The following is a 72089-nucleotide window of genomic DNA, read 5'->3' on the forward strand; positions in this document are numbered from 1 at the left end:
CTTTGAGGAGGTGCATAGTGTTGCCGGATCCGCCTCTTAGTCAACTACCCTTTTGAAACCTAAAGCCGAGCACTTGCATCATACCAAACTTAGACCGACCTTAGGTTGAGAACTTTTCATGTCGCATTCATATCCATGTTAGTATGACAACGTGCTATTTGTGCATTGTGTGGGCGTCTTTGCACGCATGAATGACTAACCTCGAGTTCAAGCTTTGCCAAAACCATTAGCCTCCAACTAGGAAACCTAACCCCTAGGAGCATCATTCAAACTTCATGCATCTACAATCGCCGATTTAGGGTCCTTTAGGAGTGCCACTCCATTTGATTCAAAACACTCAAACACGCCTCACGCACAAATGCCAAATTCAAAATTCAATCCACCGGCGTCGTAATGCCGGATTTTCTAGTCCAATGCCAAATTCAAAATTCAATCAACGACGTCATAATGCCGGATTTTCTAGTCCAATTTCAAAATTCAATATTCAATCCAATGGCGTCATAATGCCGGATTTTCTAGTCCAATTTCAAATTTAAAATTCAATCCAACGGCGTCATCAATTTCAAATACAAAGTTCAATCCAACGGCGTCATAATGCCAGAATTTCTAGTCCAAATTTAAAATTCCAAATTGAAATTCATGATGGCGTAATGCCGACTTTTCAATTCAATCTTTCAAACCTCAAGTTCAAAATTCCTAATTCTATCCTCAAAACCTCAAGTTCAAATGTCCAAATTCATGATGGCGTAATGCCGAATTTTCAATTCAACCTTTCAAACCTCAAGTTCGAATTTCCAAATCTATGTTCTTCAATTCAAACTTTCAAATTTTAGGTTCTATGTTCAAAAACCACAAGTTTCAAATCCCTGATGGCGTAATGCCGAATTTTCCATTCAATTCAATTTTGAAATTCTATGATCAACACCTCAAAATTCCAAGTCCACGGCGGCATAATGCCGGACTTTCAAGTTCCTATTCAAATCCCCTTTTCGAAAATCAAAGTTCCAAATGCAATGCCCCAAGTCCGTGGCGGCATAATGCCAACTTTTCAAATTCAGGGCCTCATATTCTATCCAAGTCCAAATCCCAAATCAAATTAAAATTCACTTCCAAATTACAAAAACACTGGCTTTCCATTGCTCCCAAATAAAAAATTCAAAAATATTTCCATCGGGTTGAAATTCCCCAGAAATAATACAAATTCGATTCCCCCAAAACAATTCCAACGGACGGAAAATCCCCAGAAATAATACAAAATCCAACGGGTTGAAACTTCCCTAAAATAATACAAATTCGACCTCCTAAACATTTCCAACGGGTTGAAAATCCCCTGAAATAATACAAACTCAATTCCCAAACTCCAATGGGTTGAAAGTCCCTAGAAATATTGCAAAATCCAATTGGTTTAAATTCCGCTAAAATAGTCCAAATCCGATCATGTGTTGGAACTCCCCTAAAATAATACAAATTCAATTTTCCAAAGCATTTCCAATAGGTCGAAATTCCTTTGAAATATTCCGAAATCCAATGGGTTAAAATTCCCCTAAAATATTCCAAGCCCTTTCGACGGGTTGAAATCCCCTTGACATAGTACAAAATCCAATTTTCCTTCTAAACGGGTTGAAACTCCCTAGAAATAGTACAAGTCTAATTTCCGAATTCTATTCTCGGGTTGAAACTCCCTTGAAATAATAAAAATCTAATTTCTACATTCTTGTGGGGTTGAAATTCCCCTAAAATATTTCATACTCTATATCGGGTCAAAAATCCCTTCGCATATACAAAATCCAATGGGTCGAAATCCCCTTTCAATATTCCAAGTCCTAGTACAAGGAGGAGGCCTCCACAAAAGAATGAAGCTCCTTTCAAAAAATATTTCCAACGGGTTGTAAATCCCGATACTAGTACAAATTCTTATACAATCTCGATAGGTTGAAACTCCTTCCAAATATTTCCGGCGGGTTGCAAATCTCGAAGACAAATACAAAATCCAAAATCCCAAATCTTGGGAGTGGCGCTTAGAGTCAAGTATAGGTCTCATTCATTGCATGCATATCATATCATGTGTCGGAAAGTCCAAGTTCTAAATTCAAGTCATGTGATAACTAGGTGCTCGGACTCATTCTCTCAAAATCCAATTCAAGATGACTTCATTGGCAACAGCTATAGCAGAGCTCTACGAACGTGTTGAAGAAGCTGAGGCTCGCATAAGGGCTCACGAAGACAATCAGGAAACTCTTTTCCATGCTGTGGGGCCTTTCGAGGTACAGGAAATATTTCATAACCAGAGCCCTGGGCCCTACCTTGTACAACCAGATGAAAATTCAGAGTCCAGGTTTGTTACTGGATTACCTCAAGACGATATTTATGGGATATGGGCCAGCGACGATGAAGACATATACTAGCACACTCCTATTGAGAACATCTCTAACGATGAATGTCAGGAAATTGTGAATGCTAATTGGTACTTGGACACTAAGGCAGAGAATAGTGTTCAGGTCATGACTCGATCCGGCCGAATTCAAGAGCCAACTAATAGAACAACGCCACCAACTAACATCCCTCTACCTACCGAGGAGAACCCCTTGATGAAACAATTAAAGCGTACAAAGGCATAGGTCAATATTTGGCAACTCATGGCTTCCTCTGTGGAGCATCGCATTGCTCTAATCAATGCTCTAGTCAAGTTGAATGTCACCCCGGAAGTCACCCCTGACGAGCTGGTTGGGTTACTAACCAATATGGAAAAAGGAATCACCTCTACAAATGAAGACCTCCCACCCGAGGGGGCAAGCCATCACAAGGCGCTCTATCTGACTGTTGAATACAAAGACAAAATCATCCCCATGACTCTAGTGGATAATGGGCCAACCTTCAATGTGTGTCCTCTCCGCACCGCTAAAAATCGGGGCTTCACTCCCAGCGACTTTTCTAGCCCCTCCAAAGGTGTTCGCGCCTATTGTAGGGGAATACAGTTAAACATAATAACATGTGCGGAACAATCCCCAAAGCCAGGATATATGTATAAAGCACAGATTAAGCAAACTTACATTCGAAGGGTGTTTTCCACAATAATATGTCAACGAACACGAACAAAGAACTCCACTTGTCTTTCCTCTACTTGGTTCACCGACACGTTCAGATCCGTCTTGATTATCGTAGCTTAGACAATCGATCAAGATACTTTGCCTTTTAGGATGAACACACTATGGAGGCACAGAGAGAATTAGGGTTCTTTGTTTTCTCCTAGGGTTGTGTGTATTGTGTTATGATTGTGCTAAGTTGGAAAATAGGTTATAAGGTTATTTAAATAACCTTACTAACCGACCAAGCCATGAGGCAAGGCCGGTTAGCAAGCCCGCACGCCAAACACACGGACACGCACAGCCAGTGGGCCGTGGGCCGCGCTGCTGCTTTGTCGTGGTCTTGGCCCGCACAACTCCGCGCCACAAGGGCCTCGCTGCTGCTGCGTTCTCTTTTCTTGCTCGCCTAGTCGTGCGCGCGCCCATGGGCCTTGAGTGCTTCGTGCACTCGGCTCGTGGGCCGCTCCTCGTATTCGCGATTAAATATATTTACGATATATTATTTATCGTTTCGTATACGACGAATCACCGTCGTACGATACGATTTATTCATCTCGCCTAGCTTACGAATATTCGCGATACGATATACGATTCCGATGCAAGGTCGTATCGTATAATACGTTTCCAAATTAAATCCCGAAAGGCTATTAAATGAATTTCCGACTCATTTAATCTGGTGATCTGTTACCTGTCATTGGTGTGACCTTGTAGGTTCAGTCAAGAGTAAGTTGTGAGTTCAATATCCATTAGAACTCACTGATCGGAAGCATTGCTCCAGCTAGCTGTTCCGATCACTTGATCTCACTGAATTAATTGTTCGCAATTAATCTGAACCTTGGTATTAGACTTAATGGACCTTGGGTGAAGGACATATTTCCTTCAATCTCCCACTTGTCATTCAGACAAGTGTGCATCCACATTCCTTTGTCACTTAGTGTTACTTCTGAACAAAAGGTAAGATCCAAGCCATCCTTATTAGGTCCAGAAGTGTTTCTCAGATTATAGAGCTCAACTGTTAAACTTTTGCAGAAGGTTAAGCCTTAACCATTCTGAGTACGGCCATGCATTTTACAGTATCTAACTCTCCGAGAGGCCTTGTTACACAACAACACCATATCCTATCAAAGATAGAAGGACAATCCATTCTTGCAATCTATGAACACTCACTTTGATTCATAGTACGCCCAATAACTGCTTTATAGCCTCCTTTTACGGTGCGACGTTTAGCTAGTATCACAGCGAACTAATTCTCAAACGAGCAGACATAATCGCTCATGTTCTGAGGAACGGTTTCTAATCACCATTAATGAGAACTACCTATGACATGACTTTAATCTCTTAAAGTGTTCTCATGGCCAATCCGGTACAAGATCCAATAAGTATCTATGCAAAAGATTCTGACATCCAGTCACTCTAGTTCAAGAAACATAACTAAGTAATCTACTTGCAATCTAATCTTCATTAGTCATTGGTCGTCCACCTTTCAATGACCTGGATTAGGGATCCTTTGTGACTTCAATATTCAAGTTCACTTATGGGTGTTTCTTTGTCGAAGAATCCATCTTGACATCCCATTTGAATATTTGAATCACATGGACTTATCATTTAATTCTAAACAACAATTAAATGAATATGAAATAAGTTAATTTCATAAATATGAAATGGTTAAACCAATTGTTTGAAACATAGATCTAACAGATGTTCTAAAACAATACATAGAAAATCAAAGCCATTCTCCAAAATGCTTGATTCCCATGGTTGCTACATGTGCGTTGTGTTTCACTTGTGGCAACGGTTTAGTCAATGGATCCGCGACGTTGTCGTCAGTTCCAACCTTGCAAATCTCGATTTCCTTTCTTTCAACGATCTCTCGAAGGATATGAAATCGCCGCAGTACGTGCTTGGACTTCTGGTGGCTCCTAGGCTCCTTTGCCTGGGCAATGGCTCCGCTATTGTCGCAATACAAAGCCAATGGTCCTTTAATGGAGGGGACAACACCAAGTTCTTCGATGAACTTCCGAAACCAAACAGCTTCCTTTGCTGCTTCTGAGGCAGCAATGTACTCAGCTTCAGTTGTAGAATCCGCAATAGTGCTTTGCTTAGCACTTTTCCAGCTTACTGCTCCGCCGTTGAGGCAGAACACAAACCCAGACTGTGATCTGAAATCATCTCTGTCGGTTTGAAAGCTTGCGTCCGTATAGCCCTTAATAATCAACTCATCTGTACCACCATAAACCACAAACTGATCCTTAGTCCTTTTCAGGTACTTTAGGATGTTCTTGGCAGCAGTCCAATGCGCCTGACCTGGTTCTGACAGGTACCTGCTCGTTGCACTGAGTGCGAACGAAACATCCGGCCTTGTACAAATCATAGCATACATGATGGATCCAATAGCCGAAGCATATGGAATTCCACTCATCTTTCTACGCTCATCAGATGTTTTGGGACACTGATTCTTGCTTAGATATATGCCGTGGGACATGGGTAGATGGCCTCTCTTGGCTTCCATCATATTGAACCTAGCTAGCACTTTGTCAATGTAAGTGCTTTGGCTTAGTCCAATCATCCTCTTAGATCTATCCCTATAGATCTTGATGCCCAATATGTACTGTGCCTCTCCTAAGTCCTTCATTGAGAAACACTTCCCGAGCCAAGTCTTTACAGACTCGAACATAGGAATGTCGTTTCCAATAAGTAGAATGTCGTCAACATACAAGACTAGGAATGGAATTTTACTCCCACTGACCTTCTTGTATACACAAGATTTGTCCTAATTCTTGATGAAGCCAAACTTATTGACTGCTTCATCAAATCGTTTATTCCAACTCCTTGATGCCTGCTTTAGTCCATAGATGGACTTCTTAAGCTTGGATACCTTTCCTTGGTTCTTTTGATCGACAAAACCCTCCGGTTGTGTCATGAACACAGTCTCTTCAAGAACACCGTTCAAGAAGGCATTTTTGACATCCATTTTCCATATTTCATAGTCATGAAACGCGACAATCGCAAGGATTATCCGAATAGACTTAAGCATCGCGACTGGAGAAAAGGTTTCATGGTAGTCAACGCCGTGAACTTGCCTGTAACCTTTTGCTACCAATCTAGCCTTGTATATGTATATAATTCCATCTTTGTCTTTCTTCAACTTGAAGACCCATTTGCATCCGATGGGTGTGAACCCATCCGGCAAATCAACCAAATCCCAGATTTGATTTTCAGACATGGAGTCTATTTCAGATTGCATGGCCTCTAACCATTTAGTGGAGCTTGGGCTCGTCATAGCATGCTTGTAAGTCATAGGTTTATCACTATCCAATATGAGAACGTCTAAGTTTTCAGTCAAGAGGACGCCTGTCCATCTGTCTGGCTGAAAAATAGTTCTACTTCACCTACGAGGGGCAACAACGTTTTGACGAACTACTCCCACTGGCTCTTCTAAAGACCCTGGAGGTTCATCAACCTGAACTGCTTCTAAAGAGTTCTGAGTTCGTTGTTCGTCTCGAATCTCTTCGAGGTCTATTATTCTCCCACTTGTCAATTTGGAAATATGATTTCTTTCCAAAAAGACACCGTCACTAGCAACGAAAACCTTGTTGTCTGACTTGTTGTAGAAGTAATACCCCATAGTTTCTTTTGGATACCCAACGAAGAAACATTTGTCCAATTTAGGTTGTAGCTTGTCCGAAATTAATCGCTTGACATATGCTTCGCAACCCCAAATCTTTAGAAAAGACAACTTTGGAAGTTTCCCAGTCCAAAATTCGTATGGAGTCTTTTCAACAGCTTTTGACGGAGCACGATTCAGTGTGAGTGCTGCAGTTTGCAACGCATGTCCCCAGAACTGTAAAGGAAGTTCGGCCTGACCCATCATTGATCTGACCATATCGAGTAAGGTCCTGTTTCTCCGTTCCGACACTCCATTCCATTGAGGTGTCCCCGGAGCAGTCAATTCAGAAAGAATACCGCATTCTTTTAGATGGTCATCAAACTCGTGGCTAAGATATTCACCTCCTCGATCCGATCTTAGAGCTTTGGTTTTCTTGCCATGTTGATTCTCTACTTCATTTTGAAATTCTCTGAATTTCTCAAACGATTCAGACTTGTTCTTCATTAATTAAATATAGCCATATCTACTGAAGTCGTCCGTAAACGTTATGAAATAGCTGAACTCACCTCTAGCTTTCGTACTCTTAGGCCCACATAGGTCCGTATGTATTAGCCCTAGTAGTTCTCTTGCTCTTTCTCCCACCTTTGAGAAAGGTTGCTTTGTCATTTTGCCAAGTAAACAAGATTTGCATTGATCAATCTTCTCTAAGTCGAATGATTCTAGAATTCCTTTCCGTTGAAGTAATTCCATGCGCTTTATGTTTATATGGCCTAATCGACAATGCCACAGAAATGTGAGATCCGAATCACCAGTTTTAGCCTTTTTGGTATTTATGCTATAAATGTGTTTGCTCGTATCTAGCACATAAAGACCATTTTCTTGTTGTGCTGAACCATAAAACATTCCATTCAAAGCAAAAGAACAACTATTGTCTTTAAATTGAAAACTAAAACCTTTATAATCCAAACTTGAAACGGAAATGATGTTTCTGGTGATACTAGGAACATAGTAACAGTTTTCTAGTTCCAAAACAAACCCACTAGGCAAATAAATAAAATAAGATCCTACGGCTAATGCAGCAATCCGTGCTCCATTTTCCACGCGTAGATCCATCTCGCCTTTATCAAGCTTTCTACTTCTCCTTAGTCCCTGCGAATCGGAACATAAGTGTGAGCCACAACCAGTATCTAATACCCAAGAAGTAGAATTAGCAAGATTACAATGTATAACATACATACCTGAAGTAGAAGCAACGTTCCCGTTCTTCTCATCTTCCTTTCTCTTCAAGCAATCCCTTTTCCAATGTTCCTTCTTCTTGCAGTAGAAGCATTCAGAGTCGGCAGGAGAACGAGTCACCCTTTTCTGTTTACCAGAACTGGTGCCGTTGGACTTGGATGAGGGCTAAGCGTTGCCCTTACCCTTCTTGCCCTTATTCTTGCCTGATTTCTTGAAGTTCTTGCCCTTACGCACCATAAGCATATCGTGCTTGTTCTCTTGCTTGAGCGTCTTTTCAGCGGTTTTCAGCATACCGTGAAACTCAGTAAGAGATTTCTCCATGCTGTTCATGTTGTAATTCAACTTGAACTGATCATAGCCATTATGAAGCGAATAGGGAATGATGTCAATAGCCATTTCATTTGTGACGTCAGAATCTAGAGCTCTCATGTTCTCAAAGAGTCCAATCCTTTTAAGAACATGTGGGCTCACTGGTTCTCCTTTCTTGAGCTTAGTCTCAAGGATCAACCTCTGAGTCTCGAATCTTTCGATTCTGGCTTGGTCCTGAAACATGTTCTTCAACTCCAAGATGATTTGGTAAGCATCCGAGTTAATGAACGTTTTCTGAAGTTCAGGACTCATGGATGTAAGCATCACACATTTGACATCCCTGTTGGCCTGAATCCAACGATTAAGGGCAGCTTGAGTTACCTCCGGCCCAGCCTCTTCCGGTAACTCTTCCTCAAGGACATATTCCTTTTTTCCTCATGCATAAGAACTATTTGTAAGTTCCTTTGCCAGTCGAGGAAATTGTTGCCATTCAACTTCTCCTTGTCGAGAATTGAACGCAGATTGAAAGTGTTATTGTTTGCGGCCATTTTTGATTACTACAATCGAAAAGAATTTGCAATAAATAACCATTCATACAATTCAATAACTTTGAAATAAAAGCAAAACATGCAATTATTAAAGCTATTAAAACATTTCATTCATGCAAAAAGCAAAAAACATGGTCTAAAATGAATAAACGATTCCAAGACCCCAAAAGTCCTAAATCCTTAAGCAGCTTTAGCATGTCTTAAGTAGTTTAAGATTTTAGGTAAGAAAAACCTATTGCTAGTAATCTCCAAATTACTCTTGGTTAATAAATTAATGCCATAATTTATCCCATTGCCACAACTTAATGCCATTGTTGTTTGAGTTGTAACCACAATCAACGTGCTCCTTTAGGACGCCTTACCACCTAAGTCAACTAAATTAGCACCTCGCTTTAGCGTAAATCTACTATCTTAGATGCCTAGATTATTGTAAGTGTTGATTTGGAAGGCAATTTTTAAACTCAATATTACTTGGACCTAGTTGTTTCTATGTTGGTTCATTTATTTAATGAACTTAATCTAATCGATTCATATGAAACAACCTGTTCATGCAAAGCATACATACATTCATACATTCACGCATAATATATATATATATATATATATATATATATATATATATATATATATATATATATATATATATATATATATATATATATTAAATTGCATAAATAAATGATGATCTAGTATGGTCCAAAACTTCTTGTCTTGAAGCATCCAATCTTCATCACCTCCTTGTTAGCTTGGCATCGTCTTGAATCTTCGTTCAAATGCTAACTTAAAGTTCTAAACTTAGAAATACTTGAAAATAATAAATTACATCAAAATTTCCATGGTACGCAGACCATATTTAAAACTTTACATTCAAAGATAGAACGGTACGCAGACCGTATTTAACTATCCTAAATTTGGCCATACTAGTCACTTGGAGTACCTGCATTACATAAAATATATATTCTATGCATTCATCCATTCGTGTGCAAAAACGAATGGCCCATATTAATATGCAAGTATTTACGTGAATTAATTAAAATTCACGTTCACATAAACGCGTCCTAAAAGATTAATCAATTTCCAAATTATTAATCCTTAGACTTTATTCTAATTAAAATTGAATTTAATTAAAATAATGCAACCTACGAAAATAATTAAAATAATTATTTCATTTTAATTTCATTTAGTGGCTCCCACTCAAACCAATAATTATTCCGGATAATTAATTATGAAATATTAAATTAAAACTCGCGGCCCGGCCCAAGCAAATAAAATATTAAATTAAATATCCCGTTAGCCCAAATTAATGCAAATATACGAAGCCCAACGAAACAAACAATTTTCAACGAAAAAAGTCCGATTACGTAGTTGGGCTAGGCTTGCGCCCAGCCCTATGCCTTGTGTGTGGCCCAAGAGGCGCACAAGCAAGGCTCGCACACCCACAGACCCCTCACGCGCGCGCGTCCCCGCAGTATCGCTGCCCCTGCGCTGCGTGTTGTGCGTTCGTGTGTGCTGGACGTCGCATGGCTCGCGCCTTGCTTCGTCGCATCCCCGCAAGCGTTCCGCCTGCCCCTTCCTCGCCCAGCGCGCACGAGGCACGCAGCACGCTTGCTGCTGCCCATGTCGCTGCGGCTCGGCCTTCGTGTAGCAGCCCGTATGGCTCGACGAGCCATACGTCCACCACACTCATGTTCGTGCCTTTGGTTCGTGATACGGGCCAACTCAATTAAAATAAAATTTAATTTCACGAACTTGCATTAATTTTATTTTTCAAAAAGTTACGATTTTTATTTTCGAAAAACAACGATTTTTAATGATTTAATAAACTTTAACGACAATCCAATATCGTAAAATATTAAATCAAAGGCTAAAATTATTCAAATTTTTATGAACGAACGAATCAACATTAAAATTTGAACTTTTAATTAATAAAATCCGAAGCTTTAAATCGTTCTTTAACATTTAAATTTCAGATTTTTAATAATTTGGTTTAAGTGCGATTAAAATTAACGAAACCATTCAAAATTTTAATCCAATAATTTTTAAAATTTTCCACTGACCCATGAAATTTTATCCCCTTTCCCAATTAACCGAATTATTAAACCAAAATTAATTAAAATTCAATTAGGGTTTCAAATTTTACGAATTGGGGAAAGGGAAAAATTAGGGTTTATACTTATGGGAAACATCTGAAATTTTTACCATAGATCAAGAATATACCCAGAAAGATTGTGCCAAAATTTCAAGCAATTCCGAGTAGTTTAGATTGACCTTTTAATTGAATTACTGTTCGACACTTTTAATTTTTAATGAAAAATTAACAAAAAACGCCCAAAAAACGCCACTTCGAGACCTGTTTTTGAAATTCCGTTCTCATAAGTTGATCTTAGAAAATCGTTTTCAATCAAAATAGGGTTTTAAAACTCGAAAAAACGAACATTTTTTATTTCGGACCTGATTATTACGCAATTCATCCAATAATTCGTAAAAATTCCGAAAATCAACAAAAATTCTAAATTTTTCGACAGATGCAAAAACAATAATAATCATGCTAATTCATGCTTTGAATACATAAGGCTCATGATACCACTGTAGGGGAATACACTTAAACATAATAACATGTGCGGAACAATCCCCAAAGCCAGGAAACATGTATAAAGCACAGATTAAGCAAACTTACATTCGAAGGGTGTTTTCTTCAATAATATGTCAACGAACACGAACAAAGAACTCCACTTGTCGTTCCTCTACTTGGTTCACCGACACGTTCAGATCCGTCCTTATTATCGCAGCTTAGACAATCGATCAAGATACTTTGCCTTTTGGGATGAACACACTATGGAGGCACAGAGAGAATTAGGGTTCTCTGTTTTCTCCTTGGGTTGTGTGTATTGTGTTATGATTGTGCTAAGTTGGAAAATAGGTTATAAGGTTATAAACATAACCTTACTAACCGACCAAGCCATGAGGCAAGGCCGGCTAGCAAGCCCGCACGCCAAACACACGGACACGCACAACCAGTGGGCCGTGGGCCGCGCTGCTGCTGTGTCGTGGTCTTGGCCCGTACGCACGCGCACAGCTCCGCGCCACAAGGGCCTCGCTGCTGCTGCGTTCGCTTTGCTTGCTCGCCTAGTCGTGCGCGCTCCCATGGGCCTTGAGTGCTTCATGCACTCGGCTCGTGGGCCGCTCCTCGTATTCGCGATTAAATATATTTCCGATATATTATTTATCTTTTCGTATACGACGAATCACCGTCGTACGATACTATTTATTCGTCTCGCCTAGCTTACGAATATTCGTGATACGATATACGATTCCGATGCAAGGTCGTATCGGATAATACGTTTCCAACTTAAATCCCGAAAGGCTATTAAATGAATTTACGATTCATTTAATCCCGTGATCTGTTACGTGTCATTGGTGTGACCTTGTAGGTTCACTCAAGAGTAAGTTGTGAGTTCAATATCCATTAGAACTTATTGATCGGAAGCATTGCTCCAGCTAGGAGTTCCGATCACTTGATCTCACTGAATTAATTGTTCGCAATTAATATGAACCTTGGTATTAAACTTAATGCACCTTGGGTGAAGGACATATTTCCTTCACCTATGACAACACTCGTTGGGAAGCAATGGGGACTCTCATCCTGCTACTCCGAACAGGCCCAATTGAGCGCAAAGTGAGCTTTCAAGTGCTCAACATCAAAGAAAGTTTCAATCTCCTTTTCGGGATACCTTAGATCCATGACCTCAAAGCTGTGCCATCTTCACTCCACAATAAAGTCCGGATGGAGGTCCAAGGAAATATCATTACTCTAAATGCATCCCATCCAAGAACCAAGATAGCTGACAAGGCTCTGATATTAATAGAACATGATGACAATGATGAAGACCTTTGGGGTTTCAATGCTGAGGTAGGAGCCATCGAGTCCAAAATGAATCCCATGGCAAGGCACATAATGGTTAAGCGTGGGCGCTTCTTGGGCACTACTCTGCCACCGCCTACCGAATCTCCTTTCAAGACTCATGGTTAGACTAAATGTTGTGGTATGGAATACAAACCGACCAAGTACGACAACAATCAATAAGAGGCTAAGTTAAGGGCCCGTCGAGCTGGTAATGACCAATTCAAAGTACCTCCCCATCAGCGTACATTCAACGGGCAGTTCATAAAAGAAGGAGAGGATGACCTATACTTTGACTTCCCTGAACCTTTCTGTGATACTTCAAAAGGATTCCTTTACCCTGGGTTCGAGATTTTTCAAGACTATCACTTCCTCGAAGATGCCCCTCCGATACAAAACAAATCTACCCCTGAATGCCTTGATTCATCAGCTTTTGGTCTCTTGTTTGGCCAAGAAGTAACACCAATCATGCCTGAAGATACTATGGTTCAAAGGATCACTCAAATCAAAGATTTTGACCCGTCTAAGCTTATTGATCCTAGTGAGAAGATGGTCAATGGCTGGAGGAAGTCCCTTTAAATTACTGCTCCAAATGGCAAAATGTTCAATATTACTGTGGGCGAAGGATCTATGATGAGCGATTCCAACTCAGAGGATGAGTCAGGATCTGATTCTAGTGATGATTCTAAGATTCTAGGGCTAGAGCCTTGCATCAATCAAGAGCCTCTAAAGGCCGAACTTCAAGTTAAAGCTGTCGATGTAATGATTGCTAATTTCAACAATACTTCAATTTCCTCCTACTCTTCAAGTCCAAATTCAAAACACACTCCTAATCCAAACAACTTTGCTTCACAAGAAACTGACCTTGAAATCTTAAAAGCTATCGAAAATCATGAAAACAAGACACCCATAATTGAGGAAACAGAAAAAGTTAACCTTTCTAACAGCTGTGATCCAAAACTAGTTCAGATTGGTTTGACTCTATCTCAAATAGAGCGGGATGATCTTATCAAACTAATTTCAGAGTACATAGATGTCTTCGCATGGTCCTATCATGATATGCCAGGGGTTAATCCAGGCATCGGTCAGCACACAATTCCCCTCATTCCAGGTTCAAAGCCCATCAAGCAGAAACTCCGTCACATGAAACCGGATGTTTCCCTCAAAATTCAAGAAGAAGTCTCTACGCAGCTAGAGGCCGGGTTTATTCGAGAAGCAAAGTATCCAGAATTGATTGCAAATTTCGTCCCAGTTCCAAAGAAAGACGACAAAGTACAAATGTGCGTGGATTACAGAGATCTTAACAGGGCTAGCCCTAAAGACGATTTTCCACTGTCTCACATCGACATCTTGGTCGACAACACCGCAAATCATGCCTTACTCTCTTTAATGGACAGGTACGCAGACTACAATCAGATTCCCATGGCATTGGAAGATATGGAGAAGACAACCTTCATTACTAAGTGGGGTACATATTGCTACACAGTTATGCAGTTCGGACTGAAGAACGCGGGGGATACGTATCAAAGAACAGCCACAACCATTATGAGGGACATGATTCACAGAGATATTGAGGTATATGTCGATGACATGATCGTCAAATCCAAAGAGAGACATGAGCATACATCAATACTTCGAAAATTCTTCAATAGGCTCAGGCAATACAATATGAGGCTCAATCCTCAAAAATGTGCATTCGGAGTAACGTCAGGCAAGTTACTCGGATATTTCATAAGTTCTTGGGGCATCGAGGCTGATCCTTCAAAAATCAAGGCCATTCTAGATATGAAAACGCTAACGAATAAGAAAAAAATTCGGGGGTTCCTTGGCAAGTTACAATACATCAGCAGATTCATTTCAAAGCTCACCATGATTCGTGAGCCGACATTCCGTAAACTCCGCAAGAGTGAGCCCAAGGTATGGGACGAAGACTGCCAACATGCATTTGACACCATCAAAGACTACCTCTCCAATCCTCCAGTGTTAAAGCCAGTAATACCGGGGGCTCCCCTCAGGCTTTACCTTACAACAACTGATTCAGCAGTGGGGGCCTTGCTTGCCCAAGAGATCGAAGGCAAAGAAAGTGCCGTATACTATATAAGTAAGAAGTTGCTCGAGTATGAAAGCAGATATACTCAACTCGAAAGGCTCAACATTGCCTTGGTTTGGGCCACAAAGAAACTCCGGCATTACATGCTCTCCCACACAGTGTATGTGATTTGCAAAGCAGATCCTCTCAAGTACTTGTTCGAAAAACCGGCTCTCAACGAACGGTTTGTCCAGATGGTTGGTTATGTTAGCAGAATTAGACCTCAAGTACATTCCTCAGAAATATATCAAGGGTTCAGCATTTTCAGACTTTCTAGCCGACTGCCCCATCGAGACAGAAGAGGAGGACTACGACTTACCCGATGAGAAAATTCTAATGACAAGCGTTGACAGTTGGTCGCTGCACTTTCACGGTGCCTCAAATCATAACGGATGCGGTGTTGGGGTAATCTTAGTAGCTCTAGACGGCACTACTATTCCCATGTCAGTGAAGCTAAAATTCAATGTTACAAACAATGCGACAGAATATGAAGCATGCATTATGGGCGTGGAAGCCGCCTTAGCATTAGGTGACCAGAAACTTCGAGTGTACGGGGATTCCTCCCTAATCATCAATCAAATTTTCGGCAATTGGAAAGTTAGAAATGAAAGCTTGGCCCCATACCAGTCCTATCTTGATAAGCTGTCTAAGCAAGTAGAAGAGCTTTGTTACACATACCTCCCAAGAGAGAAGAATCAATTCGCCGACGCAATGGCAAAGATGGCATCAATGATCAACATTCCAAATGGCATGGCTGAAATGCCACTTACAATTGAAACACGTCAAGAAGCAGCATATGTTCATGCTATTTACGACGTTGAGCCTAAGAATGATGAGCCTTGGTTTACGGACATTCAAAGGTATCTACGAAATTCTGAGTACCCCCAGCACTTTTCAAGCAAGAGTGAAAGAGCTTTACGCCTACAATCAGCAAACTTCGTCATAGAAGGAGTCGTTCTATACAAGAGGTCCCCTAGCGGCCACAATCTTCGATGTGTTGACAAGTACGAAGCACAAAGAGCTAGTCATGGACACCATGCATGACGGAGTCTGTGGTACTGACATGAATGGGAAGATGTTGGCCCTCAAAGTCATCAGGGCTCACTAGTAGAAAAAATGTCATTTGCAGAGCGCATAAAAGGGGCTTTTTGCAGCGTTTTTGAGCGCTGCAATTCTGATGGCTGCAAATAGTAGACTCTTATTTGCAGCGCACAAAAACGCTGCAAAAAGCCATTAATTGCAGCGCATGTGGTTTCATACGCGCTGCAAAAAGTCTATTTTCGCAGCCTTTTGCAGAACGTAGGCGCTGCAAAAAAGAGAATTCAAAGCCACATTTCAGAAACTATTCGCAGCATTCACTTGACAGTGCGTGCTGCAAATAGTACATTTATTTTACAAAAAAAAATCACTACAATAATAATGCATTATTTTTTTTATTTTTTTTGGTAAATTAGCAAAATCTATTCCAAAAGGTAGGAACCAAGAATCCAAACAAGAAACACAAAATAAGGTTAAAGGAGTACAGAACACTCCTTAACAACCAACCACTACAAACCCAACAAAAGTGAAGCAATACATCAGGCCTGATAGTACACAACAATAGTAGATTAGTAGTACAACCCACACCCAACACTCCTGCAGCAGCACCTGGAGAAGCTGAGTAGACTGCAACCAGCACCAAAACGGCCTCAATAGCAGCCAAAAATTGCAGGAACAAGCTGCACCAACAACATCAAAATCCTCAATAATTGCCACCACCAACCTTTATAAAAATAAATATTTGTCAATACTCAAATCATAGAAAAGATAAAAAGGGGAGGCAAAGCTCATATTGAAAGTGATTCACCTTCCCATCAAATGAAGAGGTAGGGGGGTGGGGTTCATTTTGGTCTATACTTGAAAAAGACAATAATTTACCATTATCTCACATATCTTAAGTTCTTAACTATTTGATTTCTGGTGTGAGGAAAGTGATTCATGCATTGCAAAAGGAAAGTGAGATTCATTACTTACGGAGAGAAAAAACCTGAACTCAGGTTAGGAACCAAGGCAGGACTGAAGAAAAATGACTTAGGAAGAGAAAGTCTATTAAGTTGGATACCTTCTTGATCAACCACTTCCATAAAAACACTCTTACTCTTACTAACAGATCCCGAACCCATATCCAAAACTGAATCTGAGAACACAGATGTTCACACAAGATCACGAGAGCAGAAAACAAAATTTAATCCATAAAACTGAATCTGAGAAAGGAAGGCAAAGCACTCTCTTAACCTAATAAAAAGCAAAAACTTCGACTTCATTGTTCTCATGATCTCATCCCCAAACTAGCATAACAAATCTAAGTTACCAGATTAAAAATACCGAATAATTCATCTAACCACAAAATGTATAGCTGGAAGAATGAGATGTCCTTATAAAACAAATAGCGACTGAAGTATAGCCTTCCAACACTTAATATTGTACGACACATCTCAATGAACTCCAGGAGATTTCTTGCCTTACTCTTCCACTAAATAGTAAAATATCTAATTTTCTCAAATCATTCAGATCAAATATAGAAGACAAACCAAATTACTAAAGATAATTAACCTTATCCGAAATTGCCACCAACAACACACAGCAGAAAGCAAAAATAGACGAAGTAAAAACAACAGGCACCAGCAACAATCCCCAAGGAACAAAACTAGCAAGACGGGGTCTCTGTAAACATTTCAGATAGGACAGGAATTGAATCTGTTTCGGTAAAAACAACAGGCACCAGCATCTTCTACAAATTGTCTTTGTAGTAAGCTACCAGAATACCAGAATAGCTTCACCAGTAAGCTACCCATAAAATGATAAAAAAGGCATAGCTGTTAAAGCAGGAATAAATGGATAAACGCTTGATATGAAAAAGGCACAGTAACCTAATTCATGAAATGTTCAGGCTGCAGACCCTCGTGGAGAATTCTTTCCAATTAGAAATTGAATATTACTAACACACTTTCTCAGGCATAGAAATTCATCTAGATTACTACTATTTGGGAAGGGGGATAATATTTACTTCACTAGAGAATATGAAATACTCAAAATACTGTTGTAGTGGAGGGGGGCAACGTTTTCACCCATCCTCTCTCAGCTGATTCTTTACATGTATGATAGTTGATGTAGGATTCTTTGGTCAGAACTTTTTTTATCAGGTTCTTAGTTAGATTTTGAACTTGTACATAACAGTGCACCGCCAAGGTGTAGATATTAGCATTGCTTAAATTAAACTGAGGAATTAGGTAACCCTCAATGGCCATGTCAGGTCAAATATAAAAAAGTTATTGTACGATAAGTCTATAACCATGTTGAAAAGATTGAGTAAATTTATTGAATGGGTATACTTTATCAAGTATAACACAGTGAAGGACATAGATGAAAACAAGGATATGAACCTTATTTCTGGGAGGAGTGCAGCAATCTGGAGGGTCTGCCAGAGTGATTCTTGTTCGATTGGAATGTTGCTCCTTTGCCTCTAGTGTAGGACCAAAACGAGCACCGACTCCCACATACTCATTGTCTTGAATCGATCAACCCATGTTGGCTCTTTAACCTATTAAGATAATAATAATTGTTCAGAAACATTATTACATATGTCTGAAGAATAAATATCAGTCTTTTGAGTACAAGATTTACTTCCAACTAGTACCCAAAAGTCAAAATAAAATGAACTATTATACGAAATCAAGATAGTTAACACTAGATTATTCAAGGAAATATATACACAGCCAAATCACAAAATTATTGTCACGACACGCTATGCTCAGATATCAATTTTCAGCTCAGCGCTAGGCTTCAAGCACTATTTGATCAAACCAGTTTATAACAAATTAAATGTTCTGTCCATCCGTATCTCACAAGCACGAGATTATTAGCTTGAACAACATATAATTCCATCACAATTAGTATATAAACCCAAATAAAGACTAACACCTATACAAACAGCAACTATAATGAATATAAAAATAATGATTATTAGACTTCGACCAATCCATATTGAAGCCGAGTCAAGTCCCAATTAGAAAGGAACACTAAAGCTGGCCACATTAGATTTGGAGTGAGTACAACTATTTTACTGTACCCAACCCCAAATCTCTGAATCAAAAATCAATATCAACAAAACAACCAGACACAATTTGACCATAAAATAAACAAAATCAACAGAAATAACTTCAAAAACCTAAAAAATTAACCCTAAATGACCTGAGTTAGGTGCTGTGAGGGTCTAACAGCTTGTTTGCTGCTGTAATACTCTTGTGCAAGTAGATATGACTACTAGCAGTGCATAGCAGACAATAAGCTTCTAAGAGCGGTGTGCATAAATCATATCAGTGTGTCTATCAACATGCTTTTTAGCCTTATGGTTGAATTTTTACTCATTGCGAAAATCTTAATGGCCTCCACCAAAACTAAGCAGAATCTAACATTGGATTAAGGATCATGATTAGTACTAGAGAAAATTACTGAGTCCATTAACAATATCTGATCAGTGAAAATAGTATGAACATGAATTATCAGCAAAACCAGTGACCTTTTTTTTTACTGATCTGAAAATAATCGGCAGATGAAGTTAGTCGCTCAATCGATAAAACCCCAAAATTGTACATCAAATAAACTCCAGTGAGTTTCAGGGTAACAGGTGGACATTCCAGCAATACATCCCTATCGCAAATTACTCGACCTTAGAGGAGCTTGCAGACATATGTTACAGAGATGAGTGAACCCTAAAATGACCCGAATCAGTCTCACAGCCAACAAAAACCTTTTAAAATTACTTCAAATTAAAAAATCAAACGAAGAACAATAAATCAATTCACAAATTAAACGAAGGAAAATAATCAACCCTAAAATAGCGAAAACATCCAAACATCATAGATCAAATAAAATTCTAAGAACAAACAAGATTAAGAATCAAATCCCTAACAAATCTCAATAAAAAATCGAAGGATTATAATGCTCCTTAACGCGTAAGAAGAAATGGCTAGGGTTAAGAAGAAAATAAGATTTAGGACGAGAGAGAAAGAGGAACAAACCTGGGATTTAGGATCTTCGATAGGTACCGGAAGAGTCGACATCGGGAAACTCGCCCTCATAGACAGAGGTGACTTCTTCTCCATACTTATCGTTCTCCGGTGACTCGTGTTTTCCATTTTCTCTCTTATGTTCGAGATTTTCATTGGAAATCAAGTAAATCTATGAAAATAATACACAAATAATCATCAAAATTACCAAAAATTGTGTTAAAAAAAAGATACAAATCAACAGATACGGACTTACCATTTGGAGTAGATACAAATCAACAGAAATTCTCTCAAACAGAGGGCAAAAACTGAAATTAAGGATGGGATGTAGGAGAGACTTTTAGATTTGAGTGAGAGAGAGAAACGAGAGGGTTGATGGAGGCGGAGGTCTCTAGGTTTGGATGAGGGAATAGTGCCCTTGCAGCGAACAATTACGGGGGCGAAGTTGCAATTACGAAATTAATTGCAGCTTGTATGACACGTGCACGTTGTGAATTTAGAAAAAAATAAAATAAAAAAATTTTCGCAGCGATCTATCAATTTAAGAAGTTGCGAATAGCTTATTAAAATTTGACCCGCGTTGACTATATAATTGTTGCAACTTCTATAATTAGCATGAGTTGTAATTGATGAGTTGCAAATGACATTTTTTCTACTAGTGGCTCGGTATTATTGGACCACCCTCGAGCGGGATTGCTACTTCTTCGTCAAGAAATGTCATACCTGTCAAATGTGTGGGAACCTGAAGCACATTCCCCCATCCTTGCTATATTCTCAATCATCACCATGGCCATTCTCATCTTGGGGTATCAACGTCATCGGCAAAGTCACTATAACAAGCACCGGGGGTCATGAGTTAATACTGGTCAGAATCGACTATTCCCTAATTGGGTCCAAGCCAGGTCATTCAAAGTGTTGGGTTCCAAACAAGTGGCCCAATTCATACAAGAAAACATCATATGCAGATACGGCGTTCCTTGCGAGTTCATTAGTGACCAGGGAACCCATTTCCAAGGAGAGTGTGAAGATCTATTCACTGAGTACAAAATTCAACATCAACGTTCTTCGTCTTATCGCCCGCAGACTAATGGGGCAATCGAAGAAGCCAACAAGAATGTCAAAACCATCATCATGAAAATGACAACCAATTACAAAGACTGGCCCCGAAAGTTACACTTTGCATTGTGGGGGTATCGAATTTCAATCCGCACTTCAACGGGCGCAACCCCATTTTCATTGGTCTGTGGAATAGAAGCAGTACAACCTATTGAGCTAGAGATACCTTCTCTCAAGATAGTCCTCAAAAGAAAAATCCCAGAAGCTGTATGGGTACAAGCAAGATATCACGAGCTGGTCATGCTTGATGAGCGTCGGCTTCAAGCGGCTCACCATGTCCAAGTCTATCAGCGCCAAGTGGCCAGATATTTCAACAAGAGGGTCAGAACCCGTAACATCAAAGAAAGCGAGCTTTTCCTGAAAGCCCTTCGAAAGAGCATCATGGACCCAAGGGGAAAATTCAGACCCAACTGGGCGGGGCCATACATTGTCAAGAAAATCCTATCCGGGGGAGCAGTCTGTTAGGTTATGATACATATAACTGAATATAAATCATGCGGAAAAACCATTAAAGCCAGGATTCCAAATTAATTGCCACATTACAATTAGCATAATTTAGGATGCATACTCTTTGTAGCGTGCCCTCCCTTGCTGCGCCCGAACCGAACAAGAACAAGTCTTTAGGACTCCAAGTGTCGTCCCTCCGTAGAAAGTCCACAGCACGTACGGATCCACCTTAGGTTTAATTAACTAGAATCGCCCCAAAGGTATTATGTATTTTCGGTATTATGGATCAAATAAATGACTGAATTTTATGCCTAAAACTCTCTTGAATACTTGGAAAACTCGTTATAAATTGTGAACTATGATTACTTATTTATAGGGTATGGAAACGGGTATTAGAATCCTACTAGGAAACGAATAAACTAATCTGAATTTAATTTAAATTCTATTAATTAATTATTTAGTAGATTTAGGAATTTAATCTTAAACGAATCCGACATGGTTAAGGTTTCGTACACAAGCACAAACACACACGAGCATGGCCCGCATGCGAGCAGGCCACGCCCGCACACACGCAAAGCCTGCAGCAGGCTACGAAGCCCACGCGTGCTCGCTGCCATTGTGCTCGTAGCCTTGGTGCGCTGGGCCTGGCGTTGCCATGGGCTGCTATGACGCGCGCTAGGCTTGCTGGACGTGGGCCTGGCTTCGCGCTGGGCCTTCGTCTAGCAAGCTCGTCCGATGCTAATTCGTACGACAAGCTTCCGATTAATTTTTCGATTCCGGAATTCATTTCCGATACGAACAATATTTAACATTTCCGATTCCGGAATTAATTTCCGTTTCGAAAAAAAATTTAATATTTTTGTTTCTGGAATTATTTTCCGATTCCGATAATATTTCCATTTCTGACAATATTTCCGTTTCCGGCAATATTTCCGATTCCGGCAATATTTCCATTTCCGATAATATTTTTTGATACGTACCATGTTTCCGTTTCCGGCAACATCTATGACTCGGATAATATTTATATTTCCGATACGATTCATATTTCCGTTTCCGGCAATATCATCGTTTCCAGAGTATTCATTATTTGCCTTTGACGATCTCAGCTCCCACTAGAACCAAGATCTGTCGATTCCGAATATCCATAGATGGAGTATTTAATGTCATTAAATACTTGATCCGTTTACGTACTATTTCTGTGACCCTACGGGTTCAGTCAAGAGTAAGTTGTGGATTAATATCATTAATCCACTTGAACTGAAGCGGCCTCTAGCTAGGCATACAATTCACTTGATCTCACTGAATTATTAACTTGTATAATTAACACGGAACCGCATTTATTAGACTTACCATTAAATGCATTCTTGGACCAAGGGCATTATTTCCTTTAGTCTCCCACTTTTCCTTAGGGACAAGTGTGCATTTCCTAATTCCTTTGTCACTCGATGCTTGCTCTTGAACATAAGGTAAGAATTGTCATCCTTATTATGTCCAGAGGTATTTTTCGGTTTTAGAGTTCAACTGATCAAATAAACAGATAATCATAGCCTATGATTCATGTGAGCACGACCATGCATTTTACAGTTTCTAGCTCTCCGAGTGGCCTTGTACAACTTTCAGCATCTCATCCCGATTTATGGGAGGACAATCCCAATCTTGCAATATTGAGATTAGACTTCGTTTGATAGGTGATTACCCGAGCGTTGCCTTTATAGCCTCCTTTTACGGTGCGACAGTTGACAACGTCAAAGCAACCAGTTCTCAAACAAGTAATCTCAAATCACTCAGGTATTGAGGATTAGTGTCTAATAATTTTAATGAAATTTACTTATGACAGGTTTTCATCTCTTACAGAAAAGTTTCATAGGTCTGTCTGATACTAGTCTTCCCAAAGTAAGTATCTATGCAAATGATTGCGACATTGCAATGTCCACATAGTTCAAGAAACAGAACTACAAGTCATCTTGCATTCTAGTCGTCTAACGTTTTCTATGCGTCCATCTTTATAGAAAACTCCGACCAGGGACCATTTTCAGCTTTTGACATTCAAGTTCACTGGATAGACATTTCTTAGTTACAGGACTGGTCCTGAAAGTCTATCTTGAATATATCGTCAAATTGAAGGGACTCATCATTTAATACTAAACCAAGATTAAATGGAATATGAAAATACATTTCTTATACGATAAATGTTCAACCCCAATGTTTTACAACCATGGGCCTCGAACCCATCTTTAAAACAGTTCATGGAATTCAAACCTATATTTGATTTCCAGTGCCACAATGTTAGTGTTGCTTCTCACTTGTTGCATAGGTTTAGTTATCATGCTTTTCCAATCTTAATATCCCTTTCATCGAATGTTTTTCGAGATAGGATGATAAGATCTTTTGAGTTTGTTAATTATGTGATCTAGTCTTTCTTACTTAAATAGTGGTTCTACGCATTTTGCAATGAAGAACCATTAAGTCAACAGACATGTGATCTACCCAAGTTTAGTGAAGAACTCTTTAACATAAACAACCCTATTTTATTGCTTCTTAGGCAATAAGTTCTTTTACTTCAACTGTTTAGGTTGCTAGTGATGCTTTGTTTGGATTTACTTATCCAAGCAGTTCACAGATATGTCCAAGACTTTCCAGCTGTATCTTAGAACATAAAAATTAATATTTCCCACGCAACAACTCATGGTCTCCAACTCATGTTGCCATTTCAAAACACGATGCTCTGTAGCTCGTCCTTGCCAATGGTTAACTCCAAAAGGATCTTGCTTGATCCTTTGCCAGTGTTTATGCGTGTAGCATCAATATTTAACATATCTTTATTTCCTTGAATCAAGAACTATTCCTATGTACTTTTTCAAGTACCATAAGTATTCTTGATCTCAATCTAGTTGATTTTCACTTAGATCAATAAAGATTGGTATATTTTCGTCATGCCTAAAGCCATAGGATACGTTTTTGGGGATCCTCATATTATATCATACATGATAAATTCTTTTGCAGAATAATTCCCATTTGAATTCTATTCATTTAACTTTAGCTCATCTAGTTTCCGTACATACTAATTCCAGCTAAATTCTTTGACATATAATATAGGTTAAGAATCTCATTTAGACTCTTTGATGTTTAACTTAGTAAATGCTTATACATAGTTCAAACATCCTTTACTTAGATTTATTCATATGGGTCGAACATCTCCAATGGAGTCTTTCGTGTTTGATTTAGTAAATGCCATTACTCAATCCAAAACAATATTATAAGATCTTTGTAAATAGATCTTAATGCCCAGTATGTACTAAGTTTCGCCATGGTCCATCATTGATGATTAATTTCAAATCTAAGTCATTAACATTTGAATGTTATTTCAAAATAGAGAGATATGTGTGCGATACACATAGGACCAATTAAGTTTTACGTACTCCCACTAAACTTCTTATATATCTATAAGAATCATGTACATTTTATGAAACTAAAATACTTATTAGCTTCACTAAAATACAGTTCCAATTCCCAGTTGCTTGCTTAAATCCATACTTAGATTTCATAACCTAGCTTTCCTTTTCAAGCATTTAATTGGATCCACAAATCCTATGACATACCATGTACATAGTTTATTCCAACATTTGATTGAGGAATAAGTTTTGTCATCCAATTTCCATATGTACCAATATGCAATCATTGCTTGATTTATAGAACATCAAACAATAGAATATCAATAGCCACTTGAAAGTCCTTTGAATATTCCGTTCTCCTTGAAGCACTTGTAAAGTCTTCTAAGAGATGTTTATTCTTTAAAGCCACTTCTAAAGTCCCTAAAGAATACGTGTTCGGATTTTCTGAAGAACTTCGAAAAGCCTCCGGAATATCCGTTTATGTTTGTTGTTCGCCTCGAAGACTTTCGAGGTCTATTTTCTCCCACTTTTCATTTTGGAAACGAATCTCCAAAAGGACATTACTTCGAGCAAACAAACATTATGTTCTCAAAAATTCGTGGTTGAAACAATACCCTTGTGTCTCATTTGAATAAATCACAATGAAACATATATCTATACTTGGGCCTTAGTTTGTCGAATAACAAACAGTAAGCTCCAACTGAGTTTAGGAACTCTTTAGATATATATTATGAAAAGATATTCTGAAATTACTTTTCAATAGCTTTGAAGAATTTGGTTTAGTTTGGTGGTAGTTGAGCATTTTGTTTTAGAAATTATAGGAAAAGTATTTATGATCATTGATCGAATCAAGCACTTATTGACTTCGATCATTCCAACTTAGATATGCCATATCTTATGGAGCTAGATTGTGAAATTACAACACACAATCATTGATGATCATTTTTGGTCTCAAGTAATCATTAACATGATCTATCCTAGATCTTTATGATTTCTTACCAAGTGGACATTTTTATACTTTTCTATAAATCTTTGAACTAGCCAAACAGATTCAAATTTATATCACTTTGAGTAAATGAATCCATATTAACTCAAAACCTTGTGAAATAATAAAGTCATAAAATCTTTCTTTAGCTTTGAACTCTATTGTCTAGGCGTTCTAACAATAGTTCATATCTTTTGTTACTTTCAACTAGCTTGTCTTGAATGATCTAGAAATAAATCAACTTTCAAAAGTTCATCAAAATAGAGCTCTTTGAATGTTAACTTGTTGATATGGTCTAAGTAACAATGCAAAAGGTTTGTGGAACTCAAATCAAGGGGTTGATTTGAACCTAGTAAAGTTCTTATTGTTAAAGAGTTGTTTGTTTTAATCAAGCATATTGATCCAACCCGTAAGTGACCATTTCATTCAAATAAACAAACATAGACGCATCGTTTTTGGTCTTTTGAATGTGAGTCTTTCTGTGTTTGAAGCAGAAATTTAGGTATGCTGATTATAGAACAAAATAGCCATTAAGTTCCAGCCTTTGACAGGACTTCAAACAAATTAGATGACCCTACGACTAATGTAGCATTGCCATGCTTCATATCCCACTTGTAGGCCATATGTGTAGCCTAGCTTCCATTATTTGATTATTACCGAAGTAAGAACCTCAAGCGGTATATGATACCAAGGAAGTTTGATTGCTAGGTCACTTCTCTTTAAACATAAACTTATAGGTAGAAACTGAATCGTAAATTCCTTTCATTTGTTCCTTGGTTTCCTATTTCTTGTACCCTTTCTTATAGTCTTAAGAATTGAATTCTTTAGTGTTGACTTTTATACTTTGTTTAGACATGTCCAATGTCACTCAAAGCTCTTACCATTTAATTTATGTTCAATATTCTGTTTCAAGTAGATGATCTTTCCGGAAGCTTCTAAAGTTCTCTAAGCATCGATCTATTCGAATGTCTAGGGACTACACTCATTCGAGAATTAAATGGACAAAGATATTAGGTTGTTAACCATTGGTAAAGCTGAGCGTTTAAACTCAATGCTTTATGATCTCAAAACTACATTGTATTTTGAATTCACAAGCACCAATCGGTTTTCCATTCGACTTTGATACTCGAAAACAACCATAAAAGTCGCTAAAAGAAACGTACATTTTAAATTGCTCACTTTCTCTCATTTCCGTGAATCGTTCTTGGATTCACTACCAATCGAGGAAATTTACTGTTATCTTTCTAAAAGGATTTATTGCAGTGCAAGATATTTAATTATAAACAATAATTAAAACATACATTGAAGCATGAAAAGTCTAAACATTTATCATGAGTAATAACTTGAAAATTAAAGCAATCATGCAATTTAGACAAGCTATTGGCATTTTATTCGAATTTATTGTTCCGGCAGGTGTGAATAAAATGATTCCAAGATCCTTAAATCATTGAAGAATTATGCACATTATGTATTTAGACTCAATTCTAAAATATTTTAGGTAAGCAAATCCTTTGCTAATAGTCTAGAAACTACTCTTGGTTGATAGGCACGTCTAAGAACTTATTAGGTAAACCTATCCCGTTTGCCACGATATAAAAGGACTCCTTACTTATATCGTTGAGTTTCACCTAAATTAACATGTACTCACAATTATTTATGTACCTTAACCCTTTAGGATCAATAAGTAACACCTCGCTGTGACGGAAAACTATTATTAAGATTGATGTAAAGGTTTATCCAAGTAAGTGTTATTTTGGCATGGCACCTTTTAACTCAATTTTAAAGTTTGGAACTTAAGGTTCTCACTATGTTGGTTAGATTTTAAGTGAACTAAAATCCTTAATCATGCAACATAATCAAGCCACAATCTCATGCATAGTTAAGACATATTTAAAGCAATAAATAACTTAAAGCATGCATAAGATATAAATGTGATCTAGTATTGCCCGACTTCATCTTGAAGCTTCAACTTCAAAGTCCGTCTTGATCGAAAATGGATTGGAAACTCCGTTTTGAATTTCACCATGGGAGGCACCATTTTCTTCAAAAAGGATAAGCTATAATTTAAACTAATTACAACTATTTGATGGTACGCAGACCATATTTAAATAAAAAACTTTGGTGCATTAGACCAATTTTACAATCAAATTAATGGTACGCAAACCATATTTTCTATCCTATTTGGGCCATACTGGTCACTTTTTAATAACCTGCAAAACAGTACATATACAATATATACCATTCACCCATTCATTTATCAATGAATGGCCCACATAGCTGGTTAGTAGAACATATTATGCATCACATAAACATTTGCAGCACTTAATCAAGGGTTTCAATAATCTACCAATTATTCAATCCTTATTAATTCTAATCAAGTTGCTTTAACCTTAAAGGAATGTAGACCTAATCAAGAGTTTATGACTAAAATGCTCCCACTTAAACCAATAAATTTACATGCTTTACTAATTTTAAACATAAAATTGTATTTCCTAGTCTAACCGGAAACATAATAATTTAATTAAAATTTAAAGCTCATATAAATTAATAATTGAATCCTTTAATTTATTTTCAGTTGAATTAAATAAATGAATTTAAATTTATTCAAGGGTTTTAATTTTAGTAAAATAATTAGTATAAATTAGAATTTATAATAATTAGATTATTCAAAATTAAATTCCGAGAAAACAATTTAAATTACGAATTTTAAAGTTAATTAAAATCGTTCTCGAACTGAAAATTTAAAATTAAATTCAAAACGCATCAATCGTAACAAGACGAGGCACTTGGGCTTGCACCCAAGCCCCATCGAGTCACGAGGCAGCAGCGCCCCAACGATTGATCGCACAACAAAGCACGGGCAGGGCACACGCATCGCAGCCAGCCCAGGTCTGCTCGCTGGGCGAGGCAGCACGCGCAGTGGCGCAGCACGCTTGCTGCCCACACGCGACTGCTCGCCTGGCTCACGCCTTGCCCATCGCCCATCGCCCATCGAGTCACACACGCCCAGCTCCCTTGCCTCATATAAATTAATAATTGAATCCTTTAATTTATTTTCAGTTGAATTAAATAAATGAATTTAAATTTATTCAAGGGTTTTAATTTTAGTAAAATAATTAGTATAAATTAGAATTTATAATAATTAGATTATTCAAAATTAAATTCCGAGAAAACAATTTAAATTACGAATTTTAAAGTTAATTAAAATCGTTCTCGAACTGAAAATTTAAAATTAAATTCAAAACGCATCAATCGTAACAAGACGAGGCACTTGGGCTTGCGCCCAAGCCCCATCGAGTCACGAGGCAGCAGCGCCCCAACGATTGATCGCACAACAAAGCACGGGCAGGGCACACGCATCGCAGCCAGCCCAGGTCTGCTCGCTGGGCGAGGCAGCACGCGCAGTGGCGCAGCACGCTTGCTGCCCACACGCGACTGCTCGCCTGGCTCACGCCTTGCCCATCGCCCATCGCCCATCGAGTCACACACGCCCAGCTCCCTTGCTTGTTGCTCGTTGCATTCGTACTGCACAGGCGACGAGCTCCTTTGCTCGTCGTCTCGTGCCCGCACTATACAACACCCCTTAAGGGTAACACGTAGCGTCCTTTGCTTTGTGCGTGCAACAATCATGAGCGTATTTCATAAAAATTAAAACTTTTTAATTCAAAATTAATGACAAATCAATAAATCATATTAATTTCATAATTTTAGGGAGAAAAATCAAAAATTTATAAATCAATTAATTTCCGATTATCATGGATTCAAATCTAGGTCATAAAAATTTAAAATTTATCATAAATTAACATTTTTTATGGTGGTTTTTAATCATGGATACCTAATTAAATCGTTAATTAATTATGAAAATCAAATCACTTCTAAATTATTTGAATTTCAACAAATTAATTAGAATTACAAATTAGGTTGTATATTTAACAAGCTTAGCATTCAAATTTGTTAAACATATACAGTAGGTCAATCAAAAATTCAACATTTTACAACAAGAATCGCAAATATTTAAATTTAACATCTTAAAATTACAAACTTTGCATTCGAAAAACTAAAACCTCCGAAAAGTCATAGTTAGGCTTCGAAATTGGGAATTCTGGGTTCGGCTGCGAAACATTGCGTTCGAAAAACTAAAACCTCCGAAAATTTTAGAATTCCTTTTACATGCGGAATTGACACAAAAATCACTCGATTTCGTTGAGTAACGAAGAAACTGCCGAAAAACTTTGTACATATAATTAAATAAACGCAAATTTGCAATTAATTACAATTACGAAAATTAACCACCCCTTTTAATTCCTTGCAAATTTATAAAATTTAACCATGTTAAGAAATTATTATGGAATTAATTAGAGGCTCGTGATACCACTGTTAGGTTATGATACATAGAACTGAATATAAATCATGCGAAAAAACTATTAAAGCCAGGATTCCAAATTAATTGCCACATAACAATTAGCATAATTTAGGATGCATACTCTTTGTAGCGTGCCCTCCCTTGCTGCGCCCGAACCGAACAATAACAAGTCTTTAAGACTCCAAGTATCGTCCCTCCGTAGAAAGTCCACAGCACGTCCGGATCCTCCATGGTTAAGGTTTCGTACGCAAGCACAAACACACACGAGCATGGCCCGCATGCGAGCAGGCCACGCCCGCACACACACAAAGCCCGCAGCAGGCTACGAAGCCCACGCGTGCTCGCTGCCATTGTACTCGCAGCCTTGGCGCGCTGGGCCTGGCGTTGCCATGGGCTGCTGTGACGCGCGCTAGGCTTGCTGGACGTGGGCCTGGCTTCGCGCTGGGCCTTCGTCTAGCAAGCTCGTCCGACGCTAATTCGTACGACGCGCTTCCGATTAATTTTCCGATTCCGGAATTCATTTCCGATACGAACAATATTTAACATTTCCGATTCCGGAATTAATTTCCGTTTCGAAAAAATATTTAATATTTTAGTTTCCGGAATTATTTTCTGATTCCGATAATATTTCCATTTCTGACAATATTTCCGTTTCCGGCAATATTTTCGATTCCGGCAATATTTCCATTTCCGATAATATTTTCCGATACGTACCATGTTTCCGTTTCCGGCAACATCTATAATTTGGATAATATTTATATTTCCGATACGATCCATATTTCTGTTTCCGGCAATATCATCGTTTCCAGAGTATTCATTATTTGCCATTGACGATCTGAGCTCCCACTGGAACCAAGATCCGTCGATTCCGAATATCCATAGATGGAGTATTTAATGCCATTAAATACTTGATCCTTTTACGTACTATTTGTGTGACCCTACGGTTTCAGTCAAGAGTAAGCTGTGGATTAATCTCATTAATCCACTTGAACTGAAGCTGCCTCTAGCTAGGCATACAGTGCACTTGATCTCACTGAATTATTAACTTGTATAATTAACACTGAACCGCATTTATTAGACTTACCATTAAATTCATACTTGGACCAAGGGCATTATTTCCTTCACAGTCGAATTAACAGATGTCGATGGGACTGAGTTCCGTTCTTTGACGAACCTGGATCAAATGAAGAAGTTCTATGTCTAAGTCCTAAATTCAAAATTCAAAGTGAAACTCAAAAAGTTCTGTAAGTTAGAATTACGTTTGGCCTGATTCCTTAACGGGTCACGTATGTAACCTCAGGAACGGCCACCTTAATACAAAAAAATTCAAAGTTTCCTCAATTAAGGGCATCCTAAAAATCAAATCAAAAATCAAAATTCAATTGTTGTTGTTGTTTTTATTCCAAATGTGGAAATTAAAAAGAAAAGCATGTTCAAGCGGAATTTAACAAAATAACTTTTATTTGGCTCTAAAGCCTCCATCAAAGCTAATTCAATGTACAAGGTTGGAATAAAGTGAAGCAAAGTTCAAAGCCTTTTCACTTCCACTAAACACAATTCCTAAACACATCTACTAAACACACTCTTAAACACACTTCTTGCTAATACAACTTCAAACACATTAAACCTACAAAGATCTGGAGTTGGGCGACTATGCTCTTGAGTTTATGGTAACACTTTTAAAATAGGTAACAGTTTATGGTAACAATTTTAAAATAGGTAACAGTTTATGGTAACACTTTTAAAATAGGTAACATTTTATGGTAACACTATGGAGTGTTACCTTATTTTTTAAGAAGGAAATTAAATATTTGCAATAAAAATAAGGGCTAATCCTAAAAAATCCCATATTGATAGAAAATTTAACTACTTGCCGCCAAAAGGAAAAATAGAATTTGGGCTTAATTTCTTTGAAATTTCTAAAACCGCAAGAAACCAAAAAATAAAGAAAATAATTTGATCTTACGTTTAATTTTCTGAAAATCTCTAAACTTTCCCCTTCCCCAACAATTCATTATTATCTTTATCTATTTCATTTATTATTTTTAGTTAAAAATATAAATAGTTTGATGATAATTTACAAGTTTAGGTATGAGGATATTTTTCTATTTGCATTTATAAATAGATACGATTTTCAAAATAAATATATTTCACTTTATTTACATCCGTTTTCTGATATTTATGAGATTTTTACTATAAGTGTATACTTTTGCTTTTTTTTTGATAAATATATACTTTTGCCAAATAAAAGAGATGCCTATTTTTCTTAAAACAAACAAAAAGACCATCTCCGATTCTACGGTCGTAAACCTAAAAAATACTCCAACGAAACCCCAAAATGCATTCATAGAAAAAACCTCAAGTGTTTGGGTTTTAGAGAAACCCGAATCACCTAATCGAAACTTAAAAAGATTTGAAGAAATTTTTTACAAGTGCTTGGAGTTTTCTATTCACCCAAAATCCCCTCCATTACTAAAATTTCACCCCTTTCATTCCCCACGTTTCTCACCCCCCCTACATCCCTACTTCTCACTGCTTCTTCCCAAAAGCACCACCCACCCCAAAGCACCACCATGTCACGACTTCTATATACTCTCCTGTCCTGCGTTTCTCCCTCTGCTTCTCACTGGGGACTCGCCTACTGTTGGAAGGCGCTACCTAGCTACCGCAACCGCCTCCTCTCATCTCCTGGGCAAAGACTAGTGCGCACCACCATACCGTCGCCGACTTGCCTCTCGTTGAACACCGCAACCGCCTCCTCTCCTCTCCATGTGCGGCGGAGCTATTAACCTTGAATTCGGTCTCCTTATCCGCAACAACATTTGCTTCGTATGTTATCTATCTCTTTTCAACTTTAATAATTTTTCCCCTTAAAAATGAAACAGGGTTTGATTTAGCGCTTTTGGTTCAATTGATTGAAATTGTTTTCAGATATCGCTGAATTTTTTTTGAATTGCAATCATCTAACTCGATCTGGTAAGTTCCATAAGCTTTTTTTCTTTAATTAATACAACTAATCTCAAGCTTTTTGTATTGAATTTAATTAGTAGTTGAATCCTTATGTTGCGGATTTAAACTCCTGTAATTTATTCAAATTGGAAGGCAAAAAGGACTTTTTCTCTCTTCTGCATTTGGGCATATTCTTGTCGTTATTTATTTTGGAGTTTAAGTGTCCAATTAACATTTTAGGGATTAAGTTAGGTTGTCAATGAAATAAAACTTATGTTTCTTTGTTGCAGCTAAGTATGTATATATTGTATTCCCCATTACAGTCTTTCCGTACTCCTTAATAAACCATAGGAAATTCAAATTATCCAGCTTTCCCCTGATTTCGGACTTCATTGTCGATTTTGATGTTGTTCTATATTTCTCAAAATTATGAATCTAGTTACAGCCTTACAGGGTGCATCAGAATTATGAAGCATCTTTCTGAACTTGAGAAATGTAAGGTATTTTGGTTTAGGTGATAAGACAAAGTATACTATTTTTGAAAAGAGTTAAAGTTGATCATAAGCTTTTGGTATGTGGCCTTCCTCTAGGAGCAACAATTTGAAGTTAAAATGATTGATATTTTCATTTCAAGTTCCAATATTTTGGCTAAGTTCCTGTTATTGTGGAGATTAGAAGTTGGAGACTATAGAGTTAATAGAAAGATGATTTAGGGGCTCGGCAGTTTAGATTTTGTTTTAATACATTTTTTCCAATGTTTGATTTCACACACACTCAACCCCACCTCTCTCCGATTCTACGGTCTCTAGCCACCATGAGTGCCCCCGTGAAGCCACGAGGCCCACCAATTTTCCTCCATCACCACCGTCTTCTACCTCGCAATCGTGAATTCCACCTTTAAGCCATCATTGAACTAATCATAAATTGAAAATCAATCAAGAATGTCTGCTATCAACTGCCAACTAGGAGTGCAATTTCAATCAAGAATGTCTGCTACCAACTGTTGTTACCTCCAGTTATGGACTTTTACCTCTCACTAACACAATAAGTAATAAAGCTTTGGATCTTTTCATCATTGTTATAATAATATCCATTAGCTGAATATTTTGATGTATTGTATTAGACTTTTAATACACAATTAGTAATGCGTGACCTTATTCTTTTCATTTGAAGTTTTCATTTTGTATTTTATTTTTTATCATGAGTACCTAGTACCTACACTCTCTTATTCGGGATTTGTGAGTCCATGGCATTATCTGATTGGATTTTGTGTTTACTTCATTTAATGAAATTCTATTTAGCAGTAAAGACGAGGCAGAAACTGGATATGGCTATCAGATTTACAATACCGAAAACTAGGGGTACGTTACAACAAATTACCTCCGTTTCGTAATGATCCTTACGCTATAATTGGTGCTTATTGGATTGAGTACTAAATATCTTTTCTTCTTTACACTTGATTCATGAATCCTCCTGTGTATTTGTCTTTCTTACAATCCGGAAGCAATCTTGAGCGTGGACATGTTTTGGGTTCTGTGTGGACTTGACTGAAGCAGTGATATTCTAGTGTCCCGTAATATGACTAATTCTGATCGGTCTAAATCTCCACTGTTAAATTGAAACGTCAGAATTTCTTCTTGCTTTTCAACCTTGTAAAGCTTAGTCTCAGGTTTTGCTTCTGGTAAGCGGGGGTTTCTGTATTTTTTTTTTCGAGCTTTTAGAACAGATAATTTGGTTAGACAGTTTGTGTCCGTCTTTTCATAGGAACCAGAATTATATGATGAGAGAAAGGAAACAGATTAGGTGGATCAGCAAAGGATGGTTAAGCTGGGAGATGTAACAAGATCTCAATTAACGTTAATAGAAGTATTACTATCTTCTAATTTTGAATTATAAGCAACAGATTTATTAAGCTAGTAGAAAAAATTTAATACTTCTCGTAATAGTCAGGTACTCTGATAAATTCACCACCAATTCGAATTGTAGTACCAATTCATTGGTGATCTTGTTGTTTATCTTCGTTTCTGCGATGATGTCCTCTAGGTCTGAGACTGTTTGCAGTCTGGAATTCCTTCTAAACCCTTTTAATAAAGGCCTTGATATCGTTCTTCCTGTAATTCATGTACTGCATGCGCTTGGCTCATCCTTTTTGTCATCTTAACTTCAGTTCTTGTATTACAATGTCTTCCCCTTCCTCTTGTTCCAGTTGATTGTATTGAAAGAAACAAAAATAATCTTATGTAGAGGTGTATTTTGTTTGAGATTATTTGAACAAAATAACGGTTTGATTATTTAATTATGGAGTTCTTTGTTTAAATTTTATCTCAATTTTTATTTCTTCTCGTGGCAGGAAGACGAATTTTTTTCCGGCAGTGGTGAAATTGGCAGTATCAAATTCCGGCGCGGGTGGTGGTGAGGTCCTTTGGTCCCGGTGTTTTGTGCTTCTTTACTCCCAATTTTGTTTTACGAGAGAAAGTCAGAATTATAAATTATATCAATGTTACGAGTTGCGACATTTGGTTTACATATTGAATGTTCATGAAGAATGACAGAATATTTCGAATCATATGGTGCTAACAAAAAATTAATTATATGAATCAGAGACCTTAGTGACAATCACATTGGGGATACAAGTCTTGCCAGTTTACCTCCCACGGTGTGGACCTACTTTTTTTGTTGTTATTATTATTCTTAGTAAAATATTGCGAGCAGTGTTACTATTTATAATTATGGCATCGTTTATATACTATGATGGTTCATTCAGATAATCAGTTTACTGGTGGCATTTCTGACTTGTCTGTATTTAGTCAATTGGTGTTTTGTGATTTTACAACTCTGTGAACTTAGCATCAATTGGTTGAATGTGGGATTTAGCTATTTGATGGTGTTCCTGCGTGTTTTGTACTAATATGGAGTTTCCGATTATGGTATAAAGGTAAATTGAGTTATCTTAGAGCAAGGAACAACATGAACTTGAATTTATAATGCATATGTTTTAGGCTTACAGGAAAATATGTTTTGACCATATGTACTGTCTGTTTTATCAATGTCAGAGCTTTGGGAGTGATTTCTGGTATGATAGGAGCCGGTGGAAACGTGGGTGCGGTCTTAAGTCAACTGATATTCTTCAAAGGATCTCAATACACAAAAGAGAGGGGAATAACTTATATGGGTATAATGATTGTAGCATGTACTCTACCTATAGCTGCCATATACTTCCCATAGTGGGGAGGTATGTTTTTGTGGTCCTAGATTAGGTTTTTGTTCTAAGGCCTTTAAAACTTAATTATATGAATACAAGTTTTTTCTCTAAGTTATGTACTGCAGTAAACATTTTGTCTGATAGGGATTCTTTCAAATGTTCATCGGTTGAGATATACTTGGAGTTAGTTCAATAGTCAACCCACCTTAGTGCCCACAAAGAACAAAAGATAGTTTGGGAACTTGAATTCTTTCAAATGTTCATCGGTTGTGACATCTATTCTAGGGTTGGAGCAAGTAGTTGTATAGTTCCTATTAGCTTTTACACGTACGGTCTTATGTCCTAGACGTAATAATTTTAAGAGTAAATAATAGTTCTATATAGAGTTCGCAGTTGAAATTAGCTGCGTTGATTCTTTTATCTTTAATTAGAGTTGCGGAGAGTAGTTTTTCTGAGACTTACCTGAGGCAATTAGGCAATTAGGCTGTCAGTACTCAATGAGTGGCAACAATCAAGCCCCTTCCTATTGGCCAAGTCCTCGTGGAGAAATGTGCTTGTAACTCTTGGAAGAGGTTGTCAGTTACTCATTATAGCTAATTCTTTTCCTTTTTTTCACCTTAGCTCAGCCATGCTTAGCCTGAATGGTTATATGAAACTCTTTATATTGCTAGAACATTTTGAGAGTCTATACTAACTTCCAAACTCAAAAATGTACAAGGTCAATTGATACACAATTTAGCCTTCTTCTTCAATATAGCTTCGACTAAAGCAAAATTTTGTCCTGCAGGATCTCATACGATTTTCGCTTCTATTTGCTGCTGTCACTGCTAGCTGCTGCTGTTACTGTCTGCTGCTGTTTCCGTCTGCTGATGTTACTATTTGCTGCTGTTACGTTTACTGTACTGCTGTACTGCTGTCACTGCTGCATGTTGTCTGCTGTTGTTGTTTCTGTTGTTAGTAGAACAGTTGTTTGTTTGCAACTGCTAGCTCCTGTCTGCTATTACTACTGCTGTTTATTTGTTGTTGTGTTGATTAGTATGAATTTGGTAGTCTAGAGTTCGAAGTCGACGAAGTTGACCGAAATTGTCTTTCGTTTTGTTTTGATTATTAGATTGTTTAGCCAAACAAAAAATTTTGTGTTTGTGGATGTTTTTTTAAGAAACTATGAAATTATATAAATTCCAATTATTTATCGTATATGTTAATTTCAAATTCGTGGTTGTTGTTCGTGTTAATATTATTTTTAACTTAAAAAAAGTAAAAAAGTTGCATATTTTAAATAACCACAGTAGTAGTAGTCGTAGTAATAATGATAAGAATAATAATAATAATAATAGCTCTCGACTTGGGCGATTAGGGAGATTAGGTTAGGGGTCAGCGAAACACAGCCGTGCGCTGGTGTTCCACGTCATCGACCGACCAACAGTCATTGGTTTTCTCTGGCGACTTAGGCTGCGTCCGGAATTGCGTTCTACGGTTCGGGGTAAGGAGTTGCGGGCTGCATTATTGGGTCTTAGGTTGTTGGTTCGTACGATTTCTTGGAGCTGTTTCAACGGCGGTTTTTGGGTTCAACGGATTGTTCTGGTGCTGCTACGGTAGGTGTGCTGGCGAGGGGTTAGGTTTGGTGTGCCGGCGGTTGGTGTAACGAGTTTTTGGCTTGGGTATTCTGAAGTTTCGGGGAGTGTTAGCGTGTCGGGTTTGCGGTGTGTTGCTGTGGGTTTTCCGGTGTGTTGCTGTGGGTTTTCTCTGGTGTGTGGCCGGTGTGTTTCGGTGTGTTCCGGTGTGTTGGTTCTGGTGGTTTCCGGTGTGTTGCTGTGGGTTGTTCCGGTGGTTTCTTTGCGGTGCATTATTTCTGTCGTTGATTTTAGTTTTGTTTGTGGTGCATTATTCCTGCTCCTGCCATATCATCGTGGGACTCAAAGTAAGTTACTATATATTGTATTTGGTGTTTTTTTGGTGTTGTTACAGTAATTTACTTTGATAGTGGGTGTTGCTGTGATTGGAGTTGTCGGGTTATGATTGGATATTGTTGGGTTGTGATTGGATATTGTTTTTCTTGGGAGTCTCACGTCTATAGGTGTTGTTGTTTCTAATGCCTACTGTTGTGGTGCGTTTTCATTTCCCATTTGTGGGTCTTAATGGGTGTCAAGATGGCGGGGGAAATGGACTTACTAGGAGCTCTTTGATCACTCATCTTCGTGATCGTCATTGTAGTGATGATGCCGCTAAAGCAGTAACACGACACTCTCTTACCACAGACTTGGCTATTTTCGCTGAGGCTGAGTTGACCTTCCGTCGTATGGGGATTTGGCTTTGCGGGGATTGTTTCAAGACGCATGCTATTCGTTCTAAATGTCGGCATGGTGCAGGTTCTAATTTTGTGGCCCCGCCTGATAATGGGGATGGTGTTCTTCGGTTTGTGCTATATGGTCTTTCTAAACCGCAACTCAATTCCGATGTACCTAGTCATGTGGATACTACGGTGCAAGAACGTGATTTTTCTTTTACCGTCACTCTTCTTGACAGATTGCTTTCCACACGTCTTTGCACCGTGAAATCCATCCCTCCAAAATGTCGTTTGGGTTTTTCCCGGGTATTGAAAGGCGCGCTTGATAAGGTCATTTGCAAGCCTGACGACATCTCTTGTTGGGTTAGTCTTCTCGTGTTGCCTCTGTGTATCCTTAGGACCTTTAGTCCGAGGAGTAATCGCGAGTGTTCTTCTGCCGTCAGGCGGCAACGGCAGGAAGAGAGCATTGGTAATGCTATTCGTACTTGGAGTGAGTCGGGTGGTAGTATGTTGCTTTTACGGGACGCTTTGGCAGCTGGATCCCATGCTTTGATGGATGTTGATAAGGATCTTGATTTGGCAGAGCGTAATATCAAGCAGTGTCGTAGGAAGATTTGTGATGGTCACTACACTGCTGCAGTCCGTGTTCTTTCCTCTTTTGTTGTTGCGCCTTATAATGAGGCCACTCTTGCGGATTTACAGTCCAATCACCCTTCTTGTCCAGCTCCGTCCTTGCCTGATATACATGTTGATCACCATCATCTCAGGGCTTCTTCTGCTGTTGTTTTGGACCAGATTAGGAGTTTTTCACGTGGCACATCTTGTGGGAGGGACGGTTTGCGAGCTCAGCACCTTATGGATTGTTTGAGTGGTGCTGCTGTGGCTGTTTCAGATGAGTTAGTTGGCTCCATCTCTGGGGTGGTTAATCTCTTTTTCGCTGGGAAATGCCATATGAGTTTGGGTGAGTATGTTGCTAGTGCTCCCCTCACCCCTCTTGTCAAGCCCGGTGGTGGTATTCGTCCTATTGCTGTAGGTACTGTTTGGCGACATCTAGTTTCGAAGATTGATGCTGTTATGGTTGGTCCGTCTTTGGGAAGTTATTTTGATGGTCTTCAATTTGGCGTCGGGGTTTCTGCGGGCGGTGAGGCAATTCTTCATGCTGTGACCTGATTGATTGAGGATCGGGGTTCTGATGAGGGTCTTTCGATGTTGTTGGTGGATTTTCGAAATGCGTTCAATTTAGTTAATCGGGCGGCCATGTTACGAGAAGTCTGCCTTCGTTTTCCGGGCATTTCGGGGTGGGTGGAATTCTACTACTCTACTGCAGCCAGATTGTATTATGGAGAGCACACGTTATGGTCGTCTCAGGGGGTGCAGCAGGGTGATCCCCTTGGTCCGCTGCTCTTCGCTTTGGTTTTACAACCCTTGGTTTGTAAAACCAGGGACGCTTTTGATGTATGTTTTCAGGTTTGGTATTTGGATGACGGCACTATTATTGGTGACACCTTGATGGTTGCGAAGGTTCTGAAGTTGATTATGGAGGATGGGCCTTGTCTCGGGTTACATCTTAACGTGGAGAAGACCGAGGTTTTCTGGCCTACAGAGGATCCCCGGAGCAGGCTTGTGGGAGTCTTTCCCCCTGATATTGCTCGTCCTTTGCATGGTGTTAAGTTGCTAGGTGGTCCCGCTAGTTCCAATTCAGCTTTTAGTGGTGAGCTCGTGATGAAGAGGGTGACCAAGACCATTGGGCTTATGGATAAGGTTGCTCAACTTGATGATCCTAAGTGTGAGTTGTTGTTACTTAGGGCATGTACCGGAGTTTCTAAACTCTACTTTGCTTTGCGTACCTGTCCTCCTGGTATCTTTGAGGCGGCTCAACGCACTTTCGATGAGGCTCTTCGTTCTTCCTTGGAGCGTATTGTTACTGCTTCGGGGCCTGGCTTTGGTGATTGGCAGTGGCGTCTTGCCACCTTACCTTTTTCCTTTGGCGGACTTGGTGTCTATTCCGCAGGAGATGTTCGTCATTATGCTTTTCTTGCTTCTCGTTTGCAGTCTTCTGGTTTGCAGACAAAGCTTCTACGGCATGCTGGTATTGTTGGTCCTGGTCGAGCATTTGAGGATGCGTTGAGTCTATATAATAGAACGATGGAGTATGACATCCTGAGTAACCCTACTGAGGTCGCTGCCCATAAACTCATGAAGAAACTGGCAGATATATACTTCACAAAGGTTACTGCATCTGCAGAATCCACCTTCTCTTTATCTTCTCGACAGTTGGCATTATGGAAATCGCAGCAGGGAGATCACACCTCTGCTTGGCTTTGTGCGGTCCCCATATCAGGTTTGGGACAGATGATGAATGCTAAGGCTTACCGATGTGTGCTATGTTACCGGTTGGGGGTTCCTTTGTTCTCTGTTACGACGCCATGTTTTGCTTGTTCCAGGGTCTTTGCGGGAGACATCTTTGGTGATCATGCGGTGTCATGTGCTGGCATCGTGGGTATTAAACATCGGCATAATGTGGTTCGGGATACCCTTGTTGATGTTTGTTATCGCTCTGGGATTTCGGCGCGGAAAGAGGTTGATGTTGGTCTATCTGGAGGGAACGATGGGGCACTACGACCAGCAGACGTGTTGCTCTACTCTTGGGATCGGGGATGTGATGTGTGTGTTGACTTGACGGGATCATCCCCTTTGACACAGTCTGGGTTGGCTAGATTTGTCCCGGGCCGGGTTGTGGCTGATGCGGCTATTCGGAAAAGGGTCAAGTACGAAGCACGTTGCAGGGCCATTGGTTATGGCTTTCTTCCGTTCTCTTTCTCTTCTTTAGGGGAGCTAGATAAGGATGTTGTAGCGTTGCTGAAGCGGATTCAGAATTTTTCTAGCACTCAGGACATTGGGGCTCGTGCTGCTGCTCATATTTTCACCAGGATAGGCTTTGCTATAGCCAGAGGAGTGGGGGCCCAGATTGTATCTCGGCTTCCCACTAACTATTTGTAAATTATTTGACTTTGTTAGCATTTGATAATAATAATAATAATAATTATAAAAAAATGTTACCTATTAATTAACAAGGTGTTACATTAGTTGGCAAAAATTGATACATAATGTAGAATAAAGTGTTACTATATATCAAAAGATGATTAAAAAATGTTACCTAATAATCAACAAGGTGTTACATTAGTTCGCAAAAGTGATACATAATGTCGGATAAAGTGTTACTATATGATTGCAAAATGTTACTAAAGATAAGTAAGTAATACCTAAGAAATAAAAAGTAACACTTTAAAAATGATACCAATGATATAAAAAAGTGTTACATAAGAGGGTTTATCGTAACACTTTTAAAAGTGTTACCATAAGTTACCCAAAGTGTTACATAAGACCTTAGGGAACATGGGCGGATGTATCACCCACTAAAGTGTTACCTATTCTCCATAGTAACACTTTTACCACTTTATGTATCACTTTTTGGGTGTTACTTAAGGTTAATTATGTATTAGTGGCGGGAGAAGGAACTTGCTAGTCTTCTAAGACGAGAGGATGACGAACCTCCTTTGGACCCAGAACGGTCAAGCACCAGACGGGCCACACTCCCATCACCTTCTTCATAATCAGTTGATCAGGGCGTCTAGCTCTAGAACCTCGAGCTCCCGCTGGCCCAGAGAGAAATGTCCCTTTGGCTTGGACGTTTCATCCATACAATATACCCCGCAGGCAGAGTAACAGGCTCAAGAGGGAACTGAATATTCAAGAATGGTTTGGCAACCCAATACCGCCTGCAAACTTCAAGACGATCATCATTCAGGGCAACAGGTTTCAGATGTTCCTCAGCACAATCCGGGATTTCTTGCTTCAAGCCATATTGTCACATCACTCGAGCAGGAGAGTAAAAGACTAACATGGTAAGGCTAGGCACCCTCAAAGAAGTAGAGCCAGGTGCATACCTCATTGCGGCAATTCCCCACCAAGGAACTACCCACCTGATACAAGATTCAACCCTCGAGAGTGCGCAACGCCACTCATCCAATGAAAGCCGGCCATACATCATGGGCCGCACAATGAATCCTTTCCTATTATAGCTTTCTATGTTCTCCGGTGGTGCCACCAACATGAGTCTCTCCATAAGACAGACCTTGGAGAAAGTACAAGAAAAGCAACTCCAAATTCAACATTCAAAATACAAGTATAATTTCAATATACAAGAAAGCTCCAGATCCTTACTTGGAGTAATGCCAGACTTCCCGACGGCAGGCAAGAGGGGTCCGACTTCAGCATATCAAGGCCCATCAATGTCTCACCAATCACAAACGGCATTGGGTCCCTGCCACTAGCAAACTGCTCCCCAATCTCTATCAAGGAGGCATCACCATTGCCAAATCCCTGCTTCGAAAAGAGGAAGCGAGCAAAGATACAAAAACTCAAGGCCCTCAAGCGGAAAACCTTAGGGACGTCAAGCCCAGCAAAGTAAGTGACAAGTAGGGACAAATTCACCCCTCGCCATACAACAACACTCAAAAGTGGGGGTTCAAGCCCAAATACCTCTCAAAAGCCAAGAAAAAGTGTTCTTCAACACTAGGCATGCAAGGCTCTATCATAAGGGTTCACCCCAATATAGCACTGAACTCTTCAGGGAGGGGACATACCTCATTGTTTCCAAAGCGGAAAACATGGTGCATCGGATCCCAAGCCTCCATAGAAGCAAGAATGAAATGCATGTCAAGTTTCACAAACCAAAAAGAGACGAGCACCCCAAGATGCAGGCCATCAAGCTCCCTTTTCTCCAATTTGCCTAACGAACCAAGCCCAGAGTTCAAGGCATTTTCAAAAGATATTGCCATTTTCTTTCTTTTTTGTAAAGAAGTAGAAGGCAAAGAAGAGAAGAGAAGGATTAATGCAAGAATGTGATCCGGAAAGCTCCCTATTTATACAAAAACCATCACTTATGGTGGTACTGGGAAGGACCACCTGCGCCGGGCGCCATAGCCTGCGCCAGGCGCAGGGCCTGCAACAAGGACGAGCTCAAAGTCCCCTTTATGATTCCAAGTACGCGTTCTTTATAGCTTTGGACAGCTAGAGCAACCCCAATAATTCATGTTGAAGATTCCAAAAAGCCGCAAGCCGCGCAAATTCTAGCAGTCTGAATCAGCACTTCGGGTCAATTTCAGGTCAATTTGTTCAAAATTCAAGCATTCTAGTTCTAGATCGGCGTCCTAAGTCGAGTCAGCATGTGAATAAGCAAGAGTTGAATATAATTTGACTTGCGCTTTTTCTAACCAAAAAACCTCAGTCAAAGTGGTGGCTTATAGTAGGTATGTACACCCGAAATGGCAATTTTTTTTTTATAGAGTCTGCATGACCATAAACAAGAGTTGAATATACTTTGACTTGCGCTTTTTCTAACCAAAAAACCTCAGTCAATGTGGGGGCTTATAGTGGGTATGTACACCTGAAAAAATGGGCAATTGTTTTTTCATTTTGCATGCATACATATACCTACAAATTTCAAAAGCACACACAACGCATACGAAATTCAATTCAAACCCTGTAAAGACACATAAAAAATTCAACGCATACAAAATTCAAACCATATAAATTCCTAACCATACAAATTCCAAACCATACAAAATCCGAAATTCCAAACCATACAAATACAAATTCAACTACAAGCTACAAAAATCCATACAAACATCCTCATACCAAAATTCAATCAAGGCAAAGCTGGAACTCGCTACCATGCAGGATCAGTCCGAGTCATCATCAGGCGCAATGTCAACACAGGCTCCTTGTTCCCGCTCCATCTCATATAGCGCTCCAAATCCTGGTCTAGCTCCGTCCGAGGAGTAGTTGGCTCCTTCTCCGAAATGCGAAGGGTACTGGAAGGCCGTTGAGTTCCTTGCTGATAGGGAGGATACTGATAAGGCTGCGGAATCGCCATAAACCGACGCTCCATCTCAAAATCATGAGCCTGGCGCATCCGCTCCGTCTTATACTAGTAGGCCCAAGATTCTGCACTCCAAGGTTGGGTGCAACTCGCTCCGAAATAAGCACTAGGCGTAAAAGTCATCTGGCTGCCCATACCTCCAAAAGAATGCCTGGTAGGACCCGGACCTAGACCTAAGCTCTGCCTGACCTGTTCTCTCGAAGTATCCACCAGGGAACCCCTGTCCGCGGAATCCCTGCGACCTCGACGACGCTCCTATACAAAATTCAAGATTCAAGAATCAAATATCTATATACAAATTTCAAGAATACAAAAACTAACAGTCAATGAACGCACCTCTCTATCCCGGCTAGTAAGCTTCTTGGTCAGATTGACGCAATGCCTCTCCAGGGAGTCAATCACAAGCATCCAACGACGCACTCTCACCCGATGCGCCTGCATACAAGATTCAAAATAAATTTCTAGAAACAAGATTACAATCAATTTCAACAAAATACAAAGGTACTTATACTTGCATATTACTCTGGTACAACATTGACGCCATCCGATGTGGAGGAGAAGCCACCGGAACAGTGACCTTCACCTGCTCTCCGTCTGAGTCAACATAGCGGATAACCCTTTCAGCATAGGGAATATCCTCTGGGTCGATCTCCTCCTCCTATAAGAATATATACAATGATTTGATTATACAAGAATACAAGCATACGAAAATACAAGAATACAAGATTCAAATCCAAAGCTCACCGGCGGTACGTAGCGTACAGGTGGAGCGAGCCTCGCCAAAAGGTCATCATGACTGCCTCTCTTATCTACAAATTTCTCCCAAGGGAGACAAATAGACTTGCCTCCAGCCTCCATGGCATCCGAATAGAGCTGGGAAACATCCTCAATCTTCGCCAACATGGTCTCCGGAGGATCCTTAGGGACGAGCCTGCTCCCCCAGATACCACATATGACGATACACCCCCGGGGGCAGGACCCGCCGTCCAAACAAAAAGTAGGCTCGCATGGCCGAAGCAAGTGTAGCCGCACCATCAAAAGGACGTCAAACCACCTACAAAACAAACAGCACAGACAAGAATACAAGTACAAAAAAACAAAGATCCAGAACAGTACAAAGGCATACCTGTCCAACAGGAAAAACCCGCAAAGCTCTGCGGAAGGTCGCCAACGATACATCACTTTGCACTGCTCCTTCCCAAGAGGCAGCAAACGGATAAGCCGCACCCTAGGGCGAGCCGACGCCATGCTCGAAAAATGCTCGTACGCCAAAATCTTAAAAAGTAAGCAAAGGCATCAGTCAAGTCTTATGCATACAAATTCAAGATACAAATATACAAGTACAAGATGCAAAATACAAGGAGTCCAAAATACCTCTAGCCCGCTCCCCAAAGCAACAACACTCGCCTTGCTCTCCGGTGCAGTCTGGGAGGCGTTTTTCATTTCATACAAAAGGTGGCTGTATGCCAGACCACCCCACTCGAGGCCTAAAACAGCCCTCAAGTCCCTCAAAGACCAGAAGGTGCGCATCGCCTCCTCGTCAGCCTACAAAATGGGTGAATCAATTCAGATCTATACAAGTTCTAGAAGCAAGTTCAAAACACAGTACAAAACTCACCTAGCCAGCGCGTGGCCGCTGGGACAGATGGAACTCCGGTCGAAATACAAGATCCTAGGGCTGCCAGCCGGTGTCCTCGAAGGTGGGTACTGCCCGTGGTACCATGCTCGGCGCTGGCACGTCCGTTGCCGCTTCCTCATTATCCGAAGCGTCCTCCATAGCGCTCAAATTGTCGAGCGTTTGGCGAGCTTCCTCCGAGTATGGCGAGGCATTATAAAGCATTCAAAATACAAAGAAATCAACATTTAAGCCTAGGGGCTATCTTATACTAGCCCGTACAAAAATAAAGGTTCAAAACAAGTTTAGCTAGGGACCTCTACGTCGATAGAGAATTCTACACCAACACCTAGGCTATCCATGCCGAAGCAGGTATTCAAATTCTACACCAATGCCTAGGCTATCCATGCCGAAGCAGGTATTCAAATTTTGAACCAACGTCTAGGCTATCCATGCCGAAGCAGGTATTCAAATTCTATACCAACGCCTAGGCTATCCATGCCGAAGCAAGTATTCAAATTCTACACTAACGCCGAGGCTATCCACGCCGAAGTAGGTATTCAAGTTCTACACCCAAGCCTAGGCAATCCATGCCGAAGCTAGCATTCAAATTCTACAATAACATTTAGGCTATCCTAGCCTACTCTCTTGCAAGAGACCCGACAAAATCATCAATGGGGGTCACTATCTACAAATGTCCAGTACAATATTCAAAGAAGAGTTCAAATTCTACAAAGTTCCAACAGTTCAAGTTCAAGTGGCTACCAAACAATTTTCTCCTACAAGATTCAAGAAGCCTACTACCATACAAGCATCATATCAACAAAGCATTTCAAAGTACGAAAATAAAAACTACATGCAATCCTAAAGTTATTTAAAAAAAAACGTGAAAAACTTACATGGACCAGGCAAGAACAACAAGATCAAGGGGAGAGTAATCTACCTTTGAGAGAGAAAGAGAATGAAAAACAAAAGAAGTTTATCTTCTAAGAGCACGGCAAGGGGGGTATTTATAACCCAACCCCGCGCCGAACGCCAACCCCTTCTCCGGCCGCAGCGCTTCTGCGTTTGAGCGGAATATTCTCCGCGCGGTCCTCCGTGCTGATTGCACGTTCTTTGCTGCTACTCTTTTCTGCACCAAGCATCAAACATCAAATCATGCTACCTTCCAAAAATACTGGTATACATCTGTTTCTCCAACATCAAAAGATAAATATTTCAAGAATGCTACGTCCGAAAAGTACAAGAATTCAGGCGTTCGACTCCAAACGGACCCAAGCTCCAGGAAAGTTAGCCGAAATTTCGAGATCTTAAGAGTCAATATAAAACTCTTTTCGCTAGTGGACATATATATCCCCAGCGGATCAACTCCGGGTATTCAAAATTCAAAAATTCAAAAATTCAAAAATCAAAATTTTCGATGCCAAGCTCCGTTCTAAACTAAAGGCGGAAAATCAGTATAAGTACAAGTCAGGGTCGTCACAACCGCAAGGAGGTAGACTATATCCTTTTTTCCTAATGCTTTTCTTGTGCAGGTACCGGCGTACAAAGAATGGTCTTGATTGCAGAACATCTTGACCGTTCCCCTTCCCTATTCGAAAACTTTGACTATAGACACCTAAATCGTGTCTCCCCTATGGGATGATAACGATACTATTATCCTAGTTAGGTGGTTGGTACAACTCCGTGCAGAATTCCCGATTGCTAAAATATATTCCAAAGTCCAAGATCCAAAGTCCAATTCCCAAGCCCATTCCCATTACGGAACTCGGCACAAAATTCAATTTCCAAAAGTCAATTTCAAAATCCATACACAATCTCACCCAATGGACCTCTCCATTATCTTTACAGTGCTGACCCACAAAATTGAGCAAGCCGGGCCTTGTCCCGTAAAACCGAATTTAAAAACCCGAAAACGGCTAGTTTTCAGTCGCAAAATCAAATCCTTAATCATTAAGAAAATTCTACGTGCCAAAATTCGTACATTTCGTAGAAAGGTACGTTCACAAAAGCCAAATGCAAGGACGGTGTCATCGTCCTTGCTTTGGCCTTTCCTATGCCACGTCAGCGGCGCCAGGCGCTGGGCTCTGCGCTGGGAGCATCTGGCATTTGGCATTTAGCCATGTAATTAATTTTCTATTTAAACCCTGATTCCAAGTATTTTAGGGCACCAAATCAGAAAAAGAACGTCGTAATTTCGAAATTCCATCTCAAAATCAAAATACAAAAATCAACTTTCAATCTTCAAATTCCTATACAATTTCTAATATTCAAGTAATTGGGAGTTCTAATGGGAAATCCAACCTAGCCCTAACGGGGTAATTCCGAATCCCAACTCAAATCTACCATGCATTCTATTCTCCTACATTTCTAATACAAAAACCCAATGATGTTACTATTAAGGGTTCATGCCTTTTGGTAACTATGAAAATCATACAAAGGTGTCATCTCTGGGGAGGTTTCATACTTGAAACACTCTCCAAATGATTGTCCAAAAACACCATTTTGATTATGCCGTACAAGATTTAATTTATCTTCCAAAATGATTAGTAATGTTAACACTTTTTTGTCTCAAAAGTGTTACTGACAACAGTCACATATTTTACAAAATCAACACTTGTTATGATTCAAGTACAAAGTTATGGATTCCATGATGTTTAAGGTTGTTTGTAATCACTTCCTTAAACTATAATCATTTTCATGTTATGGAGAAAATCAAAGGTGAGGCTTTTTTAACATTAAGAGGTCTAATCTTTGAGATTCAAGACTCCTCATTTCAATGTTCAAGTACAAGTTTCATTTTCAAGATTCTATGATGTTTAAGGTTGTTTGTAATAACTTCCTTAAACTAGAATCAATTTCAAGTTATGGAGCATATCAAAGATGAAACCTTTTTAACATTAAAAGGTCTAATGTTTGAGATTCAAGACTCCTAAGTTCAATATTCAAGTTCAATATTCAAGATTCAATATTCAAAGTTCAATTTCCATAGCAAAAATCTAAGACACTTGTGGATGAGCAACTTGTCCTAAAGTTGAGATTTTTAGACTTGAATCCGTGCCGGGCGCAGTTATTATTAAGTAACCGTTTGGCATTCGGATCTCAAATACAATAGTCCAATTTCAATACCGCAATTTCAATATCGCACCTTTCAATAACACATTTCAATATCCCACCTTTCAATAACGTATTTGAATATCGCACATTTCAATAACGTATTTCAATATCACATTTCAATATCGTACCTTTACTATTGCTATTTCAATTCTGCACTCTTTACTCATCTCACTTTGGGATGATTTGGTTTTGTACGCACTTTCAATAATTCCTTTATTTCTTGTGATGTTGCTTTACTTGTTTATTGCTTTCATCACATCACATGCTAAATCCAACAAAATGCAAAGTTACATCACGCTTAACAAAGATAGTTTCTTGGACAAACCGGCCTTAGGTTCCTTCGAATTAACTTTAAAGCAAAGTGGTCACAATACAAGTAGAAATTCTATGTTCTAAATTCAAAGTCCAAACCCACATAGTGTCATGACTAGGGTTATTCGAAAATGGTTCTTGTCATGTGCTCGAATACAATTTTAAAACCTCACGGAATAAGCACTTCGTTCCCTTGACCAGATCTCACCCATCCGTTTCTAAGATTCAATGACTTATCCACAAAAGAGTCAACTTTGGTCTTGCCAAACGGGACCCTTTAAATTGTTTGGTGGCGACTCCTTTGAAATCCAAAAACATACAAAGCCTTCGTAGGGGAAAATATAAAAAAAGGAAGTACAAAAAAACCCCCTATAGCTACCAAGGAAGTTTGATTGCTAGGTTAATTTTTCTTTAAACATAAACATATAGGTAGAAACGGAATTATAAGTTCCTTTCACTTGTTCCTTGTTTTCCTATTTCTTGTACCCTTTCATATAGTCTTAAGAATTGACTTCTCTAGTGTTGACTTTTATACTTTGTTAGACATATCTAATGTCACTCCAACAAGCTTCTAAAGTTTTCTAAGAATCGATCTATTTGAATGTCTAGGGACTAGACTCATTCGAGAAATAAATGGACAAAGATATTAGGTTGTTAACCATTGTTAAAGCTGAGCGTTTAAACTCAATGCTTTATGATCTCAAAACTACAATGTATTTTGAATCTACAAGCACCAATTGGTTTTTCATTCGACTTTGTTACTCGAAAACAACCATAAAAGTCGCTAAAAGAAACGTACATTTTAAATTGTTCACTTTCTCTCGTATCCGTGAATCGTTCTTAGATTCACTACCAATCGAGGAACTTTACTGTTACCTTTCTAAAAGGATTTACTGCAGTGCAAGATATTTAATTATAAACAATAAATAAAACATACATTGAAGCATGCAAAGTCTAAACATTTATCATGAGTAATAACTTGAAAATTAAAGCAATCATGTAATTTAAACAAGTCATTGGCATTTTATTAAAAATATTAAGTTCGAAATTTTTATTGCATTATTGAAAAGGTGTGATATTGAAATTGTACTATTATATTTGAGATCCGAATGCCAAACGACTACTTAATAATAAGTGCTTCCGACACGGATTCAATTCTAAAAATCTCAACTTTAGGATAAGTTGCTCATCCAAAAGTGTCTTAGATTTTTATTATTGAAATTGAACTTTGAATATTGAATCTTGAATATTGAACTTGAATATTGAACTTAGGATTCTTGAATCTCAAAGATTAGACCTTTTAATGTTAAAAAGGCTTCACCTTTGATGTGCTCCTTAACTTGAAATTGATTCTAGTTTAACGAAGTGATTACAAACAACCTTAAACATCATAGAATCTTGAAAATGAGACTTGTATTTGAACATTGAAAGTGGGAGTCTTGAATCTCAAAGGTTAGACCTTTTAATGTTAAAAAGGCCTCACCTTTAATTTGCTACATAGATTGAAAATGATTCTAGTTTAAGGAAGTGATTACAAACAACCTTAAACATCATAGAATCCATAACTTGTACTTGAATCATAAAAGATTTTTATTTTGTAAAAATGTTTGATTGTTGTAAGTAACACTTTTGAGAGAAAAAGTGTCAACTTTACTAATCATTTTTGGAATAAAAATTGAATCTTGTATGGCATAATTGAAATGGTGTTTTGGACAATCATTTGGAGAGGGTTTCAAGAATGAAACCACCCAAAGATGACACCTTTTGTATGATTTTCCTAGTTAATCAAGGGCATGAACCCTAGTGATAACATCATAGGATTTTGTATCTAGAAAGGTAGAAGAGCAGAATTCATTGTAGATTTAAGTAGGGATTCAGAATTACCTAGTTAGGGTTAGGTTGGATTTCCGATTAGTGCTCCCAATTGCTTAAATATTTGAAATTGTATTGGAATTTGTAGATTTGAGAGCAGATTTCGAAATTACGACGTTGTGTTTGAGAGCAGATTTCGAAATTACGACGTTGTGTTTCCGATTTTCTGCCCTAAATGCTTAGATATGAGGGCTTAAATAGAAGATTAACGGGCTAAAATCCAAAAGCCAGTTGCGCTTGGCGCAGGGGCACGTAGTGAATGCTTAATGACTAAGGCATTGATTTTGCGACTAAAAACAAGCCGTTTTCGGGTTTGACCTCGGTTTTACGGGGCGGGGCCCGGCATGCTCGATTTTGTGGGTCAGCGCATGAATTTGGATTGCTTAGTGTCCTTTCGACTGGAAAAGGCCTTGTAAAACCAATGGAGAGGTCCATTGGGTGAGATTGTATTTGGATTTTAAAATTGATTTTTGGAAATTGATTTTTGGAAATCGAATTTTGTACCGAGTTCCGAAATGGGAACGGGCTCGGGAATCGGACTTTGGATTTTGGATTTTGGAATATATGTTAGCAATTGGCACTTCCGCACGGAGTTTCACCAACCACCTATAATAGTATCGTCATCATGCCTTAGGGGAGACACGATTTAGGTGTCTACAGAAGCTTCCACTTTGACTGAGCGTTCGGTTAGGAAAGCGACAATCAAATTTTCGAATAGGGACGGAGAACGGTCAAGATTTTTTGCAATCAAGACCATTCTTTGTACGTCGGTACCTGCACAAGACAAGCGTTAGGAAAAAGGATAGAGTCTACCTCCGTGCGGTTGTGACGAGTCTGACTCGTATTTGTACTGTTTTTCTGCCTTTGATTTTGAGCGGAACTTGGCATTGAAAATTTTGATTTTTGAAAGTTTGAATTTTGAATTTCGGATTTTGAATTTTTAATACCCGGAGTTGATCATGTAGGGATATTCCAACCGGGGGAAGAGTTTTTTGTTGACTCTCAAGATCTTCAAATTTCGCTGACTTTCCTCCAGCTTGGGTCCGTTTGGAGTCGAACGCCAGAATTCTTGTATTTTTCAGACTTTAAATTCTTGAAATATTTATCTGTTAACGTTGGAGAAACAGATTTCTACTGGTATTTATTGGAAGGTAGCATGATTTGATGTTTGATGCCCGGTGCAGAAAATCGTAGCAGCAAAGTATGTGCAATCAGCACGGGAGGACCGCGCGGAGAATCTTCCGCGCATGCTCAGAGGTGCAGCGTGAGCCGCAGGGGCTCGGGCCTAATGCGGGGCTGGGTTATAAATACCCCCCCTTGCCATGCCCTTGTGAGAGCAACTTCATTTGTTTTTCTTTCTTTCTTTCTCAAAGGTCAACTACTCTCTTCCCTTGATCTTGTTGCTCTTGCCTTGTCCATGTAAGTATTTCATGTTTTGTTGATGAAATAAATTTTAGGATTGCATGTAGTTTCGATTTTTGTACTTGAAATGTTTGTTGATGCGATGCTTGTATGGTAGTAGGCTTCTTGTATCTTGTAGGAGAGAATTGTTTGGTAGCCACTTGAACTTGAACTGTTGGAACTTGTAGAATTTTGAACTTTTCTTTGAATTTTGTACTGGGCATTTGTAGATAGTGACCCCATTGGTGATCTTGTTGGGTCTTTGTAAGAGAGTAGGCTAGGCTAGACGTTCTTGTAGAATTTTGAATATTTGCTTCGGCATGGATAGCCTAGGAGTTGATGTTGAACTTGAATACCTACTTTGGCGTGGATAGCCTAGGCGTCGGTGTATAACTTAAATACATGCTTTGGCGTGGATAGCCTAGGCGTAGGTGAAGAACTTGAATACCTGCTTCGGCGTGGATAACCTAGGCGTTGGTGTAGAATTCTCTGTTAACGTAGAGGTCCCTTGCTAAAATTGTATTGCCACTGGGGATTTTTGTTTTAGAATCTTGATTTTTGTACGGGCTAGTATAAGATAGCCCCCAGGCTTGAATGTTGACTTTTGTACTTTAAATGCTTTAGCATGCCTCATCATACTCGGAGGAAGCTCGCTGAACGCTCGACAGTTCGAGTGGCTATGGAGGATGTTTCGGATAATGAAGCAGCGGCGACAGACGTGCCAGCGACGGGCATGGTACCACGGACAATACCGACCTTTGAGGGCACCGGCTGGCAGCCCTCGAATCTCGCATTTTGACCAGAGTTTCATCTGTCTCAGCGGCCACGCGCTTGTTTGGTGAGTTTTATATTGTATTTTGAACTTGCTTCTAGAACTTGTATAGGTTTGAACTGATCCCCCCATTTGTAGGCTGACAGGGAGGCGATGTGTACCTATTGGTCCTTGAGGGATCTTTGTATCATGTATCCGATTATTTTTGACGCCGAGGAGACTCGAGCGGTCTGGATTCAGACAGGTATGGCTCCTTTCTGGGAGGCTTTGGGAGGCGTCCAAGGGAAGACCGGCGTCAAAGCCCGGCTGCAAGCCCTGTTGGAGCGGTGATGGGATACCACAACCAAATTTCATATGGTCTGAGGGGAGATCACCATCAACCCTTTTGAGTTTGCTATGATCACGGGCCTCCCCTTTCTGAGAGGGAGGTGACTTTCAATCCCGACTTGAAATGGCAGTCGGAGAGCGTCAGGGATTTGATTAGCCATGTCACTGATTTGATTGCGGAGGGCTCCTATGCTTCTGTAGTGGAGATTATGATTGGGCTTCGCATGACGAACATATCCGCGGAGTAGAGGGTTCGGCTCTTCTTCCTGACCCTTGTGAATAGAGTGATGGCTCCAGGTAGGAATAGCCGCGTGCTGGTGGACTTCCTGAAGACTTAGAGTGACTTGAGGGTTGTTTTAGGCCTCAACTGGGGTGGTCTAGCATACGACCACCTTTTGTACGAAATGAAGAACGTCTCTCGGACTGCACCGGAGAGCAAGGCGAGTGTAGCTGCTCTGTGGAGCGTGCTGGAGGTATTGGGAACTCCTTGTATTTTGTACTTGCATGTTTGTATCTTGAATTTTGTATGCATAACACTTGACTGATGCCTTTGCTTTCTTTTGAAGATTCGGGCGTATGAGCACTTTCCGAGTTTGGCGCCAGCTCGCCCTAAGGGTGCAGCTTATCCGTTTGCTGCCTCTTGGGAAGGAGCGGTGCGCAGCGATGTGTCTTTAGTGACCTTCCGCAGAGCTTTGCGCGTCTTGCCTGTTGGTCAGGTATGCCTTTGTACTGTTCTGGATTTTTATCTTTGTTGTATTTGAATGCTTGTCTGAGCTATCTGTCTTGTAGGTGGTATGGCGTCCTTTTGATGATGCGCCTACACCTGCTTCGGCCAAGCGGGCCTATTACTTGTCTGGACGGCGGGTTCTGTTCCCGGGGGTGTGCCTCCATATGTTGTATCTGGAGGAGCGGGTGACTCTTCAGCATAGTAATAAAGGCAGGTTCGTCCCTACGGATCCTCCGGAGACCATGCTGGCGAAGGTTGAGGATGTTGCCCATCTCTATCGGATGCTGTGGAGGATGGAGGCGAGTCTATTTGTCTTCCTTGGGAGAACTTGGTGGATAGGAGGGGCCGTCTTGATGACCTTTTGGCGAGGCTCGCTCCACCTGTACGCTTCGTACCGCCGGTTAGCTTTGGACTAGAATCTTGTACTCTTGTATTCTTGTATTCTTGTGTTCTTGTATTCCTGTATTCTTGTATCATTGTATAATCGGATCATTGTATGTGTGCTTGTAGGAGGACGAGATTGACCTAAAGATGTCACTTATGCTGACAGGGTTCTCCGCTATGTCGACTCAGATGGAGAGCAGGTGGAGGTTACTATTCTGGTGGCTTCTCCTCCACACCGGATGGCGTACGATGCCGTACCTTCTTGAAATTGATTATAGTCTTGTATCTGGAAATTGATTTTGAATTTTGTATCCAGGCGCCTCGGGTGAGAGTGCGTCCCTGGATGCTTGTGATTGACTCCCTGAAGAGGCATTGCGTCAATTTGACCAAGAAGCTTACTGGCCGGGACAAAGAGGTGCATTCATTGACTGTGAGGTTTTGTATTCTTGAAAATTGTACATGGATTTTGAATCTTGTATAGGAGCGTCGTCGAGGTCGCAGGGATTCTGCGGATAAGGGTCTCCCGGTAGATACTTCGAGAGAGCGGGCCGGGCAGAGCTTAGGTAAGGGCCCGGGTACTAGTGCTGGTGCCTGTCAGAGGCATTCGCATGCTGATAGGAGAGCTGTTTCCTTTACAAATGTTGAGCCTACCAGGCATTCGTACTTTGCTGGAGGTATGGACAGCCAGATGCCTTTCACGCCTCCCCCTGGTGTCAATTTAGGAGCGAGCAGCTCCCAACCTTGGAGCGCGAATCCTTGGGCTTGTTGGTATGAGATGGATCAGAGGCACCAGGCCTATGATCTTGAGATGCAGCTCGGTTTATGATGTCCCAACAGCCTTATCAGCATTCCCCCTATCACCAGGGAGACCAGCGGCCTTCTGGTACCCTTCGTATTTCGGAGCAGGATACAGCTACCCCTAGGACAGAGCTAGACCAGGATCTGGAGCGGTATATGAGCCGGAATAGGGGCATGGGGCCTGTGATTGACATTGCGGCTAATGATGACTCCGACTGATCCTGCATGGTATAGAGTCCTAGCTTTGCCTTGGTTGGGCTTTTGTATGATGATATTTGTATGGATATTTGTAGTTGTATTTGTATTTGGATTTGTATGGTTCGAATTTGGATTTTGTATGGTTTGAATTTGGATTTCGTATGTGTTGTGTGTGCTTTTGAAATTTATGGCTACATGTATGCATGCAAAATGAAAAAAAAATTGCCCATTTTTTCGGGTATACATACCCACTATAAGCCCCCACTTTGACTGAGGTTTTTTGGTTAGAAAAAGCGCAAGTCAAAGTATATTCAACTCTTGCTCATGCATATGCTGATACTAGAAAAATAAATTGCCCACTTTTTCGGGTGTACATACCCACTATAAGCCCCCACTTTGACTGAGGTTTTTTGGTTAGAAAAAGCGCAACTCAAAGTATATTCAACTCTTGCTCATGCATATGCTGACTCGACTTAGGACCCTGATCTAGGACTAGAATGCTTTCAATTTTGAACAAATTGACCCGGAATTAACCCGAAATGATCCGAGTGTTGATTCAGACTGCTTGAATTTGCGCGCTTGCGGCTTTTGGAATCTTCAACATGAATCTTGAACAAATTGACCCGAAATTAACACAAATTCAAAGCATAGTACAAGACTCACCAAGCCAGCGCGAGGCCGCTGAGACAAATGAAAGTCCGGTCGGAACACTAGATCAGAAGGACTCCAACCAGTGCCAACGAATGCAAAATATAAAACATCAAGATTCTAAGCTGGGGGCTATCCTATACTAGCCCGTACAAAAGTCAAAATTCAAAAATACAAAACATCTAGATTCTAAGCTGGGGGATATCCTATACTAGCCCGCACAAAAGTCAAAATTCAAAAAATCACAGCGGCGGTACAGACCCAACCAGGGACTTCTACACCAACGCCTAGGCTATCCATGACAAAGCAGGTATACAAGTTCTACACCAACGCCTAGGCTACCCATGCCAAAGCAGGTATACAAGTTCTACATCAATTCCTAGGCTACCCATGGCAAAGCAAATATAAGTTCAAGAAAAAATTTCAAAAATTCAAAAATTCAAGACTACAAGTTCCAACACTTCAAGTTCGAGTGGCTATCAAACAATTTTCTACAAGATTCAAGAAGCCTACTATCGTACAATCATCATTTCAAAGTGCAAAAAAATCAAAACTACATGCAATCTTAGAATTTATTTCCTAAGCAAAACATGAAATACTTACATGGACAAGGCAAGAGCAAGACCAAGGGAAGACAATTCGACCTTTGAGAGAGAAAAGAAAGCAAGAGAACTAGGGATTGCTCCTCAAATGGCACGGCAAGGGGCTCTTATATAGCGCAGCCCCGCGTTGAACGCCGAACTCAGCGCCCCGCGCTGTGTGCTGCATGCGCAGGAATCTTCAGAGCGCGCGGTCTCCCGTGCTGATTGCACGTCCTTTGCTGCTACGGTTTTCTGCACCAGGAATCAAACATCAAATCGTGCTACTTTCCAAAAATAAGGATATACACCTGTATCTCCAAATACAAACAGATGAGCATTTCAAGAATACAAAGTCCAAAAAATGCAACAATTTAGGCGTTCGACTCCCAACGGACCCAAGCTCCAGGAAAGTCAACCGAAATTTCAAAATCTCAAGGGCCAGTAAAAAGCTCTTGTCCCTAGTGAAGCACATCCCCAACGGATTAACTCCGGGTATTCAAAAAATTCAATGTTCAAAATTCAAAATTTTCGATGCCAAGCTTCGTCCTAACCGAAAGGCGGAAGTGCAGTACAAGTACAAGCCGGAGTCGTCACAGCCGAACCAAGGTAGACTATGTCCTTTTTTCTAACGTCTGTTTTGTGCAGGTATCGGCGTACAAAGAGTGGTCTTTATTGCAGAACATCTTGATCATTCTCCGTCCCAAGTTGAAAACTTTGACTTGCGCTTTCCTAACCGAACGCTCAGTCAAAGTGGGGGCTTTTGTAGACACCTAATTTTTGTCTCCCCATTGGGATGATGACGATACCATTATCCTTGTCAGGTAATTGGAGCAACTCCGTACGGAAATTCCAATTGCTAAAAGCATGTCCAAAATCAAAGAGCCAAAATCCAATCCCCGAGGTCGTTCCCCTTCCGGAACTCGGTACAAAATACTAATTTCAAAAATCAAGTTCAAAATCCAAGTACAATCTCACCCAATGGACTAACCCATTGGTTTTACAAGGCCTTTTCCACTAAAAATCATATAAGGCAAGTCCAATTCGGACGCCGACCCACAAAACCGAGCAAGCCGGGCCTCGTCCCGTAAAACCGAATTCAAAAACTCGAAACGGCTTGTTTTTAGACGAAAGCTAAGACTTAATCCCCAAGCAATCACTACGTGCCAAGGTCGTACAAGTCGTACAATGGTACAACAATACAATCCAAAAGCAAGGACAACATCTTTCCGTCCTTTTTGGAAGCATCCACGCCACGTCACTAGCGCTGGGCGCTGCCAACTGCGTGCGGCGCTGGCAATGGCTGGCGTTTAGCAGCAAACTCCCCTATAAATACCCCTTATTCTGAGAAGTTTAGAGAGAAAAAAACGACATACAACGTCGTAATACAAAAATTGCACCTCAAAATTCAATACAAAAATCAATACAAAATCCTCCAAAAACACCATACAATCTTCAAGCTTTAAGAAATTGGGAGTTCTAATCGGATATCTTGCCTAAACCTAACTAGGTAATTCCGAATCCCAACCCTAATCTATTCAATGTTGCTTTGATTTTCTATTTCAAAATGATTAGTAAGTTGGCATTTTTACTCTTAAAAATGTCACTTGCAACAACCACACATTTCTTTAAAATCCAAACTTTTCAAAATACAAAAATGCAAACTTTCAAGATTCAAGGATGTTCAAAGTTGTTTGTAATCACTTCTTTGAACTAGAATCATTTTCAAACATGGAGTAATCAAAGAAGATGACTTTCTAACTTTTAAAGGTTTAGTCTTTGAGATTCAAGACTCCATTTTTCAATATACAAGTTCAAGTTTTCAAATTTCAAGATCCAACAATGTTTAGGGTTGCTCATGACTACTTCCCTAAACTAGGATACTTTCAAAGTAAGAGCACATCAAAGATCTAACCTTTTCAACATTAAAAGGCCCGATCTTTGAGATTCCAGTGTCTTAACTTCAATATTTCAAGTTCAAGTTCAACATTTCAAGTTCAAGTTCAATATTTCAAGTTCAAGCTTTCAAGTTCAAGTTCTATATGCAAAATCTAGGATACTTTGGGGTGAGCAACTTCTCCCAAGTTGAGATTTTTGGCTTTGAATTCGTGTCGAACGCACTTATTTTTAAGTTGCCGTTTAGCGTTCGAATTTCATGTGCCCAAGTTCAAATTTCAATATTACAATTTCAATTATGCACCTTTCAATTCTGCACTTTCAATTCCGCACTTTCAATAACGCATTTCAATTCCGCACTTTCAATTATGCAACTTTACTTGCCTAGTCCATCTAGGCAGTGTGGATCTACTCCCTAGTCCATTTCTAGGGGGTCTTGTATTTACTAATTCCAAACTTATTTACTATTGTGATGTTGTTCATCACTGCGCATGCTAAATACAACAAAATGCAAGATTACATCACGCTTAACAAAGATAATTTCTTGGACAAACCGATCTTAGGTTCCCTTAAATTAACTTTAAAGCAAAGTGACCACAATACAAAGTGGAAATTCAATTTGTTCTAAATTCAAACCCACATAGTCTAAACTAGGGTATTTATGAAAATGTTGTGCCACGTATTTGAATAATTTCCAAAGCTCGCGGAATAAGCATCTCGTTCCCGTGCCCGGATCTCACCCATCCGTTTCGAAGATTCAAAGCCTTATCCAAATCGAGTCACTCTTGGTCTCTCCAACGGGACCCTAAAATAATGTTTGGTGGCGATTCCTTCTAGATCAAAAAATTCAAAGGTTTCTAAAAACCGCCCCCTTGTCGGGAAAAAGGGCAATTTGAGCCCGAGCATACAAAAAAAAACCCCTACAATTCAGGCGAATCCACTGGGGAGTTTCTAATTTCAATTTCAAAAATACGAGCAGATTTCGAGTAGCAAGACACTGATCTACTTAAGCACTGGATGCCATCACTGGCGCCGGGCGCAACCACCTACGCCAAACGCCGCTGCCTGCATCCAGGACAGTGGCTCACAGTGGCCTGTTGCCCACTTTTGCTCAAATTTTCGTGGTGGGAGTTAGTCTATTTTTGAATCATGAAGGACGCTCCCAAACCTCGAGAACAAATGTCGAAAAACGAGCTTTTCAAATACAACATTCAAGTACGAGTTAAGATTTTAATTTCTTGGCATTTCATGCATTTTTCGAAAACCATATTTTTGCAAAACCAATCTCTGCCCTGCGCAAACGGATGTATTCTACATTCAGGCTAGCCCCGGGGGCAACGAAATGGTGACTCTCCATACGGTTCCCGACCAAAGTGTGTGACCATTTCCGCGCCTACCGAAACTTGGCATTTACTTGACATTCCCGGTGTCAAGTATGGAGGTCGTCTGCCGACACACACGTCCCTTAGGTGGATGTGCAAGTTGTCGCAAGATCCATCTCTTAGTCAAGTACCTTTTGACACCCAAAGCCGACCACTTGCATCATACAAAACTTAGACCGACCTTAGGTTGAGAACTTTGCATGTCGCATTCATATTCATGATTAGTATGACAACGTGCTACTTGTGCATTGTGTGGGCGCCTTTGCACGCGTGGATGGCTAACCTCCAGTTCTAGTTTGCCAAAACCCATTAACCTCCAACTAGGAAACCAAACCCCTAGGAGCATCATTCAAGCCTCATGCATCTAAAATCGCCGATTTAAAGTCTTTTAGGAGTGCCACTACATTTGATTCAAAACCCTCAAACACGCCTCACGCACAAAAGCCAAATCCAAAATTCAATCCAACAACGTCATAATGCCGGATTTTCTAGTCAAAATTCCAAGTTTCAAATTAGAATTCAATCTAACGGCGTCATAATGCCGGATTTTCTAGTCCAAATTGTTTCAAATTCAAGTTCAATCCAACGGCGTCATAATGCCGGATTTTCTAGTCCAAATTCCAAGTTTCAAATTCAAATTCAATCCAACAGCGTCGTAATGCCGGATTTTCTAGTCCAAATTTCAAATTTCAAATTCAAATTCAATCCAACGGTGTCATAATGCCGGATTTTCTAGTCCAAATTTTGAGTTTCAATTTCAAAATTCAAATCCAACGGCGACATAATGCCGGATTTTCCAATTCAAATTTCGAATTTCAAATTCAATTCCAAATCCAAATCCAACGGCGACATAATGCCGGATTTTTTCCAATTCAAATTTCTGAGTTTCAAGTCCAAGTCCAAATCCAACGGGGACATAATGTCGGATTTTCCAATTCAAATTTCGAACTTCAAATTCAAGTCCAAATCCAACGGCGTCATAATGCCGGATTTTCCAATTCAAATTCCGAACTTCAAATTCAAGTCCAAATCCAACGACGACATAATACCGGAGCTTCCAATTCAAATCTCAAATTCGAAATTCAAAACTCAAGTCCAACGGCGTCATGCCGGACTTTCTAGTTCAAACATTCTTCAAACCTCAAACTCAAATCACCAATTTCAATCTCAAAGCCTCAAATGCAAATGTCCAAACTCATGAACGGCGTAATGCCGATTTTTCAATTCAATCTTTCAAAACTTCAAGTCCTATACTCAAAGTGTCATGTTCCAAATTCATGCCGTCGTAATGCCGAATTTTCCAATCCATGTTTCAAACCTCAAGTTCGAAGTTCTAAATTCAATCTCAAGTCCTATATTCGAAGCTTCCAGTTTCAAATCCATGATGGCGTAATGCCAAATTTTCCTCTTTCAAACACTTCAAAATTCCAAGTCCACGGCGGCATAATGCCGGACTTTCAACCTTCAAATTCCCATTCAAATCCTTTTTTTCAAAAGTCGAAGTTCCAAGTCAAATGCTTCAATTCCGTGGCGGCATAATGCCGGAATTTTCAAAACACAAGGCCTCATATAGTGCGTCTTTTCCATTTCAAGGTTCAAACTTAGAATCGAATCCAAATTTCAAAGATCATCTTTAAGCTACAAAAAATTCTTGCTTTCCATTGCTCCCAAGAACAAAATTCCAAATACTTCCAACGGGTTGAAAATCCCCTAAAATAATACAAACCCCATTTCCAAATACTTCCAGCGGGTTGAAAATCCCCTGAAATAATACAAGTTCCAAATTGTCCAGTCGGGTTGAAACTCCCCTAAAATACTTCAAAATCCAACGGTTTGAAACTCCCCTAAAATATTTCGAGATCTAGCGGGTTGAAATTGCCTTGAAATATTCCAAATCCAATTGTTTGAAATTCCCCTAAAATATTGACGGGTTGAAATTCCCTTGAAATAATACAAAATCGATTCCCTTTCAACCGGGTTAAAATTCCCCTAAAATATTGACGGGTTGAAATTCCCTTGGAATAATACAAAATCAATTCCCTTCAATCGGGTTGAAATTCCCTTGAAATATTCCAAATCCAATTGGTCTGAAATTCCCCTAAAATATTGACGGGTTGAAATTCCCTTGAAATAATACAAAATTCAATCTCCTAGTACAAGTCCAATTTCCAAATTCTGGATGGGTTGAAATTCCCCTAAAATAGTTCAATTCCCAATAGGTCGAAATATTCTTTTTCGATATTCCAAGTCCTAGCACAAGGAGTCAACTTCCACAAAATAATGAAGGCTCCTCTCAAACACTTCCAACGGGTTGCAAACCCCGAATACAAGTACAAAATCCAAAATCCCAAATCTTCGGAGTGGCACTTAGAGTCAAGTCTAGGTCTCATTCATTGCATGCAAATCATATCATGTTTCGGGAAGTCCAAGTTCTAATGTTCAAAATCATATGATAACTAGGTGCTATGACTCATTCTCTCAAAATCCTATTCAAGATGACTTCACTAGCAGTAGCTGTAGTAGAGCTCTATGAACGTGTTGAGGAAGCTGAGGTTCATATAAGGGCTCTCTAAGACAATCAAGAAACACTTTTCTATGTTGTGGGCCCTTTCGAGGTAGAGGAAAATTTTCATAATCAAAGGCCTTTGCCACCCCTTGCGCAGCCAAGTGAAAGCTCGGAATCTGGGTTACCTCAAGGAGACATTTGTGGGATATGGGCCAGCGATGATGAAGACACATATCAGGACCCTCCTATTGAAAACATCTCTGACGATGAATGCCGAGAAATTGCGAGCGTCGACTAGTACTTGGACCCTAACGCAAAGAACAGTGTTCAGGTCATGACTAGGTCCGGTGGAATTCAAGAGCCAGTCAACAGAACGATTCCGGCAACTAACATCCCTCTACCCCCCGAGGAAAACCCTTTGATCAAGCAATTGAAGCGTACTAAGGAAGAGGTTAATATTTGGCAACTCATGGCTTCCTCTGTGGAGCACCGCACTGCTCTCATTAATGCTCTTGTCAAGTTGAACGTCACCCTAGAAGTCACTCCTGAAGAGTTGGTCGGGTTACTTACAAATCTGGAAGAAGGAATTACTTTTACAAATGAAGACCTCCCACCCGAGGGGGCAAGCCATCACAAGGCTCTCTATCTGACTGTCGAATACAAAGACAAAATCATCCCCATGACTCTAGTGGACAATGGATCAGCAATCAATGTGTGTCCTGTTCGCACTGCTGAGAATTTGGGTCCAAGTACCAGGTGTTCGTGCCTATGACAACACTCGCCGGGAAGCAATGGGAACTCTCACTCTGCTACTCCGCACAGGACCGATCGAGCGCAAAGTGAGCTTTCAAGTCCTCAACATCAAAGCAAGCTTCAATCTCCTCTTGGGGAGACCTTGGATCCATGACCTCAAAGCAGTGCCATCCTCACTTCATCAGAAAATCCGAATGGAGGTCCAAGGAAATATCATTACCCTCCCAAGATAGCCGACAAGGCTCTGATATTAATAGAACATGATGACAATGATGAAGACCTTTGGGGGTTCAGTGCCGAAGTTGGAGCCATCGAGTCCAAAATGAATCCCATGACAAGGCGCATGATGATCAAGCGTGGGCGCTTCTTGGGCATTACTCAAGGACAGACTAACTGTTGTGGTCTTGGATGCAAGCCAACCAAGTTCGATAACAAGCAGCAAAAGGCTAAGCTAAGAGCCCGTCGAGCTGGAAATGATCAATTCAAAGTACCTCCCCATCAGCTTACACTCAATGGACAATTCGTAAAAGAAGGAGAGGATGACTTGTACTTTGACTTTCCAGAACCTTTCTATGACTCTTCAGAAGGGGTCCTTTACCCTGGATTCGAGATCTTTCAAGACTGTCACGTCTTAGAGGATGCTCCCCCAATACAAGATAAGGGTACCCCTGAATGCCTTGATTCATCAGCTTTCGGTCTCTTGTTTGGCAAGGAAATAATCACAACAATTTCTGAAGACACTATCGTCCAGATGATCACTCAAATCGAAGACTTCGACCCATCTAAGCTGATTACTCCAAGTGAGAGGATGGTCAATGGCTGGAGAAAGTCCCTCAAAATATCTGCTCCAAATGGCAAAATGTTCACGATTACTGTGGGCGAAGGATCTATGATGAGCGAGTCCGAGTCGGAGGATGAGTTTGGATCTGAGTTTAGCAACGAGTCTAAGGGTCTAGGACTAGAGTCTTGCATCAATCAAGAGCCTCTAAAGGCCGAGCTTCAAGTCAAAACAGTCGATGTAATGATTGCTGATTTCAATAACACTTCAATTTCTGCTTACTCTTCGAGTTCTAATTCAAAACATAATCCTAATCAAAACAACCTTGCTTCACAAGAAACTGAACTTGAAATTCTAAAAGCTATTGAAAATCATGAAAACAGGACGCCCATAATTGAGGAAACAGAAAAAATTAACCTTTCTAACAACGGTGATTCAAAACTAGTTCAGATTGGTCTAACTCTTTCTCAAGCAGAGCGGGACGATCTTATAAAGCTACTATCAGAGTACATAGACGTCTTCACATGGTCCTATCATAATATGCCAGGGGTTGATCCAAGCATCGGTCAGCATACAATTCCCCTCATTCCAGGTTTAAAGCCCATCACGCAGAAACTCCGTCGCATGAAACCGGACGTTTCCCTCAAAATTCAAGAAGGGGTCTCCAAGCAGCTAGAGGCCGGATTTATTCGAGAAGCAAAGTATCCATAATGGATCGCAAATGTCGTCCCAGTCCCAAAGAAAGACGGAAAAGTACGAATGTGTGTGGACTACAGAGATCTTAACAGGGCCAGCCCTAAAGACGGTTTTCCATTGCCTCACATCGACATCTTGGTTGACAACACCGCAAGTAATGCCTTACTCTCTTTTATGGACGGGTATGCAGGCTACAATCAGATTCCCATGGCAGAGGAGGATATGGAGAAGACAACCTTCAGCACTCAGTGGGGTACATATTGCTACACAGTTATGCTATTCGGACTAAAGAACGCAGGGGCTACCTATCAAAGAACAGCCACAGCCATCATGAGCGATATGATTCACGGGGAAATTGAGGTATATGTCGACGACATGATTGTCAAGTCCAAAGAGCGACACGAGCATACCTCAGTACTACGAAAGTTTTTCAACAGGCTCAGGAAATACAACATGAGACTCAATCCTCAAAAGTGCGCATTCGGGGTAACCTCAGGCAAGTTGCTCAGATATGTTATCAGCTCTCGAGGCATCTAGGCTGATCCTTCGAAAATCAAAGCAATTCTGGAGATGCAACCACCAACAAATGAAAAGGAAATTCGGGGTTTTCTCGGCAGACTACAATATATATTAGTAGGTTCATTTCAAGACTCACAATGATCTGTGAACCGGTATTTCAAAAGCTCCGGAAAAGCGAGCCCAAAGTGTGGGATGACGATTGTCAGCATGCGTTCGACACTATCAAGAACTACCTTTACAACCCACCAGTACTAAAGCCAGCCATTCCAGGGATTCCCCTCAGGCTCTACCTCACAACAACAGATTCAGCAGTAGGGGCCATGCTCGCCCAGGAAATTGAAGGCAAGGAGAATGTTGTATACTACATAAGAAAAAAGCTGATCGAGTACGAGACCAAATACACTCACCTCGAGAAACTCAGCATCGCCTTGGTGAAACTACGACACTACATGCTCTCCCATACAGTGCATATAATCAGCAAAGTGGATCCTCTCAAGTATTTATTCGAAAAACCAGCTCTCACCGGACAGTTGTCCAGGTGGTTGGTCATGCTAGCAGAACTCGATCTCAAAGACATTCCACAAAAGTTAATCAAGGATTCAGCAGTCTAAGACTTCCTAGCCGACTGTCCTATAGAGGCAGAAGAGGATGATTACGACTTACCCGACGAGCAAATCTTAATGACAAGTGATGACAGTTGGTCAATGCATTTTGACGGTGCTTCAAATAAGAACGAATGTGGTGTTGGAGTAATTCTAGTAGCCCCAGATGGCACTCACATTCCTATATCAGCAAAACTGCAACTCAACGTCACAAACAATGCGACAGAATATGAAGCATGCATCATGGGCCTGGAAGCCGCCTTAGCATTAGGTGTCCAGAAACTTCGAATCTACGGGGATTCCTCCCTAATCATCAATCAAATTTTTGGCAAATGGAAAGTAAGGAGCGAAAGCTTGGCTCCATACCAGTCCTATCTTGAGCAGCTGTCTGAGCAAGTAGAAGAGCTTCGCTATACATACCTCCCAAGAGAGGAGAACCGATTCGCCGATGCACTGGCAAAGCTGCCCTCAATGATGAACATTCCAAATGGCATGGCCGAAATGCCACTTACAATTCAAACGCGTCAAGAAGAAGCATATTTCCATGCTATTGACGACGTCGAGCAAGACAAAGATGAACCTTGGTTTACAGACATTCAAAGGTATCTACAACATTCAGAGTATCCCCTGCACTTTTCAAGCAAGAATCAAAGGGCTCTACGACTACAATCAGCCAATTTCGTCATAGAAGGTGGCATTCTATACAAGAGGTCCCCTAGCGGCCCTAATCTCCGATGTGTTGACAAGCACGAAGCTCAAAGAGTCATGGACAACATATATGCCGGAGTCTGTGGCACCCACATGAACGGGAAGATGTTGGCCCTCAAAATCATCAGGGCTCGATACTACTGGACTACCCTCGAGCGGGATTGCTACTTCTTTGTCAAGAAATATCCTACCTGTCAAAAGTGCGCGAGTCTAAAGCATATTCCCCCATCATTGTTATACTCTCAATCATCATCCTGGCCATTCTTAGCCTGGGGTATCGACGTCATTGACAAAGTCACTCCAACAGGCACCGGGGGTCATGAGTTCATACTGGTTGCTATCGACTACTACACCAAATGGGCCCGAGGCCAGGTCATTCAAAGTGTTGGGTTCCAAGCAAGTGGCCAAGTTCATACAAGAAAACATCATGTGCAGATACGGAGTTCCTCACGAGTTCATTAGTGGCCAGGGAACCCATTTTCAAGGAGAGTGTGAAGACCTATTCACCGAGTACAAAATCCAACATCATCGCTCTTCGCCTTACCGCCCACAAACCAATGGGGTAGTCGAAGCAGCCAACAAGAATATCAAAGCCATCATCATGAAAATGACAACCAATTACAAAGACTGGCCCCAGAAGCTGCACTTCGCATTGTGGGGGTATCAAACTTCAATTCGCACTTCAACTGGTGCAACCCCCATTTTCATTGGTCTATAGAATGGAGGCAGTACAACCAATCGAGCTGGAGATACCTTCTCTAAGGATAGTCCTCGAAAGCAAAATCCCATAAGCTGCATGGGTACAAGCAAGGTATGATGAGCTAATCATGCTTGATGAGCATCGCTTCAAGCCGCTTACCATGTACAAGTCTATCAGCGCCGAGTGGCCAGACATTTCAACAAAAGGGTCAGAACCTGAAACATCAAGGAAGGCGAGCTTGTCCTGAAAGCCCTTCGCAAAAGCATCATGGACCCAAGGGGAAAATTCAAACCCAACTGGGCAGGCCCATACATTGTCAAGAAAATCCTCTCCGGGGGAACAGTCGAACTAACAGACATCGATGGAACATAATTCCGATCTCTGACAAACCTCGATCAACTCAAGAAGTTCTATGTCTAAGTTCTATTTTCAAATTCAAGAATCCAATTCAAAGTCCTGTAAGGGTTAGAACTACGTCCGGCCTGATTCCTTAACGGGACACGTAGGCAACCTCATTTCGAGGCCCGACCACTTTAATACAAAAAAATTCAAAATTTCCTCAATTAAGGGCATCCTAAAAATCAAATCAAATTCAAAATTCAATTATTGTTGTCTTTATTCCAAACGTGCCAATTCAAAGCAGAGCATGTTCAAGCGGAATTGAACACAATAACCATTTATTTGGCTAATACAAGATCAGGATCAAGGGAAGCAAAGTTCAAAAGCCTTTTCACTTCCTAAACACATTTTCTAAACACATGTTCCAAACACATTCTTAAAACACGATTCCCTCCAATACAACTTCAAACACATTAGCCTACAAAGATCTAGGGTCGGGCGACTATGCTCTTGAGTCTTGGCACCTTGAGTACTATCCCCTGGCTCTTCCCGCAATCAATCATCAATCTTCCCCTTGCCCAGGCGGCGGGAGAAGGAACTTGCTAGTCTTCCAAGAAGGGAGGATGAAGAACCTCCTTTGGACTCCGGACAGTCAAGCGCCGGATGGGCTATACTCCCGTCACCTTCCTCATAATCAGTTGATGCAGGGCGTCTAGCTCTAGAACCTCGGACTCTAGCTGGTCAGGAGAAAGAAATGTCCCTCTGGCTTGGGCCACTCATCCATAAAAAGTACCCTGTAGACAAAGTATCAGGCCCGGGCGGGTATTGAACACTCAAGAAAGGTTTCGCGACCCAATAACGCCTCCAAACTTCAACTCGATTTTCATTCAGCGCAACAGGTTTCAGGTTCTGTTCAGCACAATCCGGGACTTCTTGTTTCAAGCCATACTGTCTCATCACTCTAGCAGGCGAGTAGAAGACCAGCATCGAGAGGCTTGACACCCTCAAAGAAGTAGAACCTAGGCATGTCTCATAGCAGCAATTCCCCACCAAGGAACTACCCACCTTATACAAGATCCAATTCCAGAAAGTGCACTTCGCCACTCATCCAAAGAAAGTCGACCATATACCATGCGCCGCACAGTGAATCCCTTTCTATTATAGCTTTCCATGTTCTCCGGTGGTGCCACCAGCATGAGCCTCTCCATAAGCCAGACCTTGGGGAACATACAAGAAAAGCATTTCAATATTCAACCTTCAAAATACAAGTACAAGTTCAATATACAAGAAAGCTCCAGATCCTTATTTGGAGTAATACCGGACTTCCCGACGGCAAGGAAGAGGGGTCCGATTTCAACATGTCAAGGCCCGTCAATGTTTCGCCAATCACAAGCGGCATTGGGTCCCGACCATTAGCAAATCGCTCTACCATCTCTATTAGGGAGGTATGACCATTGCCAAACCCCTGTTTCGAAAAGAGGAAGCGAGCAAAGATACAAAAGCTCAAGGCCCTCAAGCAGAAAGCCTTGGGGACATCAAGCCCAACAAAATAGGTGAAAAGGAGGGACAAATCCACCCCTCTTCCATATACAACAGCACTCAAAAGTGGGGGCTTCAAGCCAAAATATCTTTCAAAACCCAAGAAAAAGTGTTCTTCAACACTGGGCATGCATGGCTCCAGCATAATGGGCCACCCCAATATGGCACTAAATTTTTTAGGGAGGGGACATACCTCATTATTCCCTAAGCGGAAGACATGATGATTCGGATCCCAAGCCTCCAGAGGAGCAAGAATGAAGTGCACATCAAGTTTTACAAATCGAAAGGAGGCGAGAACCCCAAGATGCAGGCCATCAAGCTCCCTTTTCTCCAATTTGCCTAGCAAACCGAGCCACGAGTTCAAGGCATTTTCAAAAGACATAGTCTATTCTTTTTCGTGAGGAAGCAATATGCAAAGGAAAGCAGGGAAGGATTGTTGCAAAGAAATTATCCGACGAGCCCCCTATTTAAACAAGCATGTCAGCACACTGGCGCCAAGCGCCGAGCCCTACGCCAAACACAAGGGCCTGCAACGAAGGACTAGGCCATCGTCCTCTTTTATGACTCTGAGTACACACCCTTTAGTGCTTCAGACTGAAGAGTACAACCTCCATTATTCAAGATTCCAAAGCCGCAAACCGCAAGCCGCACAATTTCAAGCAGTCTGAGTCAGCGCTTCGGGCAGATTTCGGGTCAATTTATTTAAAAGTCAAGCATTCTAGTCCTAGATCGGCGTCCTAAGTCAAGTCTGCATATGCATAGCAAAAGTTGAATATACTTTGACTTGCGCTTTTCCTAACCAAAAAACCTCAGTCAAAGTGGGGGCTTATAGTGGGTATATACACCCGAAAAAGTGGGCAAATTTTTTTCAAATTTTTCGCAAATTCCTCATGCATGCATATAGCTACAAATTTAAAAGGCACACACAACGCATATAAGTTCAAATTTTCAAACATACAAAAACCAAGCTTCAAAATTCCAAACCAATTCAAGGTCAAAACCATACAACCATACAAAATTCAAGTTCCAACCCGTAAAAATCCATACAAGTACGATCCATACAAAAAATCAAACTAAGGCAAGCTGGAACTCGCTACAATGCAGGGTCAGTCTGAGTCATCACCAGCCGTAATGTCAATCACAGGCTCCTTGCCCCTGTTTCGGCTACGGTAACGCTCCAGATCCCTATCCAGCTCTGTCCTGGGGGTACCAGGCTCCTGCTCCGAGATACGAAGAGTGCCAGGAGAAGGATAAACTCCCTGCTGAGGGGAAGGGTACTGATAAGGCGGCGACATCCCCATGAACTGGTGCGGTGTCCTAAACATCTAAGCCCGACGCATCCTCTCCATCTCTGACTAATAAGCCCAAGCATCCGCACCCCAAGGCTGAGGACCGCGCCCTCCGAAGTAGTAACCAGGGGGAGGAACAAAAGGCCTCGAACTACTCGCATTCCCAAAAGAATGCCTTGTTGGATCAACATATACAAAAGGGGCAGCACCCCTATCAGCATCAGAACGCCTCTGGAAAGTACTCGCACGGTACCCCTGTCCCAGATCCAAGTTTGGTCATTCCTGCCTCAACGAAGTCTCCGCCTGGGGCTCCTTGTCAACGAAACCTCTGCGACCTCGACGGCTCTCCTATACAAAGTACAAATTTCAAGAATCAACATCCAATTTTCGGTTTTCTAGAATACAAATTTCAAAGTCAAGGAAAGCACCTCTCTGTCCCGGCCAGAAAGCTTTTGGGTCAGCTTGGCACAATGCCTCTGCAAAGAATCAATCAAAAGCATCCAACGACACACTCTCACCCGAGGCGCCTGCATACAAAATTCAAGATCAGTTTCCAGATACAAGATCACAATCAAATTCAAGCAAATACAAGTACTTACAACTGCATAATGCTCAGGTACAACATCATACGATCTCCGGTGCGGAGGAGAAGCTACAGGAATGGTCACCTCCACCTGTTCCCCGTTCGAGTTCCCATAGCGGATGACCCTATCAGCATAGGGAATGTCCTCAGGATCAACCTCCTCCTCCTACATATAATCATCCAATCATAAAATCAAACCAACATACAAGAATACAAGAATACAAGGTGTAAGATTTAAAGCTCACCGGCAGTACAAAGCGTACAGGTGGAGCGAGTCTCCCTAGAAGGTCCTCATAGCGGCCCCTCCTATCTACAAATTTCTCCCAAGGGAGGCAAACATCATCACCAACATTCAAGTAGAGCTGGGTGAGTTCATCGTCTGACGCCAACATGGATCCCGGTAGATCCTTAGGGACAAGCCTGTCCCCCGTACTGTGCTGAAGGGACACGCGCTCCCCCAAGTACCACATATGGCGATACACTCCCGGGAGAAAGACCCGCCTCGAAGACAAGAAATGGGCCCGAGCGGCCGAAATAGGTATAG

At 40.5% G+C, this 72089-nt stretch overlaps 1 protein-coding gene across 12 annotated transcripts; it reads left to right on the forward strand.

The window, feature by feature from the left end:
* Nucleotides 1-32563: 32563 nt before the first annotated feature.
* LOC110796451 (uncharacterized) lies at nt 32564-37472 on the forward strand. 12 transcript variants are annotated; one of them, XR_008930821.1, is made up of 6 exons: nt 32569-32953; nt 33056-33100; nt 34378-34434; nt 35424-35485; nt 35675-35729; nt 37063-37472. XR_008930821.1 is itself a non-coding variant. In XM_056840621.1 (3 exons), the coding sequence occupies exons 1-3, from the start codon at nt 32894-32896 to the stop codon at nt 37328-37330; spliced, it is 390 nt and encodes a 129-aa protein (XP_056696599.1). In that variant the 5' UTR covers nt 32570-32893; the 3' UTR covers nt 37331-37472. The 12 variants fall into 12 exon arrangements, 3 of the variants coding, with proteins under 3 accessions (XP_056696599.1, XP_056696597.1, XP_056696598.1); XR_002535592.2 differs by having other exon boundaries at nt 32568-32953; nt 34375-34434; nt 35424-35729; XR_008930823.1 differs by lacking the exon at nt 34378-34434 and having other exon boundaries at nt 32568-32953.
* The last annotated feature ends 34617 nt before the right edge of the window (nt 37473-72089 follow it).

This window comes from Spinacia oleracea, chromosome 3 (assembly GCF_020520425.1).
Source record: "Spinacia oleracea cultivar Varoflay chromosome 3, BTI_SOV_V1, whole genome shotgun sequence".
Lineage (NCBI taxonomy): Eukaryota > Viridiplantae > Streptophyta > Magnoliopsida > Caryophyllales > Amaranthaceae > Spinacia > Spinacia oleracea.

Bases quoted from the DNA above. Each gene is read 5' to 3' on its own strand.
- LOC110796451 (XM_056840619.1), top strand. From the start codon at position 36,100: ATGTACTGTCTGTTTTATCAATGTCAGAGCTTTGGGAGTGATTTCTGG. The intron at 36,306-37,062 runs GTATGTTTTTGT...TTTGTCCTGCAG, and splicing joins ATACTTCCCATAGTGGGGAG to GATCTCATACGATTTTCGCT.